Below are 70,575 nucleotides of genomic sequence, written 5' to 3' on the forward strand. Positions count from 1 at the left end.
CCTACTCTCATGCGAAGTGATTACAAGGCAGCCCTTTCCACTTGCCTAAAAACAGACTGTGAATACCGTCCCCACAGAGATCAGCATAAAGTCCTCTCCAGGGGAAACTGGCATCCCCACATTCTCAAGAGGAAGTCGCAATCATTGTGCACTAGGCGAATCAGCAACTTTGTTCGCTATGATTACCACAAGGATCATTACTCACACATGCTTTGAACATTGCTGCCATAGACTGAAAGCAACAAGTGATCGTGGGAATATCTGAGGCTTTGGCACAGTTAAAACTGATGTGCATGTGCCAACCTGTGTCAGCCTCTTGATGAAAACCCAAAGACAGTTTTATGAAAAAAGAAGACATAATAAATAATCATGCTACATGATCTTCCAGCTCAAACAGCCATACAAATGATATGGCAGAGCAAGAAATGCACAACAAATAATATTAAATCCTCTAGCAGCTCTGAATAGCTAGCTTCTCATGCTATAACAAAAAGGCAGACCATTCACCTAACAGGAGTGAGGAACGTGAGGCCCTCCAGATGCTTGGGACTGCAGTTCCCAGAAGGCCCAGCCAGCATTGCCAATGAATAAGGGATTATGGATACTGCAGTCTAAAACTCTCAGAAGATCAAAGGTTCCCTTACTCTGATCTAGAGAAGTGGTTCTCAACTACTGGCCCTTCAGATGTTTTGAACTTCAGCTCACAGAATCCTTGACCATTAGCCTTGTTGGCTGGTGCTTCTGAAAATTGAATAGATCTGGAGAGCCAAACGCTGGGAGCTACAGACCTACAAGATGGCTTAAAGATGAAGACTATGATAGCCTGAAGGCCCAGAGAGGCTGTTTTCTACTCAGTACAGGCTCCCAGTTACAAAGAGCCTTAGGTTTTGTAAATGTGCCTCTTCCACAGAAATTTCAATCTGCTTCAAGAGGCTTAGGCAACAAGTACCATCTACAGGCCACAGAACAGCACTGCCACTGTAGGTGACGTTCCTTCGACTCTACTTTCAGAACTTACAGCTTTGTTCTTCTGATGGAATTTTCATCTGCTTGGCTGTGAACCCTAATTCTTCTACGTCATCTGTACAGAAAGAGTCAGAAAAGTGTTGAAGACTCTAAAAATCTCCTCCACTGTTACTTCATATTAAGCTATGTTACAGCCCCTTCTACTGGCCATTTCCTTAAAAGGATGGGCTTATGCCAACATTTTATTTTGTGGGACTTATTGTATTCTATCCCCTCAAATTTAGGACAGATAGCTATTGGGGGTAATCATTTTCCTCTGGAGGTATCACTAACTTGTGCTTTGCTTCTCTCTTACCTGGACTGAAGCTGGTGGTTCCCATGGCTATTTCTTTTCAGACAGCTCTATGCAGGAAAGCCCGTAACCAACCAACACAGGAAACTGTTCACTAAAGACCTCTCTGCTCATATGAAGACTCCCACCTGGTTGTTCCTGTTCTCTGATTCTGACCAGCAGAGAGGAGAACAAACTTCAGGGTGCTCTGAAGAAATGACCTGATAGGGGATGAAACTTACCATGCACTCTGCAATATATACATTTTTGAGATTCTTTTCTCCTCTTGTAAAGGCTTGCAGCCTGGGGATTCCAGCCTGAGCAAATGCCAACATATATGGAGGACTTTGGATGCATAAGAAACAGAAAATGAACAAGACATGCACTGGTATTGCCAGTGTCACTGACGCAGAGAACACTTTTTCCTAAAATTTCCATTAGGATTTTTTAAAAAAATCTTTGGGTCATTCTGTGTCAAATCAACCAATGCATGGATTTGGTTCATTTTTGTTATATTTTTACATTACCATGAGATATTTTTTTAAAAAAAAAATCAGATTTTTTTGGTCCACCCGTTCCTGAGATATTGCATTTTCAAAATTGCAAATATATATATGCCATGATATACAATATGATGCAATTGTATGTTTTCAAAACATTTACACATTTTAAAAAAATTTAAAATCAGAGTTTTTGGGAAAACTGAATTTTTTAAGTTTTCAAAAAAATCAAACTTAAAGATACATGTCTTGTAGCCAGTCAATCCAATTTTCAGGCTGGTATCTGAATGGTATACAAAACTTAAATTTTCTTGTTGGCAGTGACAAGGATTTAGACCAAAAATAGACCAAAAGTTCTATACCTAATGATTAGGAACCTCTTTTTTCTTGGCTAGCATGTTGGATGCTTTTGTCATCTCCTGTGGAGTTAGCTGGTATGTTCTCCCTGTAACTGTAATTGTAAATCAAATAAAAGCCCTATTCATAAGCTTTAAAATGACACCTCCCTCTGGTGTGTAGCTATCATATGTATCTATTAAATGACATTTGAAGTTATGGTGGCTAGTGACTTTTGGATTTTTTTTTTCAATTCTGAAAAAGCAATATCTCAGTAATGGGTGGATCAAAAAATCTGAAAAAAAATATTTTTAAACATCTCATGGTAAGGTACAAAAGTATCAAAAATGAACCAAATCCATGACATCAAGTTCCAAAATTGATTTTTCATTGGTTTGACATGGAATGACCCCTTTGCCTTAAAAAGAAAGTTGAACCCAAACACCAGAAATTAAGTAAGCAGACAGTATTTCTAAGCAGAATCTTGACCATTCCACAGACAGGCAATAACCATCTACTTATTTGATCTAACTGGTAGAAGAAGCAGAATGAGGTATTTGAGTAGCAAAATGGCTAACCCAGAAAGATACGCAACATACCCTTCTGCAATTCAACAACATTTTTATCACCTTTTGCAGCATCTCTTGCTCAGTTATTCCCAAGGCAAAAACAGAGAAGCAGGGTTCTCCTTTCAAACGATCAAACCGGGTCACATTAACACCAGGTCATAAATGTTTTGGCTCCCAGTATAAACCAGAAACAGCTAGAATAGACAGTCAGGGAGTCAAGATGCTTCTTTCCCCCCTTTTATCAGGAAACAATCTGCCACACCCTATGTGGACTACTGTTTGACATCAGATGAACACATAGCTCTAGAAAGGGCTTGAGTTTCCCCCTGCCTCTGTGATACAGCGTATGTTGCTACATGCTCCAGCACGATTCTGCCCTACAAGCTAATAATGCACAGAGAAGCCATTGTTAAGAATCTGGCAAGCTGATTAAATTTCTGCATTGAAATAGGGGAGGCCAGCTAAGGGGGATAAGGCCAGCTAAAGGAATGGGGGAAAACGAACTCACCTGACCAGACACAGGCTCTTCTACAGCAATTGTATTTCAAACAATATGTTGGCCATAGAGATTGCTAGTTAGGCAGAAGCGTTTGAATTAAGACACAAGCTACTGACCTACCCATGAACATATCTGTAAGAGCACTAAGGCATCAGGACACCTCTCACCTTCCCATGCCAGTTTCTTTTTTAATAGACAGTTGACTTCTTTCCATAACTAGTTATTAAAAAGACCATTGAGATGGTCAAATTCAAAAAAAGAACCTACCTGCCTTAAAAATCAGCTGGTAAGGGCAATGGGAGGATGTTAGCAATCTGTTTCTAAACACATCCTGTGTGTTTTTATCCCCAAGGCTGTGACTTCATTTGTTAAAAAAAACCAAACCAAAAGTTTATGCTCAAACAGAAAAGCAGTAACGGACAGAGAAAAAAATCTAGTGAAAGTAAAGTGCTTTAAAAACAAAACCCAAACTTGGGTCAAAATATTTTACTAACTCAGCATAAAAATCAACGTTTGGAAAGGGGGCACCTGTGTTGGTGCTTTTGCCAAGCACAAGCTGCCACCCTAGGGAGAAAAAAAGACACATCAAGATTCCGCATTAAAAATGCTTTTGGCAAACATGCCTAGAACAGAGAAAAGCACTGGTTCCTGAGCAGAGGAGAGTAGAGATGGGCATGAACTGATAGTTCAGTGTTTCAGTGAAGTTCATTTCCTGGTTGAACAGCTGATTTGCCATTCCACGCCCTGCCTCCTCCAGCAAGCGCCCATTCAGTGGCAACACCCCACCTAGCCCCCTCCAGGTGCTGCCATCAAGTGGGCACCTGCTGGAGGGGGCAGGGTGCCGAATGGCAAATCAGCTGTTCAGCCAGGAAACAAACAGTGCCAAATTGCCAAACCAGCAGTTCATGCCCATCTCTAGTCAAAGGTTAATCTTGGCCAATCAGCAACCAACATTATATAGCAGGCTTCCATAACCTGGCTCCCCCCAGATGTGTTGCGCAATGACCATGAGTCATCAATCAGGACGATCGATATTAGAGTCTGCACATCTAAAAGGCACCAGGTTGCTGAAGGCTGTTTAGGAGGACACAAGAAGTTAAGTAGGGTAGTAGACAGATGGAAAAATGCATAGGAGAAGGGGGAAAGAGCTATTCCAAAGGGCAGAACCTGGTTGCTCCAGGAAAGATCTTCCCAGGAAGATCATTAGCACTTGGAAGGGTTGGAGGCACAGAAGACAGGTGGGGCATCTATGCCAGGGTATTTGCACAAAGAGATAAGTTAAAAACAGAGTACATTGGATGCAGAAGGTGTATTCATAGTGACCACTCAACTTAGCTACTCCAGATTGCCTTCCAGGAAGTCCTCTGAAAAGCTATCATCAAGTTGAAGTAAGTATTTTACCAGCTACCCTTCTATACTGATGTGTGCACCACAATGGCAGCAGGGAACCAGTCCCCATATATCATAAGGGAGGGTGTCATGATGTGGCAGGTGAGTCAGCAGCTGCCTCATCCCCCTCCTCAGAGTCCCAGACTTCAGACTGCAGGTAATTCGCAAAGAGGGCCTTGGCGCGGTGAAGGATCTTGTTCAAGTTGTGCCGGCGGACCAGGCGGTCAAAATGCATGGCCAGCTCATTGTAGTCCATATTGTTCTTGATGATATGGTCTCGGTGCTCCAGAAGGATGGCGAGGCACAGGAAGAGCACAAAAGGGTTGCCTTTACCAAACTCCTGGGGAGGTGGGAGGCTGACCGCTGTGGGAGGAGTAGGAGGAGCAGGAGGGCTGCAGGAGGAAGAAGATAATGTGTGGACCACCAAGTTCCCCTTCTCTTCCTCTGACTGGCTTTCCTCACTGCCATTGCTTGAGGAGGAGGCAGAGTCTCTCGAGGGTGGTGTCAATGCCCGGAGGGATGGTGCCGAGAAAGACTTGGCCACATTCATGGTCTGGATCAATGGGTCCTGTTCACCGCTGCACTCCACCTCCTCCTCCTGGTCCATTGAGTGTGAAGATTTGGGTGAAGGATTATCCTCCGAACTGTCCTCATCATGAGTGCTGTAATACTTGAACTCACCAAAGCTAGACTGTTTGATAAGTGTCTTCTCTTCAGAAACTGGCACTTGGCAGGGCTGATCCCCACCTGCCTCAAAACTGCAAGCTGGGCGTAACATGTGTCTCCTTCGGACCGGCTGGCTGCTGTCACCAGGCTTAGCCGGTGGGCCCACCAGCTCCACCTCCTTCTCAGGAGGATCGGGAGGGAAGGAGCTCCAGGTGACCTCCAACATGCGCAAGGCATCCTCAAAGGCAAACTCCCGTTTGAGTTCCAGCAACAACCACCGATAGCAGAAGAATAGGTCATCAGCACCACGAGAGAGGAGGTAGGAGTAGAACTCTGGGTCAGAGTGGCGGAGAAGAAGCTTGAGGTGGGAGAACTTCACAGACATGACTTCCCCATCTACCTGGAAGTTGCCCTCCAGGCGTTTCATGATACCACAAAAGCAGATGAAGGCATGAGCCTCATTGTCCATAACTGCCAGGATGGGGGAGGCAATGTCACTCATGCCCTGACAATAGGAGATCTGTGGGTGTGTCACGGCGTAGGTGGTCAGCAGGTCATGGAGGGCTGTCAGGTGTGGGTTATCATCCGAGCCAGCATAATAGGGATGTGTGCGATCTGTTCGTAAAACATCCTTCAACACGTTGCTGCGGATGAAATCCAAGTCTTCGGGGTTGGCTCGGGCTTCCCATTCCCCCTTCAGCTGCTCATACTCACGTGTCTTCTGCTTCATATAATCCATGCGCTCTTGACCTGTCAACCCATCAGGATAGACGTTGAGCAAGTATCTCCAAACCACCTGCAGGAGACAGGAAGGACTCAGCTCTGGAAATCTTTCTTTTTCCACCAACAGTGAGAAACTGAAGGAATAAACTATGCCCCTCAGATGGTGACATGTAGCCTATTTATTTGTTTGTTTTATATGCTGCCTTTCTCCCGATAAGGAGGCCCAAGGACTACCAGGAATGACTCTGCCAGTGACCTAAGAAGGCCAACAGGTTATAGCCTCAGAAAAGCAGGAGGGTGACAGGAGGCTAGTAAACCCAACACCCATCCCTCTAAGCAGAGTACTGATTTCCAGAATTCCTTCTCTCACCTTGCGCAGTGAGGGCTCAACGCCACCATGGAAGATACGAAGACGTAGTTCTGCAGGCCTTGTCAGTTGTCCTTCATGGTTTAGGAATGTGTGGAACTCTGAGTCACTCAGTGGGGGCTTGAAAGGTTTGACATCTTCCCCATAGGACCAGCTGAGAGCCTGTTGGACCTTTGATAGTGTCCTGCCCACCTGGCAAGATATAAAAGAGAAACAACCTGCACTCTGTGTCTTATGGAAAGAAGGCACAAGACCAGGCATTCCAGCTGTTCAATGTTTTATCCTTGTTGTTCCATCATGGCTTTGGAATCGATGCTGCAGTAAATTATGAGTAATAACAGCATAGGAAGAGGTCCACAGGGTCAAAATTCAATGCCTTTAAATAAAGACTTAAAATGATTTAAAGTCATTTTTAAAATTTAAATTGTCGGAAAAAAACTGATTTTTAAAAAATTTAAATCGTGATTCAAAACCACTCTGGAAGGAGAACAACTATTCTGACTCCAGACAGATCAATTGATGAAGAATCTGCAACATTTCATGGTTCATGGACCACATTAACCTGGAAAATAATGGTACTCTGACAATCTGATTCCTTTCCTCTGCCACTTTGTATCTAAGAAACTAAGTTTTTACTGCAAGTTTGTTTATGGAATACCACATCAGGAGCATTTAAATTATCAGAATGAATTCATCCCCTTGAAACCTACCTGTGAAATGATGGACTGGGTGAAGGGCAGGGCTGCTGCTGCCAGAGATCGCCTCTCCACCAGCAGCAGGTCAGTACTGATGACATCCTTGGGGCTGATGATGTCCCAGTCTTCTAGCAGGGGGCCTAGGAGAAGATGGCAAGGTGAGCCAGTTTCTCACACCCAGCATCAAACACTCCCTCAATCTCACATCCCCCTGAGGATCTCACAGGGTCAATGGCACTGCATATTAAAAAGTGCTGCAGAAAGGGCGAAAGGAAGAGAAGCAAGTCTACATACTGTATATCCCATTTTAAAAAAAGAATCAAATAAACAAATGAAAAGTGAGTTCTACGACCTGTGTAAGCCATGCAAATTATACATTCTCATGTTTTCTTGTTCTAAATAATTCTGCTACTGCTACCCAACATAAATATGTTTCGAAGATAACATTTATAGCTTAAATGAAAAAGGCAGCAAAGTAATGAAATAACAGTTAAGTTACAGGGGGCTGAATTCCACTCTCTGTACAAAAACTGTGCACTCTGGGCGCAAGTTACAGACGTCCTCAGAAGTTTTGGCTTTTGCATCTTGCAAGCAGGAAGGAGCAATGACCACACTGCACTCTACAAAAAATATTAGTAACATACAGCTCTAAAGTGAAGCAAGTAATACACAATCACACAAAAAAAGGAGAGATGGACTGGAAGACACACTCAATTTCTGGTCTTCATTCCTACAACTCTCTTTCCTTAGTATGACTGCTTTTCACACTACGTATACCTAAGATATTATTCATTGACTTGTACATTCCTGCTTTGACACCAATGAACGTATGATGTCTCTAAAGGAAAAGAAATATTGGTGGAAAAGGCAGGGGAACTGAACTCCTTAGCAATGTCCACTGCGAGAGGAACCAGGAGGGGATTTCTTAGCTGTGTAGGATGCAAAGCAGATGGGCAAAGGCTGAAACTCCTGGCTCTCACAGTCGAAATAGAGGAGGACCAATTACTCACTATCTTCTGAAGGCTTGATGTCAATCTTGAGCTGCAAGTAAGGCTTGGAAGCTGCAGCAAAGGCCATGCCCAGATCCCAGTCGGACATCAATGGCACATATGTTTCTTGGCTTTGCTTGTCTCGGCCCAGGTAGCTGATGACAAAATTCTTCTTCCTAAGGTGGGTAGAAAAAAAGGATTTACATTACAGGCAAGGTCCCATGGAGTAAATGCCCTGGATGATATGGTTTTCGACATTGAAATCTGGATGATGGAAATTAGGTATAGTCTTTTTGTGTTTTAATGAAATAAAAACAACATGAAAGTGAAAAACAACATGTTTTGTGAGCCAGCTACAGTCGGCTGGTGGGAAGGAGCTAAGTGCCAGGGTGGGCAGGCCCCCTCAGCAATGGCAGAAGAGTTGTTGGCTTTGGAGGAAACACCTGAGGCAGACAAGGGTGGAGGCCCTAAACCCACCCCCAGAGAAACAGCTGTAGCTGAGGTAGATATAGAGGCGAATGAGCAAGGAGAGGAGGAACTGGACATTTGGGAGGATGCCTGGGAGTTTTTGTCACCTTCGGAGAAAAGAGAAAACAGTCTGCCAGGGGAGATGCTGAAAGGAGCTTCTAAGAGGCCTGCATCTCCGGAGGACGACTGGCTTATCTGAAGGCAAGTTGAAAGCTGAAAGATAGAAGCTCCCAGGGTCAGCCAGTGCTGCACAGTCTCTTCTGCTTGCTGGACGCTGTGCTGGGAGGCTCGGCTGGCAAAGACTATTTAACAGCCGGGACCTTTCAACCAAGATGAGCTGCCATGGGAGTGAAGTAACTTCCTCTGGGCTGGGACAGAATATTCTCTCAGCTCTAGAAGGCCTGGAAGGATAGGAAGCTACCCATTCCATCCCTGCCACTTGGGGCTAGAGGCCCCATCCTGCAAAGGACTACAGAGACACTGATTTTCTTTTCTTTGTAGGCTGAGTCCAATAAAGCTTAACTGATCACCAGTACCTGCTGCCTCATCATGGATACAGCGGCTGGGGCCACTCACAGGGTTCCTGAGCTAATTCCCAAAAACAGCCTCTAAAACAAGACTGGTTTGTATTAATGAAAGGTGAGTGCATGAACATTGCACATTCTTTTGTGTTTCCCTCTTTTATTTAACACTTTTCTCATATTCTTGGGATTTTTTTTAGCCAATAGTGTCACAAGGTTTGCTGGTAGCAGCCATTCTGAATTTCTGGGAGGGGGAACAGATGGCATTTTGAAAGAGTAAAAGGAGCTGGATTGGTAGAAACCCTGTGAGGAGTTGCTCTTTCTTTACTTCAGTCATTTCTTGTGGATGTGCAAGCTCCAAGGATGGGACTTCCTTATCTTTTGGACTACAAGCACCAAGAAGTCTGGTGAAATTGCTCTGGCCAGAATCTTGAGGGACTTTAGTTTTAAAAGAAGAGCACCCTCTCAGCTGCTTCAGATAACTTACAGATGCTGAATAAATGAGAAAAGATCAGAAAAGATCACTCCATTGGTGGCTTGCAAGGCTGTATGCTGATGGAGACGTTGCTGGGAAGGGCTAAGTTCTGTAGGTGCTACAAAGCATTAGGGGTACCATAGTTCCCTAAGAGGCACCTTGTATGGAGAATTATGGTAGAAAGACTACAATATCCCTAATGCTTTGCAATGCCCATAGAGCTTAGCCCCACTCAGCCGCTCCCTCCATCGTCATACGGCTTCACACCTCAGCAATGATTTTTTCTCCTTTATTCAGCCTGACTCCAATAAAACTAGTGGTCATCTACTAGAGCTGCTGGATTTAGGCCCCCCTTTCTCTCTCCAAGTGAAAGGAAACAGTCCTAAACCCAATGTGGTCCAAGTGGCCACCCACTACCATGATGGGGCTTTCTCCCTCTCCTATTCTGCTGCACAGAACTTACTCAAGCCCAGTTCTGGGACACAGAGCTCCATCTGTGCAGCAACACATATCAATGCAAGTTCTTTTCATAATACAGTGGTGCCTCGCTAGATGATTACCTTGCAAAACAGTTAATTCGCAAGATGGGTTTTTTTTGGGGGGGGGGACCATTTTTTCACAAGACGACAATTTTGACAGCTGAGTCCGCGCTTTGCAAAACGTTTTTTTTTTTTTTAAGGACAGTTTTTCCAAGATAGCGATTTTGACAGCTGGGTCCGTGCTTCACAAAACGGTTTCTCTATGGGCGATTTTCGCAAGACGACGATTTTTCCCCCATTGGAATGCATTAAATGGTTTTCAATGCATTCCAATGGGGAACCACATTTTGCAAGACAATGTTTTCACAAGACAGCGATTTTCGTGGAACGAATTAACATCGTCTTGAGAGGCACCACTGTATGTGAAAAGGGAATTCCTATGTTAAGTATGCATGGTGGGAGATACATATGTGCCTGTGTTCAGGCAATATTCATACTGTTCCCTACACCAAAGCCAGATCTGTTATTTCTGAAACAGTTTTGCTTCCATTAAACAGAAAAGAATAAAAGTAACCCGAAGTCAAGCCAATCGAGCCTTCGAGAATACATCAAGCCTATCTGTTTCCATCCCCCTCTCCATGAATCTGCTCCCTGGGACTCACCCATTGAGGTCAAAGGCCCTGATAAGGATGTGCTGCAACACGTCCAGTGAGGTGATCTGTGGATCCACAGCAAAAGTACGGAACTCAGGCTGAAGGAAGCCTTCACATTTCTGCAAAGAGTACACAGGGTAAAGCAGGGCCAGAAAACCAAAGCAGACAGTCTTCATAATCTACAGATACCAGAACATATGTTCTTGGAGAAAACACTCATACAGTTCTGGTACAAAACTTGCACTTTCAGTCTCCTTTATAATAAGTAGAAGGCTGCAGGTGGATCTCAAACCACCACCCCCCACCCCTAAACCAACCACCACAGCAACAGATATGTTTATACTGTGACACTGAGGGATACCAAGTGATTGGCAATCTTTTTCTAACAAGTTTGGGAAGGATGTTTTAATCCCTACCACCACCACCCCAAGCTGAAATCTGAAACCTATCACCCTGGAGCTGATTCTGCAGTCCTGTTTTGGAACTTGTTTTAAACAACACATTACAACCTGTGCACATGGTCATGGATTTTAGGACTTTTATGTTTCTTCTGCACCAGTTCTATAATGCCCAGCTTCATAAAGACTCCTGTGGATTCATAAGCCAGCTTCCCTTCATGAACTGCTGTAGTCTAATAAAGGTATCACCCACTCTTGCCTTCTGCTATCTAGGAATCATTCTGCCCACAGCACAAATAGTGCTTTAAAGCGGGGATGGAGAACATGTTCAGATACTGCTGGACTGATATGAATTTCTTTCTAAAGCATTGCAAGGATTACACATGCCTCATCCCTGATTTAAATACTATTTATATAGAAAAGATACATGCCGAATACTTTGCAGACCAGATGATAAACTATAAGATGTAACATTTTTCTTTATGTAGCTAAAAATTTAAATGAAATATCCTAACATATGCTATGATAAAGGGAATCATTAATAATTCTCTAGTTTCTACATACTAGGACACCAATGAGATATTACTATAAATAAAATACTGTAATGATGTTATATCAGCTTACGATGCTGCTGTCACAAACACACATTTTGAAGAAGAGGGATAGCTATTTGTATGTACATATGAAGCAAGCTGCACTGACTCTGCAGTCTAGGTTCTTAACCTTTGTTACTCAGATGTTTTTGAACTGCAACTCCCAGAAACCCCAGCCAGCACAGCTGGTGGTGAAGGCTTCTGGGAGTTGCAGTCCAAAACTCCTGAGTAACCCAAGGTTAAGAACCAGTAGTCTAGACCACTGGATCCCAACCTTGAGTCCCCAGATAGCATTGGACTACAACTCCCCAAAACACTGGTCAGCACTGCTGGGGGCAGAGATGGCGAACCTATGGCATGTGTGCCACAGCTGGCATGCGGAGTCCTTTCTGCCAGCCATAAGTCACCAGATCGCTACTCCCCCCTCCCACAGCCAAACCTGAGAAGGCGGCTGCAACCGTGGTGCTGGTGCCCGGACAGGCAGTTGGTCAAGATCTGGAGCGGCTGGTGCTCGTGGTGGATCTGGAGTGGGGTCTCAAGGCACCTTCGTGTCTGGGATTCCCCTTTTGTCGCTACTTCCGGTTCTGCCACCGCTGCGGCCCACCGCCCCCTGTTTTGCTTTTTTCTTCCACTTTGGGCACGCAAGCCCAAAAAGGTTCACCACCACTGGCTAGGGGTAAAGGCTTCTGATAGTCCAAAAACATCTGGCAACACAAGGTTGGGAACTACTGGTGTAGACTGGCCAAGAGGTAACCAAACTCCCTACGTTTCCTGTAACGACAGATGGTGGGGTGGCACAAGCCTTGTGAAATTGTCTCTGTTACTGTCTCTTCACATGTAACCCTTCAAGACGGGAGGGAATAAAAATGGCATTTGGCATGTTTTGTGTTCCAGGGTGGATAAAAATCAGTATTTTTTTCAAAAACCAAACATACCCTGTTGTGTTGACATAAACAAGACCACCACAATCTGCAGATCTTATTGCGCTCTATAATCTGACTGACATTATTACATTCCTAGCCACATTAGAGACACTCACATGAACTGGAACAGTGATTTCCAACTCACGGTCAGGAACACTACTATGCATATTATGTATCCTAGCAAATCTAATTATAATTCAATGGATATACTTTCAAGTAAATAAGGAGCTGATGATTAAAGTTCTAAGTATCTTTTTTTTTAAAGAAAGAAGCCCCACTGAACTCAGAAGAACTTAATCTCAAGCATTTTAAATCAAACTGTCCAAGCAATACTTTTGACCAGTATTAGACCGAATATTGCGTATGTTCCCAGTAGAAAAATGTGGAGAGATATTTACTTGACATGTAAAATGCAGATATGTTTACTGTCTGTAAGAGCAACAGAGGTATAAAGATTGGTAAGAGAGGCAAGTATGCCTTAACTGTGGAAAGAAGATAGGAATCAAGATTCTGATACAGCTTCAATATATGACTGTAGCTGAACTATCCCAGTATACTTAAATAGTCCCTGCCCTCTGGGGAGCAGGCCGAGAAGTCCCATTTTCACTGAAGTCTCCACAGCTGGCAATAAGCTCCTTATTACAAAGGGTGGAAAGCAAGCCAAGCAGCTCCCATTCCTTAATGTAGAAAAAAGAAAAACAATTCAGAACAATTGGCCCATCATAAGGTGTCTTTCATGCAGCTAAAGCTGATCTCCTCCTTGGAAGAGACATGCTTTCAGTCACATACTTCCTGAAACAAAGGCAATTTGATCAGCCCAAGCTTAGGGACTGATCATTGTGGGACTGAAACACTGCTCTTGTCTGCCATCCTATTTGTAACATCCTCAATTGCCAATGGTTTGGCAAAGCACCCAGTTCATCTATAAACTGTTGACATACAGTATGGTCACTGAAAGAGATTATATGTTTATTTGTCTGACACTGACAACTATCTATGGCCAAGTTTTCTATAGTAAAATGACAATTTGGACCATGGCAACATGGATAAAGCTTAGAATTGTTCTTAAGTACCAAAGATGACACCTACAGAACAAAGAAATGGGAATGGGCACTCAAAATAAGACTCCTGCTCACAGGCAAAAATGACATTGAAAATTCATGTTGCTGGTGAAGTAATCAAATTAGCCTGGCAGCTACAGAAACCAGTATTAGCATCTGAAAAGCACCTCAACAATTTTAAGTTACATTTGCATGATCACTGAAGATGAATTGGAGCAATCAACATAGTCAACAAGCGTAAATATTACTTCAAATTAGGAAGTCACATTTCACGTTTCTACTCAATGCTCTAGGCAAGTTAATACCTCTGTGCACATCTCAGTTTCTTATTCATGACTAATAATACCAGTAACCTGTTTTATTTATTAGTATCCACTTTGCTGAGCTATCGTAATGCTTTAAACTTATGACAATGAGTGGTAAGCTAGATTTTAAATCAGTAATGAAGCTTCTTGGAATGTCCAAACCATGGCTGTAATCAGCTAATAAAGAGGAGAAATGATAATTTGAACTGTGCTTGCAAATTACCTTTATTACAAACACCATTTGACACAATCGTTTGACTAAGCACAGTTTTATCTATTGCTGTGCATCTGGTTGATTCCAGCAGATGTGAATGAAATTAGTTATGAACTTAATAAAACAAATCCTAAAAAACAGAAGCAGTCAAGAAGGCATCACTCACTGCTGAAATGGCAGAAGAAATTGGAACCTGGGTGTATGGACAATGTTCTAACCATGACATTATAATGGTGGTCTTGGAAGGTTATTTTGAAATGAAAGAACTAAAAATACACATGACCACCGAAGACAAATCACGGCAAACTACCGTGTACACTGAATTTTGTTTTACACAAACTGTTAAGGGATGAACAACCTTAATTCTTAATTCATCCCATTTCTTTATTTTCATGTCTGCAGAATTGCCATCTGAGCAAATCAGTACATGTCAACACACAATCCATTTTACCAGAAGATGAATTCACACAACTATTTTATTAAAAGTCATTCATTCATTCATTCATTCATTCATTCATTCATTCATTCATTCTATTTGTATATTTCCTGTTTTAGTGCAAAGTACTACTCTGGGCAGCTGACAATAATATATTAAGCTCAATACATCTTCCCCATCAAATCCCAAACAAATCCAATATAATAAAACATCCCATAACAGACATACTGATGGACTGCCAGTAACATGCTCATAGTAACTGAGGGAGGAGAATCTCTCTCAAGCTTACACTTACTGAGTAAGTGTTAAAAAGAGTAGTAGCATTCCGACCATAACATGATTCAAAATTCACGTTTCTGGATAAATTTAAACCCCCACGTACCTGCACAAATATCACAAATAATATCATGATTGAGTTGATGGCTACAATAAATATGTTGTATATACAACCAGTAACACATCTTACTGGGGAGAAGAGGCTACACCAACTGGTCTATCACTTCTTTCTACTGATTCTGCCGCAGGGAAAGGTCTCCACCCACTTCTTTACCCAAACTTCACCCAAATAGGCTCATCCACTTGGCTCACCCGCCTTCATTCAGTACCGCCACCACCTCTTAAGTTTTGTAAACAGGACGCTACTGGACTTGTTCTGGCGACGGTGCCTCGGATTTCGCCTGCTGTGATAGCGCCTAGCATTTAAGGGCAAGAGCATCATTCGACAAACGGGACCGGCGAATACAACCGAAGGCATCAGGGGACCCCCCCCTCCTAGCCTCTCCCAGGTCCCCGTGACATCACCGTTCCGCTTCCACCACCCTGCGTGGATCCAACCCCTGTCCCCCTCTGAAGGGAAACCAGGCACCGGGACCTCGGATCGCGTCCCGCCCCGGGCCCCCCCACCTTCGGCCCCTTCGGCCCCTCACTCTCACCTTGACCCGCACCCGAACCACTTCGTGTTCCTCTTCCTCCGGCGCTCCGCTTCCAGGGCCAGCCCCACCTGGAGCCGCGGCCGGGGCCCCTCCCGGGGATGCCATCCCGACTCCCCGCCACCTTTCCTCTGGGGGGGGGAGGAGGCGCCTCACGCCAAGGCCGTTACAGGCCCCGCCCCTCCCCACGTCACCCGCCCCTTCAATTCACCGGCGCTCGCGCCTGCGAGGGAGGGAACAGAAGTGGGGGAAAGGGGGGGCTGCTTCCGTCACGTGACTCCTCCTCCACGACTTCCGCCTTCTTCGCTCAGCCGCCTCCGGCATGACGTCATCGCGGTAGGTCTGAAACTGCTATTTAAATCAGCGGAAATGGAGGGCGCGGGAAGGACGGCCGGAGCGATGACGAAAGAGCCCACAGGTCACAAAAGGGTTTTAAAACAGCAACGGCCGGCTTAAGCGGAAGCGCAGTGCTTTCTGGGATCGACAGTCCTGCCCGAGTTACAGACATACTCGTCCTATGATTGGTCCGAAACAAAAGCATCCGGCGGAAGTGTGTCTGTCACACGGGAACTCTAATCCGAGGGGTTTCCCCCCTTATTTTGTTTTTGTCTTTCTTCTCTGGAAAGTGAACCTCTTGATCCTAACAGTAGGAGGGAAAATATGTTTAAGTGACGTCACACTGGCACGTTTTGCGAAGGCATGTTTGGAGTAGCGGACTTTTACGTTTGTGACGTCAGGCGTCCGTGAGGCAAAAAAATTTGCTCAGGATGACAATCCGAGACATTATGGCGCTGCGTCCGTCTCCCCCACCAGGCTTGCAGCCTCTGAGACTGGGAGGTGACTGCTTTCAGGAGCTCGGGATTGAGAGGGTGTGGATCTGCCTCAGATCCGAAGCCCTTTGTGAATAGGACGCAAAGTAGACGTCAATAAAAAGCATGCTGTTCCTCCAAAAAAGGAGTACAGTAAAAGATTTTCATGCATGAAGAAAGACTCCATTTTTGTGGATAACCAATGTGATGTAGTGCATATAGAGCAACAGATCAAAGCATTAGGAGATCTGGGTTTGAATTCCTGCTTGGCCATAGATACTCACTGGTGTCGGGGTAGAACTGATAAAACCACTGGATTATCTCACCTTGAAAACCTTATTATAGTCACACTTTTATGATACATGACACACAGCCACTTCCTGGGAAGAAAGTGAGAGTCAGATCCATGAAATAAAAAATGGATTCTCATGATTTCATACGATTTATAAGATTCTCCCCAAACCAATGTCAGATCAGAGATCCCATCTGTTCCCATGGCAAAACATGGATCTGATACATCGATACACATGGTTTCTTACATGGCATCTTCCCCAAACCACTGTTAAATCATATGAAGAACAAAATGGCTGGGAGACACTGAGCTGCAAAAGACTATGGCACCGGTAGTGTCTCTGCCAGTTACGCACTCTACGGGGTGCCTTTCAAACAACAACAACAATCAGTACCATAATTTCTGGCTTTCTTTTTCACAGGCAAAATGGAGATTACTAAGGAGTCCTGTGCCTACTTGGGGCTACCCTTGAAGAGAAACTGATTTTTAATGGATTCAGTATATAGCAGGTGGGCTGCCAGTTGGCCCATTTGACCTGGGTACTGAAATACCTGCAGTGCTTATCAATTGTTATTATAACATGTTATCAAGTTAATTGACTTACGGATTTCCTAGGTACAGACCGCAGAAGTGAATTATGATTCCCTTCTTTTGGAGGCAGTCGGGCTACACGGGCTAGCTGTCCTCCAGGAGGCACAGTCGGGTATCTAAATCTCCACCCCTGGCTCTGCAATCTGCTGCCCTGTTCACTGCCGGTTTTAACATTCAAACAACTAAATGGCTTGGAGTCTGGCTTTCTAAGGACTGTCTGCCTCATTATGAACCTGTCCAAATGTTAAGATCTTCACAAGAAGCCCTTTTGCGAAGGCCAAATGTTGCATAAGCTCACTTGATATGCGAGTGAGAAAGGGCTTTCTCCTGCATGGCTCTCAGACTCTTATTTCACTCCACTCAGAGATGTAAATACTTTCCACTCCGAGAATGGAGGGAAGAGATATTTTTGATATGGCTTAAAGTACTGTAATGATTTTAACATCTTGTAGTTTTATTGATTTTTAAAGTCTTGGCTGTTTCATTTGACTTTAATTATATATTTAAATGGCTGAAATCCTGTGGCTTAGTGTAAGAAAATTTGTAACTTTCCTAGATGGCAAATAGAGTCCTTGCCACAATTTTTGGAAGCATATGCACACTGGGTTGGTGCATGTACACTTACCCCTGACTTTTTAATTGCTGGCTAGGGACAGACTGAAAGTTACAAGCCTTCTTACATTAAAGAACAGGATTTCAGCCAACCTAGCGTGCTGTGCTTTGAGTTTCTCAAGCAGGATAGCTTGGTAAACTGGCCATAATGGTCTCTTCTATGGAAAATTCAGCATAATAAATTTCCTAATTCCACAGTGAATTGTGTTTATTATAGAATAACCAAAATAGAATAGCTGTAACATGAATCCTATTCAGCAGTGTTAATGGTCTATATAAAGCATTAGGGAATGGGATTAGAGGAAGTTTGTACCTATGGAGACGTAACTTTTTAAAGGCATCCTCAAATAGTACTGTCACTATTTCCTTGTTTGAAGATGCTTTTTTAAAAATGTCTGAAGGTTATGGGACAAAATTATGGTCCAACTTTGTTTGGATGGTAGGTTCTGTGCCTAAACCATCCCACTAAGTTGCTCCAAGGGTAACAAAGGCAGACACCATGACTTCTTTTATGCTCCTTAGGGTAAATTGAAGGGGGGGGGGAATCAACAAATAGCTACTTAGAATGAGGAAACAAACTCTGTCCTACAGATTTCTATATTGGCCACCCTTAGTCCAACCCACCACCCATTTCCTATATTAAATTATGTAAACCTATGTAATCTGAAACATTTATTATGGGTTTATTGATGAAATTAAATAATGAGGAAAGGGTATTTTATGTGCATATGAATTTAAACACCTAAAAATAAGTTTTTTGTCTGATATAGTTTATTTACAAATGTTATGTACAGCAGCTTTCTCAGTGGCTGTTCAACAATAATGGAATTATCCAGTATATAAGACATCAGAAGTATAGCTGAGCATCAGACAACCTAATGGCATGTGAATTTAAATACTGGAACACAAGCCTAGCTATATTTTTAAAAGGAATGCCTTCCCTAATCCTTAAGGAAATTTCAGTGGAAACACTAATTCTGTAGAATTTTGAGTACAGTATTTCCACTGAACATATAGGACCAGAAATAAAAGAATTTTAAAAGTTAAAGAAATTAAAAAACACACACGAGACAAAAACATTATAGAACCTTAAAGACTAGATACTGTATTTTAATGTGAGCTTTTGTGAATCAAGTCCAGTTCCTCAGACATCAGAATGAAACAGTATGACTGTCATATGTGTACATGGTCCCATGACCAGGTGAGAATACAGGTAATGTACAAAGTGACACTAGTTTATAAGTGAATGACTAGGACTATCAGGCTATGAGTAATTTTAATTATCAATCTACAAGGCAATAATAGCATAGCTGGCACAAGCGGCCAGCTGGGGAAATCAGTGCAGGATGCACCTTGTGGACTGATAATCAAAAGTATTCATAGCCTGAAGGTTTGTTTGTTTGATGTTTCCACAGATTAACATGGCTATTTCTCCAAAAACTTCTATGAAGCCGAAGTTATTCTTTGCCTTCTTGGCTGTTTTTCTTCATGATATGTAATACACACCAAAGTTTCAACAGATATATAAGAAGCAGAGTGTAATTTATTTTAAAAAAACACAGCTCAATTTACAGAGTCAGGAGCACATGGAAGAGATTCAAGTAATTTGTTTGAAAATATTTAAAACCAAGTGGTGCTACCATTGGTAAGAACACTTCTCTTATGGATAAGAGGCACAATCCAGTTTATTTTCTTCGTTTTGGGGGGCTGCAGGTCCAGCTGATGTTTAAGCATCCCAAAAGAGGTTGGGGAGGAAACAGTTGTGTAAAGTATGAGAAAGAAGTCCATAAAAACATAATGAGGCCAAAACATTTCTGTGTTATTAATGTCTACATCACTATTATCCACCCTCCACCAACAGGGCCATGGGAATGGAAGCCAGCCATTCAGATTTGCTTTGTCTTTTTTCTGATTCATCTCAGCTCATTTCTGTTGAGAAGCATCTCCTCTGCTGTGGTATCAGACCGGGTAGGAGACAAGTGGGGCACTGTTCCACCTAAGGCGATGCCTATGTCAGCCCACTCCTGCTTGCCTCATTAGAGGTGGAAAGGCAAGGATTTGCTGCTGCTCTTCTGTTGAACTCCCAGACTCATGTGAGAGAGAGAGAGAGAGAGAAGGAAAAGCAGCAGCAGGTAAAAGCAAGCCATCATCATCTCTTCCTACCACTAGCTGCTATGCCTTCTGCCCCATTGTCCACAGTAAGGAGCCACCTCTGTCAGTAACTGACCATTGCTTGGAGTAAAAGAAAAGCTGTAATGTAAACAGTTGATAGGAGCAATGCATAAAGAGAATTACATTGGTGATCATCATCTAGCTTTATCCCATTAATCTAAGAGAAAGACAGAAGGTCCCATGGGGAACCTCCATTCTTTTGTTGTTGTTTAGTCAAGTTGTGTCCAACTCTTCATGACCCCATGGACCAGAGCACGCCAGGCCCTCCTGTCTTCCACTGCCTCCCAGAGTTGGGTCAAACTCATGTTGGTCGCTTCAATGACACTGTCCAACCATCTTGTCCTCTGATGTCCTCGTCTCCTCTTGCTTTAACACTTTCCCAACATCATGGACTTTCCCATACTACAACACAGCTAAGAGAGAGGTATGCTCTGAATGCCAGACAGATCCTTCCCTCTTCTAACTGAAAATCAGAGCCCTAGGTTCAGAAAAGATACAGAACTCCATATGTGATCTCCTTAGCATTGCCCTTCTTCATCCAGGATTACATCTGTGAAGGCTTCCTATCACATGTGGATCAAAGGACCTACTCCCAATAAAGTTTGGATAGGACTGCAACATCCATTTAGATCAGGGTCTGCATCTATAGTGCTCCATACGTTGTTGGACAGCAATTCCCATTTTCCCTGGAGAAGGGGGAGCTGCTATATACAGTCCAACAACATCTGGAAGTTCACAGTCACCCATCGTTTCACTAGAATGATGAGCTCTTAAGTGAGCAATGCAAAACAGCTGCCACAGATTATGCCATTTCCCTGCTGTTTTTTTTCCATTCAAAGCTAGACAAGGGAGGGAATTTTTGAGAGCACCTGCAGGAGCGGGGGGAGCCAAGAGAAGGCACTAGCAAACCTATCCCCTGTGGGGCGCTTAGGAAAGATCTGCCTATGCCATGCCCCTGCATCGATTGTTAGCGCTTCTTCAGCTTGGTGGTATCCACAATCCTTTGGCAGGTGCTTAAATGTTTCCAGGCATCCAAGATAAGGACTGATGGAATAATGATCCACAGGAAATTCATGAAGACAAAATAAAACCAGAAGTAGACCGGGTGCCACATCTCGCTATGACTGAAACCATCACGGTATTCAGTGTAGAAATAAAGAACATCTCCATACAGCTGGCCTGCAGTTAAGGTAACAGAGAGAAGACTTAGGGTTAAAGGGAGGAATGTACCAAGACAACTTTGGAAAGAGTCATAGGCTTTAAGTCAAAACGGACTTGGCAGCAGAGAATTGTTATTATTTGTAGACTGTACCCCACTTCTCAGATCCCATGAAACATATACCAAACAAAATATGTTTGGTATAATATGTCACAATATTCTTATTTTTGCTGCAAGATATACCCTTGGACATTTCTGCAATCCAGTATAAGCATTGGTAGGGGAACAGGGAATATGGCTTTTCCGAAATCCTGTTTTGAAAGATGTGTGTGAACTCAACAACTGTCCCTACAACACACAATATATACCCCCTTTCCTCCACCAAACTGTACCACAAGCAAGACAATTAATTTACATACAAAATTATTTTTTGGTATATTTTAAATATATTAAAATGCATATTTTAAAATGCATTGCACTTTTATGATTATTTTGATACTTTAGTTATGCAGATAATTATGTCTTCTAATGTTTGATTGTTGTCTTTTTATATTGGAAATCACCCGGAACGGCCTTTGGCCAGATGGGCAGTATAAAAATGTAATAAATAAAAATAATACATGCAAGGAAAAAAAAAGTCAGAACACAGAAGTCACCAGGTCAGCTAGCTGAGGAACGTTTGGGCTTGTAGTCCAAAAAAGTAACTTTTCCAAGCTAAGAAAAAGGATGCATGAATGTCTAGGACAGAAGTGGCAACCCTTATTCCAGTTAAGGATCACACCCCTTCACATGTAATCTGCTGGAGGGCCACTGGTAATAATAGGTGGGGCTAAAGGTTTTTCTTTCTTTCTTTCTAGGAAGCCCTGCTCCATCTCTCCCTTCTTCCTCCTTGCTGTGCAAGCTGCCAGGGACGGGACAGGTCACTCTCGCTGAGGCCTTGAACTGAAAACTTACACAGCAACCCATGGAGTCTTAGAACCACAGGCTGGCCACCTCTGGTCCAGGAGATGTTGTGCAGTCTTTGGTTCAAGATGGCATTAATATGTACATCTAATAGGTTAAGGGGGCAGTGCAAGGGGAAGGGAAATCACTGGCGGGAGAGGAGAATGAAGGGGCGTGAGACCCTCGCCTCCCTGAAATTTGACCACCTCTTAAGCTCCCCCGCTCATACCACCCTGAACACACCCAATCCTGTTTGATTTCAGGAAGCAAGCAGGGTCAAGCCTGGTTAGAACGTGGAGGAGAGACCAGCAGGGCATACCCTTCATGTGCAGGCAGGGCTAGGACAGGTCAGGTCCTGCACAAAACTCTTGGGAGCCAAGTTCACAATCCTGAGCCAGATGGACTAAGGGTCCATCTCAAGATAAGGCACCTTCCCCTGATCCAAAGTTCTCAAGCAGTTATTGTAGCTTCTCAATTGTATCTGAAGGGGGGCTTTCAGGAAAATCTATTGCGTGATCATTCCATTGTGGTCGCTTTTTTAACTCCAGCTCCAGGCATTACTAGCTTCCATTTGTAACACAACCACCCACCCACCTCCTCACCACCACTTGTCTCTTCTTTCCCATCTTTCCCATGCCAAAATCTGTTAAGCAAGGGGAAAAGGGGAAATAGCATCACAGTTGATTTTTGACCCATATTTATTTATTCGATTTTTACCCCGCCCATCGACAACGTGGGGGAGGGAGAAACACCCCACTGGAAAATACCCCAAACAAACAGCACAGGAAATAGATGAGGTTTCCCTTGGAGGCCAATAGCAGAGAAAGGCATGAAAGATCAAATGGGAACATCCATATTAAAAATGGATGGGATTTAAGCAAGTGCTGCAGAGGGGTGGAAGTGAGGGTGGCCATGGGAACCTGCCTTCAGATAACTTCTGTAGTAGGCTGTCGGGATGAGTGCCACCCAGGCTGTTTGGTTCACTGCGGGAATGGGCTGGTTCCCTCCTAAAGCCAACAATCCAACAGCATCTTTGCTGGAGTGAACCACCCACTCCCAGAGCATTCCTGTCTGCACCTTTCTGGCCCCTGTCATGGGCTTTTACTTCCCCATAAACTGACAGGTTCACCACATAATGGTGTGACATAACTGGGAAATTAAAAACTTCCCCTCTCTGCTTGTGGGGAAAGCAAGATTTTCAGCACAAATTAGGGCAGTGCTGATGCACTGTACCTTTTAGAGAATTTTCTTTCTCAATGGAAGGCTTACTCCTGGATGCAGGAGGGAGACAGGAGAGGGATTTTTTTCCTTTTCTTTTCAGCTTTCCTGTCCCAGGCCAAACCAAGTTGCCAGTGAAAAGGGAGGGGGGACACTGAACATCCGGCTTCCTCCTGCTTCTAGAAGGAAGTCTTCATTTTTATTTTTTTTTAATTTTCTCTGAACAGCACGGTGGACTAAATAGGGTTGCTATGCTATCCTTCCAGCACTTCTCTCTGGGAAGGGACCTGGAGGCACTATTTTACAGTGGCTCAGCTCCTTCCTGGAGGAGAGAACTCAGAAGGTGGTGTTGCAACCCTCACAGGTGCATTAAGTGGGGACATGATAGAGCAGTGGCCCCCAAACCTTTTCCAGACCACAGACCAGTTGGGGGGGGGGGCAGAGCACCTCTGTCCTCGTGGGTTGGCGTGGCTTGCTCACGCGCATGAGCAGCAGCGTGCTCACGGATGGGCAGGACACAGTCGCACATATACGCAGATCGGCAGGGCGCATTCATGAGTGGGCAGGGCCCCTATGCATGTGGGTGGGCCATGTGTGTGGGAATTGCATGCAGGGGTTGGGAGATCTGTCTCTGTGGCCGGGTCCTACCATTGCCATGGACAAGCACCAGGCCACAGACCTGGGGTTGGGGACCCCTGTGATAAGAGGACTTTTCAGCTGTTGTTTCTAGATTCTGGAACTTCCTCCTACAGGAGACTAGACTGATCTTCACCTTCCACAAGCAGGCAAGCTTTCCCTGAGTGAATGGCTGTCAAGGGGGATTTTTAAAATGGACTGAAGTACCTTACTACATTGAATGTGTTTTGATGCTGCTTCGTTTTTTTGATATTGTATTCATTGCTCCTTGTAATATTGTACACTCACTGTTATTATACAGTACTCTCTTTTAATTATTGTAAGCTGCCTTTGACCCTTTTTTAAGGAGCAAGGCGGGTTAAAAAGTTTAAATAATTAAGTGTGGATGCAAAGATTGCATCACATGGCATACCCAACCTTAAGTGGCCCTGTTTAGCCTGCACGAGCCATACTATGTAGCCAATCCCTATGTTAATAAATAAAATAGTGTAATCATACACATTTTACTTCTAAGTCCTACTGAATATAACCAACTCTGTTAGCAACTATGTTCTCTATAGGATGGAAACCCAGAAAAGTGTTCGAATAATCACCTCCCCTGATTTCTCCTGCCCCACAGCAGGCAAGCTCTTGCTCTGCTATCCATGTGTATGAACACCAACAAGAATAATTTTGGATGTTATGGAACAGAAGAGGTTAACACAAACAGCACAATCTGTCATTCATACTTGTCTGTAACATCCCAGGTACAGTCTGGACATTATAAATACAAATAAATAATAGGAATCACAAGTGATTCATCCTTCCTACCCCTTGTATGCAAAAATTCCAGAAGATATTGGCTGAAATCTAGTTATAAGCTGTAACTAGAGTAGGCAAATTGAATCAGTAACTACCATATGTAAATGCTACTGATTCAATAGGCTTACCCAGCTGTTACTTACTACCAGATTTCAATACTAGCAAATAAAGAGGAGAGCAAGAAACAAGAAATATGAGGAAGAACAGCAGTTTTTAAAAATCAACTCAGCTGATATTTGGCAAAGAGGAAGAAAGGAAACAGTGGCTCCTGATATGGGACAGAACCGGGAAATCAAAGTACATAGAGTTTGACTACCAGAAATAAATATGGCTACCTGCAGTGTCTTAAAGTATTCTGCTACAGCAGACCCCATCCACTGGGAAGTCATTGACAGTGGTGCCTCGCTAGACGATGATAATCCGTTCCACTGAAATCGCTGTTTAGCGAAATCTTTGTCTAGCGAAAAGCATTTTCCCCATTGGAATGCATTGAAACCTGTTTAATGTGTTCCAATGGGGAAGAATCATCATTGTCTAGCAAAGATCGGCCATAGGAAAGCCACTTTGAAAACCGTCGATCAGCTGTTTAAATCACTGTCTTGTGAAGCTTAGGTCCCGAAAACACCTGTTTTGCGAGCACGGAGGGAGCTGTCAAAATCGTTGTCTAACAAAAATCGGTTTGAAAAGCAGGGACCAAACATTGTCCAGCACAAATTCCCCATAGGAACCACTGTTTTGCGAATCGCTATAGCAATCGCAGAAAGTCAATGTCTAGCAAAAAAACTGTCATGCAGGGTAACTGTCTAGCGAGATACCACTGTATATGTTAAAAAATCCAGAAGTCAGAATATTGAAGGATTTGTTCTCATCTTTGTCTTGGGTACATACCTAGCGATACCACCAGCTGCAAGACAAAGCGGTGGGGTTGGCCTGAAAGAAATGCCAGAACAGTCCAAAGACTGAGGGGTCCCCAGGCGAAGGCTGTGATTGTCTCCATGCAGATTGTGAAATTGTCCCCTCTGGGGAGAGAAAAATCATGAAATGGAAATCACTTCAGGCCCAGAAACAAATCCCAAATGTCTTTCACTGCCCGCCAGACATGGTGTTTACACAATTTGCCAAAACCTCGGAAAATTTATTTTTGGACTACAACTTCCAGTAACCCCTGCCAGGACAACCCATCATGCTCAGAGGGTCCTGAGCTTTGTGTTCCAAAAAATTACTTTTCCGTGCTCTGTTTTTGCTCCATCAAGAGCCAAGGGCACATATGCACCCCCAACAACTCAAGACAACAGTTCGCTATTCTTGATGAAGCCATACATTTTGCTTTCATTATATTCAATAGTATTTGCTAGATTTTAAGTGTCAAAAGACTCTGGTTTTTTTTTTTTTGTTTTGTTTTGTTTTGGCACCAGAACACACACAGCTACCACCCTGGAAGCTAGTAATGTAGTTGCTAAGCAACAGTGCCTTTCATCCTCTAGGCAGTTAATGTCAGTAAAATAATAATCAAACTACCGTATTTTTCGCTCCATAAGACGCACCTTTCCATAAGACGCACCGATTTTTTAGGAGAAGAAAACAGGAAAATATAATCTGTTTTCTTCGCTCCATAAGATGCACAGACTTTCCACCCCCGTTTTGTGGGAAAAAAGTGAGTCTTATGGTGCAAAAAATACAGTAACTGTGAATGATCAAGGTGGCTCCAGGCAAACCCCTCCAAACTATTTATAATGAACACTATTTATTATCAGCAACATGCCCAATTTCCTGACAAGTAGGAGACAATGATATATTTAAGGCCTTTCCATTCATAACTCAGCCTGTCTCTTTGCTGCCCCAAGCTAAAATCCCTCTTTGTCTGTTTGCACTGTCCCTGCAACTGCCAGTTGTATATGTTTTAATTCCCATGTTAAATTGCTTTGTGTTAATGTGATACACCCAGCCCAATCTGTATGAAGAACTACTCTTCCCATGGTTCAAAGATCCCTTGTGGGTATACCTTAGAACATGTGTCGGATTATACATGTGCTCTGAGAGCTTGTCAGGTAATAGAGTGACCTGAGGCCAGTCACACTCTCAGCCTGACCTGCCTCACAGGGTTGGTTTCAGGATAAAATGAGAAAATAGTATCATGTACACTGTCTATAGCTCAATTTTAAAGAGGGTAGGGTGGAACTGTAGTAAACAAACATGTCACAAGCAGAGCCGCAGGCTGCACTGTTATAAAATGACATAACAGAAACTTCAAAAGCATTAGCAAATATATTGGACACACTGAAAGTGGTTCTGAAATATAAAACTAATTATTACCTACATACATTGTTAAGGTCTTAAAGTCCTTGTGCAAGCTTTATGATTCTGTTGAAGAAAGTAATCCTCACAGTGAATTCACGGAGTCTGCATTTTATTAAGCCCTACTGAGAATTGCTTTAGGAGTTCAGTAACTTACAGATCCTACAAAAGTATCAGCTACATTTACTGTATGTTCTAATGTTTCTTTTTAGACCTTTCTGACTGAACACAAATTAGTTTTTGATTTTTGCAACACTAAATCTTTTCCTATTGGTAATGACACTGCTGAAACCCAAGTCACTAGCCTTACCCAATACTTACATGATATATCTGCTATCTCCTTTGGCATACTCCTTCCCTATAATATTAAAAAACCCAGAGAAAAAAGGTGAAACATTGGATATTAATAAGCAAAGTGATACAAACATCTACATGAACTGTGCATTCCTCAATATGTGTTCCCCACATAATTGCAACAAAAAGTAAATTATCTGTTGGTAAAGCCATTAATAGTGCTGTCATGCTCATACTAAAAAAAATTCCTAGTTCTGCACCAAAGAAAGAGTTTGAACATATATCTCTCCAGAAGTTATCATACTGCATTTTGTTCAATGTATTCTTATACAGCTAGAGGCATGGTGACCAGAGGACAGTATAGATGAGTGGGTAACTCAGGTGTTCTTTGACTGCAATTCCCAGAAGCCTCCACCACCAGCTGTGCTGGCCGTGGTTTCTGGGAGTTGCAGTTCAAGAACATCTGGGTTACCCATGGCTGGGAACCACTGGTACGGATAAAGTGAGCAGAAGTACAGTAGTGCCTCGCTTAACAGGTGCCCCGTTTAACGACGAAATCGCACACCAACAAACTTTTTGCGATTGCACTGCAATGTTTCAAATGGGGAAAAATCGCTTTGCGATTATCAGTACCCTGTTTCGCTTACCGATTATCGCAAAGAGATGATTTTCTAACAGCTGATCGACGGTTCCAAAATGGCCGCCGGGTAAAAAAAATGGCTGCCCACTGTGTTTTCGCGCGGATTCCTTGCTTACCGGGCAGCGAAAATGGCCGCCGTATGGAGGATTTTCACTTTAAGGTGAGTTTTAAGCCCACAGGAACACATTTAATGCATTCCTATGGGCTTTTTAAAATCACATAGCGATGAAATCGCTTTGCAGCGATTTTTGCTGCACTGATTAACGTCGCTATGCGAGGCACCACTGTATATGCATTGTAGGAGAAAGGGCCATAAGGCATGCAGAAGGAGCCAGGAAAGGCTTAGAAGCTTCTATCTCTACCACTTCACCCCTCTTCAAACATTGTTTACATATTTTCACAAATAACTCCACAACTATAAAGGTTAGAATCTTGTTTCAGTTAAGAATAAAACCTTATGATTTTTCAGGACATTCAGTACATGACAACTGACTTGGGCAAAATGTCACCTGTGTGGGTTTGCTGATGTCAAAACAATATAGTAAATAAGTCAAGAACACAAAACAGACCCTCTGTACCATAGCAACATCTAATCATCAATCTTCTAATATTATTATTTTATAAATCTCTTCACAATTTTACAGAGCAGTGGTTCCCAACCTTGGGTCTCCAGGTGTTCTTGGACTAAAACTCCCCAAAGCCTTCGCCGCCTGCTGTGCTGGCTAAGGATTCTGGGAGCTGCAGTCCAAGAACATCTGGGTGACCCAAGGCTGGGAACCACTGCTCTACAGGCTTTATAAAAGCGTAAGAACAGACCATGCCCACATATATGCAATCTGACAAGCACAATTTAAAAAGGAAAAGGGAATGCAGATGGTGGAGGAAAACAAACACAGGGACCAATTTGTCATCAGATTTTATAAACATATGTGTGCAACAGCCACCATTATAGGAATGAAGAAGCCAACATAGCAGATTCTCCTGGCTTAGGGAGTGGGCTACTCTGTCTCAGCTCCCCAGCTGCAGCATCCAGCTGAAAATGACTAAGAGGATTCAAGGTTAACTGTGCCAAACTATGGTTATCTACACACAAGTAAGTCCCACTGAGGCCCATGAGCCCTACTTGCCAAGAATGAGCACAGGATTGTAGCCAAAGTCAATTTAAGACTGCATGGACACATTTCAATCCCACAAAACATAGCAAGCTATTTATCAGCAAGCTGTTTCAGGTGTACATCTATAAAGATTTCAAACCCATGAGCCTCAAAGATAGTGGAACTCAACTTCAGTGTAAATATGTGTAAGACTGTATTGTTCTGAGTCCCCTAATTTCAGGCAGTATACCTCTCTCACTATACAACTGAATATTTATGATAGAGATGGGATCCCTCTATTTACTGCAGCTCTTCATCTACCTTCAGCCATTCAAGTCTTTTCCTCTCAGCATGCCTGCATTGTGCAAAATGTTCAGAGCCAAGACAAGCAGCTGCACTAGCACACCATGGAATTCAGAGCAGGGGATCTTCCAGACCTACAGATGTCCTTCAACTGTATGTCCCGTCGGTATAGCTAAAAGGAAGGAATTCTGGCAGCTGGAAGAGCAAAACTTCCCAATGCTCAAGGCAAACACTGCAGAGCTGTACAAATAAGCTTTCCTCCCTCCCCATCAAACAGGCAATAGCAAGGGTGGGGAACATGTGACCTTCTAGAGGCTGGCAGCTTTGCACATCCTCGACTCCTATGTTTAAAAAAGGCTAGAGTACAGAGACGGTGAGTGGGACTCTCTTCTACTCATAAAGAGTCAGTACCTCTTTAAGGGAAGACAGGAGAATGAGAGAGCCTCACATGCACTCATCCTAATGCAGGTTTATGAAAACAATGGACAGTCTATAGCGGTTGTGCACATACACCTGCCCCAGCATTGCCAAGGATTATTCTGGAAGCCAAATAATAGTGAGTTCATAACATCTTATGGAAAAGTAATATATTGCAACAGAAAATTTTTGTGTCATCTTCTCTCCTTTTCTACCTCCTCTTGCACAACGATGCGGACTTCGTCCCAAAAGACACACCCAATGAACTGCCCCTATCAGAAAACAGCACTCTCTTTCTCAATCTTCCTTAGATAACCAGTAGCATCATCCATACTCAAGACTGGAGATGGAACTCAACTGTTCTGCATTCATTCATTCACACACACACTCCTATAGTTCCAGCAATATCTTACAGAGTTGGGAGAGAAAGGATTGGTCCCCTGGGATTTCCGTGTGGTAGAGGCTAAACCAGCCTTCGATGACACCATGAATGAAGCCACAGATAGCAAACCAGCTGACAGCCAAGGAGCGCCACGTTCCCAGAGGAGCCATTGTCCTGGTCCGCCATCCTGCTGCTAGCCACGTCAGTATCAAAAGGACCCCTGACACAGAAAAGAGAAAAGCCAAGATCTGCCACATGGGGCGGTCATTTGGGATGTAGTGTGGGATCTCCAAATCTCGAGGCCAATAGGGGTGGGGAACCATAAGTGGCTTTGTTTCTAATCCCATGGTGGCCGAGAAAGAGGAGACCGTGTTCCAGAGCCTAGAGTGTGCTGTCACTCCTGCAAGGAAAACAGAAACCAAGTCACGTGGGCATTGTAATGACAACAGGTTTAATTCCCCCCAAAAAGGCACAAGCGTAAGCAGCGCAGGTTCTTTGCTAAACAGGGACAGTTGTCAAATAGGAAATGCTCAAACTGTTACATGGCGAAGTAATTGGTGAGCACATGAGAGTAATTAAGAAATCCAGAAATACAACCTCCATCAAAAGATAAAGCAGAAGAAGCCTAAAAAGCTTTTTTACATCAAAAATTATTCCTTCCAGTGACCCTGAGTCACTTGAGCTCACATGGCTGTTCTCTTCCCCACTTCATCCTCAAAAACAGCTCTGACCAAGTAGGTCAGGTGAAGACAAAATGAATGATTCAAAGTCAAGGCTTTTCCACAGGACTGTTCTCCAGTGAGGACTCCATCTCTTCCAACAACTATCAATTTGGCTGCAATTGACTTTTTAATCCATTGCAATACCTAAATTCTTTCTCCTGTTTTGCTGATTTGAAGACTAACACCAGTTGCATGTTTTTCTGCTCCAATTTCACTATGGAAGTCTATGGCCTCCACCAAGACAACTGACAAGTCTGTGGAGGGGCCAAGCCAGGCTTTTGTTCTCAGTGAGATGAAGAGATTGCAAACGGATGCTTTAGCCACCTTTGCCTCATCAAGAATCTAAAACTTCATTTTACTTTCCAGGCAATCCAACAGCATAAACCAAGGACATAACATCTGGCTTAATGTTTGGACTTTAAGTCTAGACCTCAAGTTTTACATTATCTTTCCCTGATAAAGGGTTCTGGAAAACATGAAAGCTCACCTTGCTTGTGACATTGTAGTGTATCACACCACACAGTGGTGGTGATTATTATTAATGTTATTATTATTTTTTTTACACACCTAGATTATCCTATGAGCTCCAAGGATCACCAAGATCAAAACCTGGATCTATCCCGCATCATCTGAATAACTGCAGGACACTGGCCTTTAAATCTTATGGGGGGAAACCCTCCACAATCTGTGAATAACCCACTACTCAAAAGGAGGACCTTTTTTGATCATAATATAACTTCCTTTAAAACCTACTGCAAAAGCCCGTGTTTCTTACCCACCATCTATTGAGGAATCTAAGTTCGCAATTTCTTTAGATAAACCCCCACTCATGGATACCATTTAAGAGCAAGAATACTATATTTTTCAAGCCTGGAAATATTCTTCCACGTCACCTCAGATCCTATCTTTTGTGCTTTTCAGCATTTTAGGTGGTTCATCTGACCCCTTGGATGTTTTGGGAGCAAACAACTGGTCTCCAGGCCCACAGAGCTTGCCCACTCATGTTCAGAGCCTAAAAACAAGGAAGCAAACACCCAGTGAAGGTTTCTCCTCACTATCATCATGACATATACCATGGGATATATATTCATAACAGGGATGGCCCCGGACTACGGATCACATTAACTGCCATTCTTTGCACATTCTCCCACTATATAATATCAAGACCATAAATTCCAAACACATGCAAACAGGATAAGTAGTGGACTTTGAACACCACTAACAGAGAGGACTTGGTTTTACCCCTTCTGTCATTAGGACAGGCAGGCAGCCTGTGAAGATAAGAAAGAACTCCTCTAAGTGGGTGCAGAGTACATTTTCCATCACCGTAATCAGACATCAGGGAAGGGTGTCAGAGCCCCAAGCATCTTTCCCACTTTAGCCCAATAATCCCAGATGTTCTTGGACTACAACTCCCAGAAATCCTGGCCAGTACAGTTAGCGGCGAAGCCTTCTGGGAATTTTAGGCTAAGAATATCTGGGGACCCAAAGTGGGGAACCACAGCTTTAATCTTTCCCAAGCCCACCGTGAGGACTTACCTGACAACCGCGCGCTCCGAAGCTCCAACACCCGCTTCTCTCCCGGACAAACCCGCCCATCGCTTAAATCCCAAGACCACAGCCAATAGCGCGCACGGGTGATCGGGGCATTCGACCAATCAGCCTAGGCCAGGGAATGGGAGGGGGGGAAAATACCTATTCAAACTACTGTATTACTTGAGCCGTCCTCCAACCCGAACGCCGACTGACGTCACGAAAATCCTGTCGGAACGATTGGTCGAGGACTGGCTGAGGCAATGTGGGTTCATATCCTACGTGTTCGCTGCCGTGTGCGGAGGGCAGGGGTTGCGCGCTGCCTCGTTGTTGTTCTTGAGGGAAACCTGTATTTTGAGATGCTGGTGGTGGGAAGCGGGCATGTCCGTTGCATTTGGGATAGGAGAGGGTGGTTGATTTACTTAGGAAGACTGAAAAGTGCTGTTATTTCTACAGGCTAGAAACGTTCTTGTTTATGAACTGGGCGCTCCAGAGTCTGTTTGGAGGATCCTGGGATTTGTAGTCTGAAAAGAAAGTGTATAGAGAGGCTGTCGTGTTTTTACATCTGTTTTGTGTGGGAATGGAACTGCAACCACCTAATAACAGAAAGTGATAAGATCAAAGGAAGAAGAGAATTTTTTCATGGCATAAAATGCGAGTGGAAATGTGTGGTGTGCTGTTAAGTTGCCTTGATTTATGGTGATTGTATGATCGGGGGTCCTCCAAAATGATATATTTAGCAGGCAGGTCTGATCAGCTTTTGCAAACCCCAGGTCATAGCTTCTTTTATTAAATCAATCCATCTCATACTTGATTTTCCTCTTTTCCTGCTGCCTTTAACACTTCCTTGCCTTATTTATTGCTTTTTCCAGAGAGTCTTAGTTTCTCCTGAATCTCAGCCCAAATTAGCAGCCAAAGAATTTCCTTTTCAGGCAGGCCTTTAAACAAGTGGGAGTCTCAGGAATGAATTTATTTATTGAATTAATTTATATCCCGCCCATTTAGACTGAAGTCTGGGTGGCTAACAATATTAAAATAAAATGAAACAACAATATTAATGCTATAATGATTAAATTTAGAGATTTTTTTAATGTTTTAAAATGGTTTTTAATCTTGGGTTTAATATCAGCAAACATTTAATTGTTTTATAATATGCTTTTTACTGTATGGTGTTTTATTTAAAAGTGTTGATTATATTGTTTTAATTGTTGTGAGCCACCTTGGATGCCATATGGAGAAAAAGGGAGCATATGTACACACAAATAAAATTTGTGTAGCCTATTTGTTTCTTGGTTGCCATTGGGCGTGCTTACTGTGGGCATTCTTGCAGCTGTAGTCCAAAAGAGGTTTTCTACTTCTTTTGAGGAGAGATGGAACTGATTTACCTCTTCTTATAGGTCCTGTGCAGGACTTCTCCCCCTTCCCCCATTCCATACCTGGGCAAAAAGACCAGTTAAGTGAATTGATTTTCCTCCCACCCCAAAAAGGAGGGAGCATAGAAGGCCCTTCCCCTAGCATTGCTGCACGGAACAGCTTTGTATCACCTTTCAGAGGGGCTGTCTCACAGGAGTACAGTATTGCAACAGACACAGTCTCAGCGACTCAGTGGGTACTTCAGTGCTCAACTGCACTGTGGGCCTGCTGCAGATGAACAGTGGGGAACTGTTAGACTATAGTTCCTATAATTCCTTAGCCTTGGATATGGTGGTTAAATCTTCTGGGACCTTTAGTCCAAAATAATTTGGAAAGTCAAAGGTTTGCTGTAGTCTTTCAATCTTTTAGATCACTAATCTTTTAGATTAACCATGTACTACATTGGAAGATGCTTGTAAACTAGTCTTTCTGAGTTAGCACACCAAGGAAACAGGCTATTTATTACACTAGTCTAATATTTCAGACTTAGGGACGTGGTGGCGCTGCGGGCTAAGCCGCAGAAGCCTGTGCTGCAGGGTCAGAAGACCAAGCAGTCGTAAGATTGAATCCACGCGACGGAGTGAGCTCCCATCGCTTGTCCCAGCTCCCGCCAACCTAGCGGTTCAAAAGCATGCAAATGCAAGTAGATAAATAGGGACCACCTCGGTGGGAAGGTAACAGCATTCCGTGTCTAAGTCGCACTGGTCATGTGACCACGGAAGATTGTCTTCGGAAAAACGCTGGCTCTGTGGCTTGGAAACGGGGATGAGCACCGCCCCCTAGAGTCGGACACGACTGGACAAAAATTGTCAAGGGGAACCTTTACCTTTACCTTTACCTAATATTTCAGAAGAGAGATAATTTTGGAAAGCAACAGCAGCAGTGATGGGAAGAATCTTCATTGAGTTCTGCAGGTAATTTTCAATGACTTCCTCATATTTGGTGCACTCAAGCTGAAAGTGTCTTTCTTTTGTCCTCACAGTAAGTCTTTCACCTCTCTGATTTAACTGGCTGTTCCTTAATGGTTTAATCCCCAACTCATTGTTGTACATATATGGTATTTTTTTAGAAACAGGCAGGAAAAAGAGAAGGAAATAAAACAAGTTGTACCCCCAATAACTCAGGTTGTTTTAATGTTCCAGTTCTGATATAATGCATGGTGAGGTATGAGTGAAATGTATATGATCCATGCACTGGATCTATAATTTTCACATTAGAGTCAATCAACAAGAGGGAGAGAAGAGAAACTGGTTTTTCATGTGTTCTGCAGATAAAATGGTGCACTTTCAGAGGATCCATGTAGATTGCGTTAAGCCCTAGAGCTTTTCACATTATGTGGCAGTTACTTTTGTATCAGATATGTTAGTGTTAATCCAATAAATGTGAAGTACAAAGGACAGATGCTTGTATTTCAACATTTAGGGACATGCAACAGGTAATGCTGATTGGCCAGTGGGTATTTGTTTGCCATGAGATGGTTTAGACCATTTATTCTCAACCTTCTTTGGGCCACACCCATAAAAACAATATGGAAGAAATATGGACCAAATCAGAATTGTATAAGTCACATAACAAACCTTATAAGGTGCTGTATGAAGAACACCTCTATTCAAATGTGCCAGGGGCCCCCAGAGGGCCAAATGGCCCCATTGCAAATGGCTGGTTTAGATGTAATCCCAAACTGATTTGTGAGAAGCTACCAAATTTGCACAAGAATGAATAGTTTGAAGGTGGTTTTCAAATTCTGTTTTGGGATAACTGGTTTCATATAACATCTGAATCAAATGGCATGATTTGGGGCATTGTTTCATCTGGGTGTCTGTGAATTTCGTTGTATGTGTATATACTTACAATGACAATAAATTATTATTATTATTGTTTCATCTTTGAAGCACATTGTTTGGGATAGCTTTTAGGGTGTCTTGGAGAAGGGTGGAGAAGAGAAAGGAACTTGCATCATTGTTTATCTGCATCTGAAATACAGATCATGGGTCAGAATCTAAACCCATGCAAACTGTGATCTTGATCTTATATTTCAACCAACAGATATTAAAGGAACATTTTGTGCAAAGATGGACATGATCAAGAACAAAAATGGTAGGGACCTAACAAGCAGAAGACATCAAGAAGACGTGGCAAGAATACACAGAGGAATTATACCAGAAAGATCTGGATGTCCCAGACAACCCAGATAGTGTGGTTGTTGACCTTCAGCCAGACATCCTGGAAAATTAAGTCAAGTGGACCTTAGAAAGGATGGCTAACAACAAGTCCAGTGGAAGTGATGGCATTCCAGTTGAACTATTTAAAATCTTAAAAGATTACGCTGTTGAGGTGCTACACTCAATATGCCAGCAAGTTTGGAAAACTCAGCAGTGGCCAGAGGATTAGAAAAGATCAGTCTACATCCCAATCCCAAAGAAAGGCAGGACCAAAGAATGCTCAAACTACCTGTACCATATAGTTGTACTCATTTCACACACTATCAAGGTTGTGCTCAAAATCCTACAAGGTAGGCTTCAGCAGTATGTGGCCCGAGAACTCCCAGAAGTACAAGCTGGATTTCGAAGGGGCAGAGGAACTAGAGACCAGATTGATAACATGCACTGGATTATGGAGAAAGCCAGAGAGTTCCAGAAAAACATCTACTTCTGCTTCATTGACTACGCAAAAGCCTTTGACTGTGTGGACCACAGCAAAGTATGGCAAGTTCTTAAAGAAATGGGAGTGCCTGACCACCTTATCTATCTCCTGAGAAATCTATATGTGGGACAGGAAGCAACAGTTAGAACTGGATCTGGAACAACTGATTGATTCAACATTGGGAAAGGAGCACGACGAGGCTGTATATTGTCTCCCTACTTATTTAACTTATATGCAAAATACATCATGCAAAAGGCTGGACTGGATGAATCCCAAACCAGAATTAAGATTGCCAGAAGAAATATCAACAACCTCCGATATGCAGATGATACCACTCTGCTGGCAGAAAGTGAGGAGGAATTAAAGAACCTCTTAATGAGGGTGAAAGAGGAGAGCACAAAAAATGGTCTGAAGCTCAACATTAAAAAAAAACTAAGATCATGACCACTGGTCTCATCACCTCCTAGCAAATAGAAGGGGAAGATATGGAGGCAGTGACAGATTTTACTTTCTTGGGCTCCATGATCACTGCAGATGGTGCTCTGGTCCAAGGGGTCATGAAGAGTGGGACTTAATGACTAAACAACAGCAACAACAATTAGCCTGTTGTCCTTTACACTGGCTTGCCTGTAGGGACTTAGTTGCTGCTTAATTTGATGTGAATGCTGTCAGGAATATGTCTCCTTAGAGAAGTCATTCCACTAGGGGAAGAAGCCAAACTAGTTCCCAACATCCGCCTTCCTGTTTCAGACTGGGTGATCTAGAAGGTGCGTGAGCGGGCAACTATGGGCAAGTTTCTGTCTCTAGATTCCCACTTACTCAGTTAAGTCTTAAAACTCTTTAGCTGTGTACTTTGAACCTTGCACACAAGCCTGACCAAGTAGGAACCCAAAGAACCAATCTCCTTTTCTATAATCTAGTCTCTGCTCCATCATGATATCCAATCAGCATACAGTCCTTTGTCCGCAACTCCACGCCCAACTTTTAACTTTCCACAGCTCCCATCTTTCGTTCCCAGGTTGGTACACTGGTACACCATTAACAAGGACTGTTACGGTTATCACTCCTGAAAAATGGCCTTGACTCTTCTTCACAGGAACAGTTAGATCTGTGGTTGAGACGAAAGACCTGCAAGGCTTGGGAAACAAACACTACAAAACCCATATCCTCACAAATGCATGTAAGTGATCTGTCTGAAAGAGATGCAGACTAACATGGCTGTGTGTGTGTTTAGTCGTTTAGTCGTGTCCGACTCTTCGTGACCCCATGGACCAGAGCACGCCAGGCCCTCCTGTCTTCTACTGCCTCCCGGAGTTGTGTCAGGTTCATGTTGGTTGCTTCGCAGACACTGTCCAGCCATCTCATCCTCGGTCGTCCCCTTCTCCTCTTGCCATCACACCTTCCTAACATCAAGGTTTTTTCCAAGGACTCTTTTCTTCTCATGAGATGGCCAAAGTACTGGAGCCTCAGCTTCAGGATCTGTCCTTCAAGTGAGCATTCAGGGTTGATTTCCTTTAGAACTGATAGGTTTGTTCTCCTTGCAGTCCAGGGGATTCTCAAGAGCCTCCTCCAGCACCACAATTCAAAGGCATCAATTCTTCGGCGGTCTGCTTTCTTTATGGTCCAGCTCTCACTTCCATACATCACGACAGGAAAAACCATAGCTTTGACTATTCGGACTTTTGTTGGCAAGGTGATGTCTCTGCTTTTCAAGATGCTGTCAAGATTTGTCATCGCTTTCCTCCCAAGAAGAAGGCGCCTTTTAATTTCAGGGCTGCTGTCTCCATCTGAAGTAATCATGGAGCCCAGGAAGATAAAATTTGACACTGCCTCCATATCTTCCCCTTCTATTTCCCAGGAGGTGATGGGACCAGTGGCCATGATCTTAGTTTTTTTGATGTTGAGTTTCAGACCGTTTTTTGCACTCTCCTCTTTCACTCTCATTACAAGGTTCTTTAATTCCTCCTCACTTTCTGCCATCAGAGTGGTATCATCTGCATATCGGAGGTTGTTGATATTTCTTCCGGCAATCTTAATTCCGGCTTGGGTTTCTTCCAGTCCAGCCTTCCGCATGATGTATTCTGCATATAAGTTAAATAAGCTGGGGGACAATATACAGCCTTGCCGTACTCCTTTCCCAATTTTGAACCACTCAGTTGTTCCATGACCAGTTCTAACTGTTGCTTCCTGTCCCACATATAGGTTTCTCAGGAGACAGATAAAGTGGTCAGGCACTCCCATTTCTTTAAGAACTTTCCATAGTTTGCTGTGGTCCACACAGTCAAAGGCTTTCGCATAGTCAATGAAGCAGAAGTAGATATTTTTCTGGAACTCTCTGGCTTTCTCCATAATCCAGCGCAAGTTAGCAATTTGGTCTCGAGTTCCTCTGCCTCTTCGGAATCCAGCTTGTACTTCTGGGAGTTCTCGGTCCACATACTGCTGAAGCCTACCTTGGAGGATTTTGAGCATAACCTTGCTAGCGTGCGAAATGAGTGCAATTGTACGGTAGTTGGAGCATTCTTTGGCACTGCCTTTCTTTGGGATTGGGATGTAGACTGATCTTTTCCAATCCTCTGGCCACTGTTGAGTTTTCCAAACTTGCTGGCATATTGGATGTAGCACCTTAACAGCATCATCTTTCAAGATTTTAAATAGTTCAACTGGAATGCCATCACCTCCACTGGCCTTGTTGTTAGCCAGGCTTTCTAAGGCCCACTTGACTTCGCTCTCCAGGATGTCTGGCTAACATGGCTACAACTCTGAAAACATTGAGAAAGGTGACATTGCAACTGTGCCTTGAATATTTTAGCTTCAGGAAGCTTGGTCTGTGGTGGGAATGTGCAAAAGCATCATAACATCATTTTTGTATGGCTAAGTTAAAGGATGTTCAGACTCACAGATGAGTAATATTTAAGAATGATGCAAAGAAAAGCAAGCAGCACTATTGCAAACACCCCACTTCTCTTAGCACTCAAAGTTTCTAGGGGTGCTTACCCAGGCTTAATCTGCTTTGGAAGAAAAGACAACAGGAAGCTTACGGACATGGCTGCAATGTTTGAATGAAATTGGAAATACTGTATAGCGGTTGAGCACTGGTAACAGGCATATTGCATAGTCTTTGTGTTTCTAGATATATTGGCATATTACTCCCATGAACCATGGCTAGTATCACCAATGGTAATGGATTGTAGAAATTTTAGTCCTGGAAGCACCTGGAAAGTCAAATGTTCTCCAGACGTGGGTTTAAATGCTCCAATAGCAAATGCACTGCATTGCATCTGATCTGCAGAGAGAACCATCTCCCCCAAAAGATACATTTCAAAGATCACAGCCAGCCTCTCTGTCTTTCCAGTTTTCACCCCATGACTCAAAACTGCAGTTTCTACTCTTTCTTTGTAGGGTGGGAGCTATGACTGATATCCTTTTTTAAAATTCACATTATCAAAGTGGCCAAGTTTGTACAACACCCTTGCAGAGTCTAATTTTTGGCAAGACTCGTTGTGACGTGTGCCATGACGTCACCTGCCTGTCTTGGCTAAGGCTGGAGTTTCCTGGCCTATGGCAGGGCAGGAGGTGGGTCTTAAAGGGGTGGAGTTTTTGTTGGGGAATTGATTAGAGAGTGGGAGAGTGAGAGAGGGCTTTAAAGAAGATCTGTATACAGGGTTAGATATAGGTTAGGTAATTGAGTAATTGAGTGTTAAGTAACAAAGAACTGTGCAGGGTTAAGGTCTGAAAAATATAGTGTGACAAGTGATTCTTTTACTCAGTGATTTCCTTTTTACTTTTGTATTCAATAAATAATCATTTTTATTTTGAAATCCATACTAAGTCTGAAGTGTCAGGTTTATGTGTGGTTGGTGGCAGCGAAGTAGTGTGTGTGTGTGTGTGTAGGATCGTGACCTGTCATCTCCTGTGGTGACGTAGGAGGAGGTGGCAGTCGCGACACTCGTGAATGCCACGGACTGTTTTAAATGGAAGATCTGTGAAGTCAAGGATGAGTATAGGTTAAACACAGTGGCAGAGAAGAAATAGCCTCTGATTTCAAGTGAGCCAAGCCTCCAGGAAGAAATGACAGGATTGCTACACAGAAGATAAAAAATACCTCAGCCAAAGAGTAATCTCATAGGATAGCCCTCCTGTTAGTTGCAGGTTGGAATTAACCTACAGCGACCTTAATAGGGCTTTCAAGGTAAGTGAGAAATTTAAGGAGTGGTTTTACCAGTTCCATTCCCCCAGGGATCTCCCATGGCTGAAGTGGGGATTTGAGTCCTGGTCTCTAGAGTCTCATTTTGTCACTTTCCTTGTATAAATTCATACATGTGCCCTGGGAACAATTCTTTCACCCACTGAGTTAAATCTCAAGCTATTAAAATTCCTTCATCAAGTCAATTAATCTGACCAGGGATTGTTTTAAGACAAACTGACAGTACTAGGCTATCAAAGGCACTGATTTCAAAGCCTATAATACAGTATCAATATAAACATCTAATGCAGAAATGTATGTAAACTCTCTAGAGGCAAGTGGTAATTTGCAATGATTCATGTTCCTATGTTAAATGCATATGAAGAGTTTTTAAATGTTCGTGTTAGTTTGTTCACCCACTTTAAAAATAAGCTACATTTCTGTTTCTGAAAGGCTTCGTCCTGTGGTTTGGTCCTGAAATTTCTCACCTTTAATTTAAAATAAGTCTGGTTCCACATTCATCTCTTACCAACACACTAACTATATTTGAACAGCAAGGCTACTGTCGATTTATTACCAATGTAGCCATCGTGGTTGCTCTGAAAGATGTATGGGAACCTTAAAAATAAAACAAAAAAGAGTTGGATAATACATTTCTTAATAACAGTTGATCGTGGAGTCAATTCTGACTCATGGACACTCTTTTCAGGGGTTTCTCAGGAGAGAGTATTCAGAAGTGATTTACTGTCCCCTTCTGGGGGTATCCTGGGACATTGCAGGTTGCCTGAGGCCACACAGGCTGGCTCTATTCAAAGGAGGCACAGAGGGGAATCAAACTCCCAACCTCTGAACCTCTGGCTCCACAACCAGACGCCCAACTCACTGAGCCATCCAGACAGGTGGAGTACCTTTCTTAGGATCAATCAGAATGCCACAAAAGTACTCAAGTTTTTATGCGCTCCAAAAGAGGGAACAAACAAAAAGTCACCAGATGTTGTGTTGACAGAAGGGCTAAAATAACGTTCCAGAGTTTGATCCATTTTGCTTAGTCTTCTTAAAAACATTGACTAACTCTGATTTTTTTTGTTTCGAGTTTATCAGGATTACTTCCGTTTTATTAAAACCCTTATTTTGGATCATGTGCTACACGGGAGAAAAGGTTTGTGTTTTAACTCCTGCTTTGATGGCCATAATGAGCTTGACTGGACAAACGGGCTCCGTTTCCATTGTTTGTCAGGCTTCTTATTAACGATATTTGCAATCAAATAGGGAGGAGGCGCGGTAAAAGAACAGTGCCTTGAGGGGATTAGAACTAGAGGACACAGGGATTGGAATCTCGCTCGCTCGGAGCCTCACTCATTGGCTGCCCTCTTGCACCCGCCCCATCTCTTCCGTCTAATTGGTCGATCCGCCCCTGCTACTGGTACTTTCCGGCATTCCCATTGGTCTTCCGTATCGTCCCGCCTCCAATTTTTAAAAGGGATTTTCGCACCCCTTTCCCACCTCCTCCTTCCCTTTGTAGTTTTCCAGCTTTTTTTTTAAAGGGGGGGGGAGGAGGTTGGTTGGGGAGAAGAACGGACTCGCAGCCCCGGAAAGCTGGAACACCAGGTTGGTGGTGGTGGTGGATCAAGGCACACAGGTGAGTTAGCCGTAACCCGATGCCTGTCGCTTTAAGAAAAACATCTGGAAGGAACCCGAGGGAACAGCTGGCCTGGGAAAAGGGGGGGGGAAGCGCGTGCTCGCGGCGATAAGAGTCACTTAGGCAAGGTCCGGGGTGCGTGCCCTCCGTTTTCTCGCATCTCCCGCAATGCAGTGGGGGTTACAGAGGGTCCTGGATTTGCAAGGGAATTTTTGAAATGTAATTAATTGCTTGGGCATCCTTTGGTGATGGTGGAGATTCCTCCTGCCTTCTCTTGCATCGGGGTGCCAGGATCAGCGCCCTGTCCGTGGGGGCGGGGGGAGGGAAGGGAGAGAACTCCCACCAGTACACCCCATTCTCTCTTAAGAATCGGTGCTCATTCGCTACACGGGGCTAATGAGGAACAGAAAAGGGCTTTCTGAAGGAAAAAAAGGACGAAGGAGCAGGATCGTCGTAATCCGATTTTATTTCAAATCCCGATGGCGAGTTTTCCTTTGTCTCAAACCCTCAGGTCTCTTTTTACTCCTCCCCATTCTCTCCAGCATTTCCTTCCTGTCCTTGCATGTGCCCATCGCCTCGCCCACCGGCAGATCTGGTTGCTCCATCATCCAGCTGGCCTCCGGTTGGAATACCCCGTGGATCCCCTTCATATAACCCTCCAACCGTTATTGCCAGATCTGCAACTTTTCATTCACGCAGCAGCCCTCACATATTTTCCGCCAGCGGTTCCTCTTCCATTGCATATACTGTAACCCTGCATCTTTCTATTTTGGCCCCTTTTTTTTTTGCTCTCCTTTCCACGCATCCGGCTTGAGCCATTATCCATGATTGCTTGTTTTGATATTTATAGGAAAGACAGATCTGGATTTATTTTGCTAGAAGGGAGCTGGTGTTAGTAGGCTTCTCAGAGTTAAAAAACAACAACTAAGAAGCTGTTGCACTGTGGAATTATAGATTATATATAGATGATTATATTCTTATTCCACAGCCAGGCCTGTAAACTAGTTCCCTGTGGCAAATTAAAAACTGCCTTCTGGTGACCAGAAGCTTTAGGCCAGCAGAATTCTGGGACATATAGCCCTCCAGATATTTCTGGAGTGCCGTCCCGATCATCCCTGACTATTGGCTGTACTGAATAGGCCAGATGGGAATAAATAAATATCTGGTGCAGAAGTTACTCTCCCTTCCTTAAGGGTACCACAATTAATCACAGTAGGTTTTATTTTTCTATCCTTAGTACTGTATGTTCTGAAGAAGTAATAAGATTTTTGTAGACGGGAGTGGAACTTTTTTCTGTGTAATTATGCTTCTTATTATATTTATTGCAACTATATAACCTCCTTTTTACAATCATGGAACAAAAGGGGACATGGATCGAGTCCCACAGGTAGTCTTCCATTGAGATACTGGCTGCATTGAGGCCCAGAATTCAGTAACTGATGGCACTATGTGGCCTTAGACCAGTGGTTCCCAACCTTGGGTCCCCAGATGTTCTTGGACTAAAACTCCCGGAAACCTTCACCACTAGCTGTGCTGGCCAGGATTTCTGGGAGTTGTAGTCCAAGAACACCCAGGTTACCCAAGGCTGGGAATCACGGTGACTTAGACCAAGAGAATGCCAAGTGAGAAATGCCCGGGCTACTGGTTCAGTTTTTTAATGTTAACCTAGAAGAGATGAAACTAGTGCCTGCAAATATCTGTGCAGTGTTCCTAGATAACTATGGCTCCATGACTGCTAGTTTGTTATTTGGATTATTGCGAGTCAATGTAAACACTGGCCTCAGACTGCAGGCCTTGGAGGTACCATGCTATAAGTCACAATATTAATGCACTGCCGGGCGGTGGGAGTAATAAGGGCATAAACTATTTTTGCAAAGCCATGACTGGTGACATAGTTACTTTACTATAGTATAACAAATCATTGATCTGGATTTCCGGCCGTTGGCACAATTTTTAAGTGTGTTTTTGTAAAAAAAATAAAAAAATAAAAACACAGAAAATGGTATGTTAGCAATGAATGTTACTCATGAAATTAGAACAGTTATAATTATAATTACAAATTATAACATCACAAGTGGCAAGTTATTTTGTCACACACAGACTAATGCTAATACTGTATGTAAATTAAAAGAAAAAAATTCTAAGCCTTATGAAATTGTGGAGCTAATCACATTCAGATTATGTTCAACTGGAATATATGGGATTTAAGCACAACACTTTGTGGGTTCCCTGATTTTGTAATTGTCTTCAACAGTGGTTCCCAGGGTAACCCAGGTATTCTTGGACTGCAGTTCCCAGAAGCCTTCACCACTAGCTGGGTTGGCCTGGATTTCTGGGGGCTGCAGTCCAAGGACACCTGGGTTACAAAATTAGAATTCTGGTCTACAAAATTAGAACAGAATTCTGTATGTGATGTGAAATTCTGTATTATGATCATCTCCACTTGCCTCATGTAGGGACCTAGCCTTGTGTGCTGAAGACATGTCCACATAAATATGGGGTGGGAGCCCTCGGGCTCCTCTTTTGACATCCTTTCGTCTCCCTCTGCCTCCAGGTGGTGGCCATGGTCACATACACACGGGAGGAGTTCTATCAGCAGCTGCTGAGTGGCTGCGTGCTGCCAACCACTCAGCAAGGATTTGAGCAGGTGTGGATTCTTCTACTGTTGTGCTTCGTGTGCCGTCTGCTTTGGAGACTGAGTAAGTGTAGCCCATGACACATGACCACGGTGTTGGACTGCAATTCCTTGTCAGTTTCCACAAAGGAATATCTGGACGTCCCTGATTTACAGGCTCCTTATGAGAGACTTGCAGATTTGTGTTCTTCACATATCTGTCAAGGAATTTATTTATGGTCACAGAACATATTGTACCTTGTAATATTTAATTTAAGCCTTCATTCCTGGATACCATTTATTATTTTGTCTTTAAAGTTCAAGAATGAATCCTTCTTTTCATTTAAAAGGTTTATTTAGCAAGCAAGCAGTTGAGTCACTAAAAGCCAAAAATATAAAATACACTTGGAGTATATATAAAAGTTACATGAGTATATATTAAAAAAAAAAAATCACAGCCTTCTATTACAAATTTCTCTAGTTCATATATGTAAGCAATACTTTCTCTGTATTAGAAGAAAGAGTGGTTCTAATAAAATAAGAGCTTCTGTTTAAATGTCATAGAAGTAAAGCTCCATGAATACTAAGAAAACAATTTCACTATAGTAAACATTTATTCTGTAACTGAGTAACTCAGTAATTGAGTAACTCAGAGAAACTATGGGCTATGCCGTGCAGGGACACCCAAGACGGACAGGACATAGTGGAGAGTTCCGACTAAACGCAATCCACCTGGAGTAGGAAATGGCAAGCCACTCCAGTATCTTTGCCAAGAACGCCCCATGATCAGAAACAAAAGGCTAAAAGATATGACGCTGGAAGATGGGCCCCTCAGGTCGGAAGGCGTCCAACATGCTACTGAGGAAGAGCGGAGGACAAGTACAAGTAGATCCAGAGCTAATGAAGTGGTTGGGCCAAAGCCGAAAGGACGCTCAGCTGTGGACATGCCTGGAAGTGAAAGGAAAATCCAATGCTGCAAAGAAAAATACTGCATAGGAACCTGGAATGTAAGATCTATGAACACTGGGAAGCTGGAGGTGGTCAAACAGGAGATGGCAAGAATAAACATCGACATCCTGGGCATCAGTGAACTAAAATGGACAGGAATGGGCGAATTCAGCTCAGATGATTATCATATCTACTATTGTGGACAAGAATCCCGTAGAAGGAATGGAGTAGCCGTCATAGTCAACAAAAGAGTGGGAAAAGCTGTAATGGGATACAATCTCAAAAATGATAGAATGATGTCAATACGAATCCAAGGCAGACCATTCAACATCACAATAATCCAAGTTTATGCACCAACCAGCATTGCTGAGGAGACTGAAATTGAACAATTCTATGAAGACTTACAACACCTTCTAGAACTGACACCAAAGAAAGATGTTCTTCTCATTCTAGGGGACTGGAATGCTAAAGTAGGGAGCCAAGAGATAAAAGGAACAACAGGGAAGTTTGGCCTTGGAGTTCAGAACGAAGCAGGACAAAGGCTAATAGAGTTTTGTCAAGAGAATAAGCTGGTCATCACAAACACTCTTTTCCAACAACACAAGAGGCGACTCTATACATGGAAATCACCAGATGGGCAATATCGAAATCAGATTGATTATATTCTCTGCAGCCAAAGATGGAGAAGCTCTATACAGTCAGCAAAAACAAGACCTGGAGCTGACTGCGGTTCTGATCATCAGCTTCTCATAGCAAAATTCAAGCTTAGACTGAAGAGATTAGGAAAAACCACTGGGCCACTCAGGTATAATCTAAACCAAATCCCTTATGAATACACAGTGGAAGTAAAGAACAGATTTAAGGAACTAGATTTGGTGGACAGAGTGCCTGAAGAACTTTGGATAGAGGCTCGTAACATTGTCCAGGAGGCAGCAACGAAAACCATCCCAAAGAAAAGGAAATGCAAGAAAGCAAAGTGGCTGTCCAACGAGGCCTTAGAAATAGCAGAGAGGAGAAGGGAAGCAAAATGCAAGGGAGATAGGGAAAGTTACAGAAACTTGAATGCAGACTTCCAAAGAATAGCAAGGAGAGACAAGAGGGCCTTCTTAAATGAACAATGCAAAGAAATAGAGGAAGATAACAGAAAAGGAAAGACCAGAGATCTGTTCAGGAAAATTGGACATATTAGAGGAACATTTTGCGCAAAGATGAACATGATAAAAGACAAAAATGGGAGGGACCTAACAGAAGCAGAAGACGTCAAGAAGAGGTGGCAAGAATACACGGAGGAATTATATCAGAAAGATGTGGATATCCCGGACAACCCAGACAATGTAGTTGCTGACCTTGAGCCAGACATCCTGGAGAGCGAAGTCAAGTGGGCCTTAGAAAGCCTGGCTAACAACAAGGCCAGTGGAGGTGATGGCATTCCAGTTGAACTATTTAAAATCTTGAAAGATGATGCTGTTAAGGTGCTACATTCAATATGCCAGCAAGTTTGGAAAACTCAACAGTGGCCAGAGGATTGGAAAAGATCAGTCTACATCCCAATCCCAAAGAAAGGCAGTGCCAAAGAATGCTCCAACTACCGTACAATTGCACTCATTTCACACGCTAGCAAGGTTATGCTCAAAATCCTCCAAGGTAGGCTTCAGCAGTATGTGGACCGAGAACTCCCAGAAGTACAAGCTGGATTCCGAAGAGGCAGAGGAACTCGAGACCAAATTGCTAACTTGCGCTGGATTATGGAGAAAGCCAGAGAGTTCCAGAAAAATATCTACTTCTGCTTCATTGACTATGCGAAAGCCTTTGACTGTGTGGACCACAGCAAACTATGGCAAGTACTTAAAGAAATGGGAGTCCCTTCCCACTTTATCTGTCTCCTGAGAAACCTATATGTGGGACAGGAAGCAACAGTTAGAACTGGTCATGGAACAACTGAGTGGTTCAAAATTGGGAAAGGAGTACGGCAAGGCTGTATATTGTCCCCCAGCTTATTTAACTTATATGCAGAATACATCATGCGGAAGGCTGGACTGGAAGAAACCCAAGCCGGAATTAAGGTTGCCGGAAGAAATATCAACAACCTCCGATATGCAGATGATACCACTCTGATGGCAGAAAGTGAGGAGGAATTAAAGAACCTTGTAATGAGAGTGAAAGAGGAGAGTGCAAAAAACGGTCTGAAACTCAACATCAAAAAAACTAAGATCATGGCCACTGGTCCCATCACCTCCTGGGAAATAGAAGGGGAAGATATGGAGGCAGTGTCAAATTTTATCTTCCTGGGCTCCATGATCACTGCAGATGGAGACAGCAGCCCTGAAATTAAAAGGCGCCTTCTTCTTGGGAGGAAAGCGATGACAAATCTGGACAGCATCTTGAAAAGCAGAGACATCACCTTGCCAACAAAAGTCCGAATAGTCAAAGCTATGGTTTTTCCTGTCGTGATGTATGGAAGTGAGAGCTGGACCATAAAGAAAGCAGACCGCCGAAGAATTGATGCCTTTGAATTGTGGTGCTGGAGGAGGCTCTTGAGAATCCCCTGGACTGCAAGGAGAACAAACCTATCAGTTCTAAAGGAAATCAACCCTGAGTGCTCACTGGAAGGACAGATCCTGAAGCTGAGGCTCCAGTACTTTGGCCATCTAATGAGAAGAAAAGACTCCCTGGAAAAGACCCTGATGTTGGGAAAGTGTGACGGCAAGAGGAGAAGGGGACGACCGAGGATGAGATGGCTGGACAGTGTCTGCGAAGCAACCAACATGAACCTGACACAACTCCGGGAGGCAGTAGAAGACAGGAGGGCCTGGCGTGCTCTGGTCCATGGGGTCACGAAGAGTCGGACACGACTAAACGACTAAACACACACACAAACATTTATTGTTTTCTTAGCTAAATCTTCCATCACTTAAAAACAAACTATTGCAATCCAAATTATTATTAAAATGATTCTATCAAAGCATACACAAAAGCACAATAATTAGATTACATTGCCTTAAATATTTCTCACCCAATATTTTCCCAGCAGAGATTTCTCCCTTATACAAAAATCACGTGGCTGTGTGTCTTGGGAGATATTCTTGTAAACATGATAGAAATCTCTGTTTTTATATTTTGAGATTTTCAGTTAGGCAAAACATCATGACGCAGAACTTTAGCTTTCCTGGGGACCTGGATTTTCTAGGGGCCAAGAGAGCTACCTGTTGAGCAATGGCCCCCACTTGGAGTTACTTCCTGAACATCGTATTTGGGCAGTACAATACTTTTTTGAATCTCAAGTTTCCTTCTTTTTACATTTTCTATATTTCCCATTCAAACTCCATATCATGTTTTCTTGTCATATAACTTTCCAAAAACCTAAAATTGACATTCTTTCCAGCATAGTCACCAGTGAGGATGATGGCAATTGTAGTCCAACAAAGTGTGGTTGGCTACGCACTGCTCCCCATCTGGCCAAGGAGCCCAAGCATCAAGTTCTTGAGCGTCCCCACCCCACCCTTAGCCCATGAGCCATCCCAGGGAATGATGTGCATGCAGAGAGAGAGAGAGAGAGAAAGCTTGGGCAGGGTCACTGGATTATACTGGACTAACCTCTGTTAACCAGGTGTACTCCAGATGTATTAGACTACAGTTCCCACTGCCCAAGTCATGGCTGTGCTGAATGGGGGATTCTGGAGTCCCTACTTTGAAAAACCAACATGTCCAGGTCCCGGTTGCCTCCCATCTGACCTCTGTTTCTCCTCCCTTTTAGCTTTGCCATCCTATGCTAAGCACCTGAGCACAGTGGCGAGTGGCTTCTATGCCCTCTACCACTTCTTCCAGTTGCAGATGGTGTGGGTCGTCCTCCTCAGCCTCCTGTGCTACCTTGTGCTGTTCCTGTGCCGCCACTCCACCCAGCGTGGCGTCCTGCTCTCCATCACGATCCTAATCTATCTGCTCATGGGGTAAGGGCTCAGGAGTCGGTGGGAAGGAAACCGACACACCCGCAGAACAAAACTGGTTGGGCATGTTAAGCACTGAGTGGCAGTTTGGGGGGGGAAATGCTCCATTTATGAAACGGAGACATTTTGAATAGATACCTTGAATAGGTGTGTGTGTGTGTGTGAGATTAGAAGGGTTAGATCAATTATGTTGGCACCTGAGAAGAAAATCCTCACAAATAACTCTCACTTCCCAGAATGAGAAAATACAATTGCCATAGATTAATAGATCTGCTGCCTTTTTTGTGGCACCCCAAATCAGCTCCCAGAGGTGACTGCCTCATTGTGCCCAACAGTAAGTCAGCTCTCCAATTAACGTGACAGAAAGGTTGGCCCCTTATATAGACCATTGATATTGACCACTGGCAAGGAACACTTATGGCCAGGATAATGCTCTTCTTAGCTAAAGCAGCTGAGAGGTTGTTGAGGAGAAATGATAACTCAGTCCAAGAAACATTTTAAAACTACAGAGACAGACTGACCCAACAGGTAAGAGGACTCGTTAAAATGTTAGGTAACAGTGGACCAAAAAGCCAGAAATATGTCAATATTTGACATACTTGAAGTCTTCTTGCACATGGTCCAAACAAGTTGAGTTATAGTTGTAAACCTTCTCAACTATATGGCTGTTCATCCTGCATTGGTCCATACTGCTTAATAGCAAAGGATATCAGTAATCAACCAGTGCAATAATATTCGTTGACAGTGTGCCTTTTTAGGCAATTAAACACGTGTGCAATGGTTTCAGTTCATGAAAGTTGTTGAAAGGAGGGAGGGAGTTTAGGGAAGACAGAATCACAGAATCATGGAATTGGAAGGGGCTTATAAGGCCATTGAGTCCAACCCCCTGCTCAAGGAAGGAATCCAAATCAAAGGATATCTGCTAGAAAGTTGTCTACATTCCTCTTGAATGCCTCCAGCGTTGGAGCACACACCACCTTTCGAGGTAACATGCAGTCTCCTAGATCAGTGGTTCCCAACCTTGGGTAACCCGGATGTTCTTGGACTGCAGTCCCCAGAGGCCTTCACTGCCCGCTGTGCAGGCTGGGGTTTCTAGCCATTGCAATCCAAGAACATCTGAGTTCCCCAAGGCTTGGAACCACTGATCTAGATGCTGTTTGGTTTCACCTTCCATTGCTTCCTCACCATGAGCTGTGCTGATGAGGAGAGACGAGAGTTCCAGTCCAGCAACATAAATTAGAGAGCTGCAGGTTCCTCCCCCTTGATTATAGAGCCATGAGGATAGCGGGGGAACAATGGAAGGGAGCTTAACCAACAGGAAACTGGATTCACTGAGGGGGTTCATCCTCTGTCCACCTCACTGGGGAAAAAAATCATTCAGAACAAGAAGGGACCAACAGGGAACAGTTAGTTGGATAGTTTATGGTTGAGCATCTGGCCTTTGGGGTGTCTCCCCTTTCTTTGGAAATCCTTGTGGAATTGGCTGGTTGGAAAAGGGGGTGGGGGGAGGAAAGGACCCTGATAAGTTGCTACACAAAGATGTTGTCATTTCCTCCCCCTGACAGAGAGATGCATATGGTGGACACTGTGAGCTGGCATAAAATGAGAGGTGAGTGATTGACAGATGTTCTCTTCCCTACCCTGAACAAACTTTGGGGTACGCTAAGAACAGATGCTGAGATCTTGGATTTTTAGTTTCCCCCCTCCCTTAGATAATTTGTCATTAAGATTTATTTCATACATTACTATTCCAGGCCCATTTGATGTGGACATGAGAGAGGGCCCTTCTCTGTGGCAGCTCCCCGGTTGTAGAAAGCTTTCCCTCAGGAGATTAGGCTGGTCCCTTTCCTTTTATCCTTCCGCTGACAGCTTGAAGATCCGGCTCTTCAGGCAGGCTTCTAACAATCATAACTGAGTCCCCGAATGCCATTTTTTAGTTGAATTTTTAAAGTTTTAAATTGTTTTAATCATTTGACGTATTTTAATTGCTACTATAGTTTAATTGTTTTTAATTTATAATTTATTGTTTTCAAATCTTTTCCTTATTTTTAACACTGTGAGCTGCATGTAAGTGAGAAAGGCAACTTATAAGTGAAGCAAATAAATGCCAGTGACTGTCATCCCAGAAATTGGGGCAGTCCGTTTCAGAATTTGGGATTTACCTGCAAGACCATAAGCTCTGAACTTCTATCCAACTGCCGCAGGTGCCCAGATGATTGTGGCCATGAAGGCAGTGTCCTTGGGCTTCGATTTGGACCGGGGTGAGGTGCCAGCCATCCCATCCCCAGTCGAGTTCATGGGGTACATCTACTTCGTGGGAACAGTTATCTTTGGACCCTGGTTCCGTTTCCGCACCTACTTGCAAGCTGTGGAGAGCAGGAAGATGGTGAGCGCCCTCTGCTGTTCTTTCCTAGTAAAGCAGGGTGGGCCAAATCTTTGGGGCCAACTGAGCAAAAGTCAAACCACTAAAAATGGGGGGGGGGGGGGGAGAGCGACTTCTAAAACGACACCAGTATTGGGTTTAAATTAAAGCTGTACTTCATAATGAATTAGTAATGCTTCCTAGTATCTTTATAGTTATTGGCAAACCTTAGAAAATTTACTTTTCAGGACTACAATGTCTACAATCCAGCAGCTGCCATGACCAGGTTTGTAGAAAGATGTTGGGAGCTGTCACCTCAAAATTTAATTTTTGTGAGTTTTACTTGTTGGCCAGAATATTAAAGGTAGATGCATTTCTTGCTGAGTAAATGGTTAGAAAACAATGTGCATATATTGGCTTTGCTGTGTGCAGGAACATTTATGAGACAGACTTTAATTCTTTCGTCATAAATGACATCATAAATAGTTCCCATCAGCCTTATAGCCACTGGATAGGGGTTGCAGCCTAACAGCAGCCGGAGGGCCATACTTGTCTACTCAATCGTAAGGGAAAGCTGAACATTTAGGAATGGGGCCTAGAATATTTCAAGGGTTTAGGCAGGATATCTCTGGGCACACTCACCCCAGGTCTAGCTGCATAAGCCCTCTTTATTAAGGCTTGTGGCTGCCCTCTATATTCTTGTGGGGCCTCAGGTGTCCTCTGCCCCCGATCTCCTCAGGGTGTTTTGATCTCCCCTTCAGGGTTGCTGGTGCTGACTGGCTTCTCTGAGAGGCTTTCTCCTCCTTCTGAACTCAAGAGGTTCCTAAGTAGCAGGAGCAGTCGTGGATTGCCACGGAAGATTCATGAGAGGAATCCCACTTTGAAATGCTGAGAGGGCGTCCCCACCCCACCCTTAGCCCATGAGCCATCCCAGGGAATGATGTGCATGCAGAGAGAGAGAGAGAGAGAGAGAGAGAGAGAGAGAGAGAGAAAAGCTTTCATCCTCAAACTGCTGTATTAGACAGTGACCTATATTCATTGGGTGATACGGACAACATTTCAACCAGTTGATTAGTGAGCATATGTGAATAAATATGTTCCTATATGCCCACTAATCAACCAGTTGAAATGTCCACGTGTATGTATGTATGCATGTATATATGAATAAATATATACATACAGTGGTGCCTCGCACAACGAGTGCCTCACACAACGATGAATTCACACAACGATGCCTTTTTCTGTTAAATTTGCTGCCTCACACAGCGATGTTTCCTATGGGGGATTTTCACACAACGATCTCCATTTTCGCTCCGGTAAAAGTGTCTTACAATGTTTGGACGCTGTTTTAAATGATTGCAATGGTTAGTCCACCTCCTGAAACCTATGCAAACTGATTTTGGTGTTGTTCTGACACTTCGTTAATTTATGATGACTTTTTGTTTTTTCCATTGGAAACCATTAGACAGACCATCCAATGGTTTCCTATGGAGAAAAAACAAAAAATCATCATAAATTAACGAAGTGTCAGAACAACACCAAAATCAGTTTGCATAGGTTTCAGGAGGTGGACTAACCATTGCAATCATTTAAAACAGCGTCCAAACATTGTAAGACACTTTTACAGGAGCGAAAAAGGACTTCGCAAAGGCATTGAAATGTATTGAGTCGGCTTCAATACATTCCAATATAGGAAACATTGTTTCACTCAACGATGTTTCCTATGGGGATTTTCACTGAACGATGGCAATCCGTTCCAATTGGAACGGATTAACCGGTTTTCAATGCATTCCTATGTGAAATGGTGTTTCACAGAACAATGTTTCACACAACGTTGATTTTTTTGGAACCAATTAACATCGTTGTGTGAGGCACCACTGTATATGTATATAAACATATACAAATATAAAATAAATTCATATATTCACCCTGGATACCCTGTGAAGTGTAGTGGATAAAGGGATGGATTAGGAGTTAGGAGGCCTGGATTTGAATCGCTGCTCAGACATGGAAACTCTCTGGGCTATACAGTATGTGGGATTGGTAAAACCATTCCTTAAGTACCTCACGTACCTTGAAAGCCCTATAAGGTCACTCTATGTCAGTTCTGACTTGACAGCACATAACAGCAATGGCTTCCCAGCGTGATGGAGTAGACAGAGTGGTGGACTAGGACTTGGGAGACCAGGATTCAAATCCCCACTTGGCCATGGAAACCGACTGAGGGAACTGATAAAAGCACTCCTTAAATATCTCACTTACCTCGAAGGCCCTGTTAGGTTTACTATAATTCAGCTCTGACGTGATGGCACAGAACACACACATGAATGAAAAGCATCCCATCTGGTTTCATACTTCGATCATGATATAAAATGTGTAGTGCATACACCTAATGTGATGGTTTTTTGGTGTTTTTGTTTTTTTGTTTTGCCTTCCACACAGAGCTTTTCCTGGCTCAGAAAGGTCTGCCAGAGCTTCTTCCTCTGCCTCGTGTGCCTCATCATGTCCACTTGTGTGGCCCCCTATCTCTTCTCTTACTTCATACCCCTCTACAGCTACAAGCTACTCAGAAAGTAAGTGGGTTGCTCTGGCCTTAGGTTCAATCAGGAGAAGCTGGCTTCTGTGGCTAAAAGAGATTTCTGCATCCATGTTGTATCAATTCTGATGCAAAGGGTGCTGCAGAATAAGACTCCAGAAGAAGTAGAATTATAATTACAGTATTGAGGCCTAAATTCAGTTGCTAGAGAATCATTGACTTAGTTGCTAAACAACAAATCCTATTGATTCAGTGGGTTTGCGCTGGTGGAGGCTAGAAACCAGATTGAGGCCTGAAAATTTTTTTTAAAAAAAATACACTGTCTTTCCTTATCACAAAGGATTTTTTTTTTGAGCTATTTCCTTCAGTTGTGTTCCCGGCCATGCCTCTGAATGCTTTATTTTAATCTCTGTTTTAAAAGCTCCTCTCCATTCTCTACACCTGTAGAAAAGCCCCTTTGGTTTCACGTTAGCCCGTGAAGACTGAAAAGCAAATGGTAGAATTGGGTGTATAGTGTATGGCCTTGAGCTCACAAACATCAAGTCATTTGGTGCAGAACAATAACCCCCCGAAGTCCTGTTTGTCCAGCTATGCTGTGCAATGCTGATAGTCGTCAGCCGCAGCCATTTTTTTGGAAAGAAGAACTTTCCAGCCTCGCTGACCAACAAAGTCCTTGAAGGTTCAGTGGAGCCTCTTTTGTTATGTAGGTGTGCAAACAGAACCTCAGCCATGTAAGAACTTGTTGTGATGGCAATCAGAGTGGTTACTAAGCACGTTTTTTTTTTTTTTTTTTTTAAAGGATGGTTTTCTTCCTTTCAAGGTGTCTTTCTGAGTAGAGTGGGTGTTCTCATCTTTCACACTGGAATGATGCTTCAGCTCTGAGTCAGCCCGTGATTTTGCTCTCTGAAGCAAAAGAGTTGGTTTAAAAATGCAAGATCAAATCCAGATTTTAATCCCACATTCAGCTGGTGGTTTCGGAAGCTCGCTGTTTAGTTTTAGTTTTTAATTAAATATTTAGAGGTGCCGCCCAAAATTAAGGGAAATCTGAGTTATTTTTAGTAGGATTCCCCAACCGTTTCTCAGGACCAATAAGAAAATTACAGGGCCGGCTCTACCACAGGATAGGATAAGGCAGCTGCCTCTCCCAACTGATTTGGGGCACCAGTGGTTAACTACTGGTGCAGGAGTATTTTGGCGGCCAGACAGGGACCAGCTCTTGTGAGATTTCTTCGTCAAGTGCTAAATATAACTTGACTGGCCTCGGGTATTAATTCAGCTTGATTTGAGCGAAGAGAGATGCTGTTCGTTGCTCCCTCCAAGTCTGGTCCTGCATATTTGTCTTAATTTAGTGCGATTTTCTAGTAAAGAGCTGTACTTTTGTCTCTCTCACTACTAGAAGCTTGAAGTGCACCAAGCAGTTCCTGCTATTAAAGCTGTGGTGCCTCCTTCATGTCATTTTTATTACAGGTGTTTAATCCTTTTAAACTCCTCTCTATCTTGGTTAACCATCAGGAATCCTTACTCAGGCTCTGAGGTGCCCTGTCTGCGCTTGTTAATGTCCTCCTGCTATATCCGCCTCTTGTTCCAGTGGTCTTCTCGATTGAACTCTTCTGTTTTATGGGAAGCCTGCAATTAAACAAGACAGGGATTTAAGGAATGCTAAACTGTTTATCACTTAAAACAGTCCTTGACTTGAGCAGCTAGGAAAAGTTCTGTAGCAATGCCAGTTTCCACTAGTATCTGAAGAAGGTGCACCTGTCAATTATCTCTGTTTTTTTGGACAACTAAAGCATAGGAAGTGTCTCAGTGTAGAGATATTTTCAATGACTGCTTACAATATCCTGTGACCTGATGAGTTTTCCACCCCTCCTGCATGCCTTAATTTTCTTCCACCCTTCTTCTTTCCCTTTGGGATTGTGTCGCTTGCAACAGGAAGCGCAGAAGCAGGTAACGACCTCGGCGGCGTTGCTCTCTAGCTGCTGTGGTCCACAGTGTCATTCACCATGTGGCTATGTTACGCTCCTGACCTCCCCATGGGTTTTATGTCACTTCCATTGTTTGTTAGGTCATTGAAGCTGGTGGCGCTGTGGTGCAACAGCTCAGTCCAAGCACCGTATTACCAACACAACTCATTTTTTCCCCTTCCGTGTAACTCAGCGCCTGGCATGGCCTGTGACCTGTTGGCACATTCCCATCATGGCTCACTCTGCTGCACAACACGCCTGCAGATGCCTTTTTTAACCTCGTCTTGCGGTCTGCAGCTGGTATGTCTGCTGGCCCCATGTGGTGAGCACCTCATGTGGCGCCTTGGGTCTCTCTTTGTTGACCAGCTTTGATTTGCCTCCTTTGCATCTGTGTCAGTCACTGGCTTTGCTGAAGAGGCGTGTCTTCCCTTTGTTCTGTGGCGTGGCTTACTCTGTGGCTCTGTCTGTTGCTCCATTGCTCTCCGTGTGGCTCTACCTCACAAGGCATGCTTCATGGCACTGTTCTGCATTGATGTCATAAACTTTCTCATAGTCCATGCAGTTGTGTATCTCACAGGAACTTTTTGTTACAGTGGGAGCGTACCTCTGAAAACAAATAACACAAAATGGCCAGCCATCATCTTTGTGCTCTTCTTTGTCTAGGACAGGGGAACGCAATCTCTATGTCCTTTTGCGTCTCCCCAACCCACTGATTTGGGTAGTGTGCCACTGTAATGCCTTAAAAACCATTTAATATTAAGTAATATGACACATCTAGAAAAGGCATGGCCCTCCAGATGTTTTGTGACCCCAGTGTCCACTATCCCAGCACAGCACAGGGAGCTGTCAGGGATTCTGGAGGATTATAGTCCAAGGATAGTGGGAGAGCCAACGGTTTCCCTTTGCTGCCAATCTTGTCTCTACCCCCTTCCCCCCCCCCCACAGACTCACAATAGAAACTGTACAAAGTAGGATAAATTTTAGCACTTCTGGGCATTCACAGAATAAGAGGAAAACCTAATTTTTCAGAATAAGAGGAAAACGTAGCCTTGGAGGACACAGACCTAATCAGAGAAATACTCAGAATAATTCAAACATCTGAAGAAAGTTAGTGAATAACTCAAACGTCTGAAGAAAGTTAGTGCTCTGACTGAGATAATTTTTTGTAACTCTAGAAATACAAACATCTTCTGGTTGTTGTGGGTTTTTTGGGCTCTTTGGCCGTGTTCTGAAGCTTGTTCTTCCCAATGTTTCACCAGTCTCTGTGGCCGGCATCTTCAGAGGACAGCACCAGCACAGCAAAAAAACCCACAACAACTATTAGATCCCGGCCATGAAAGCCTTCGCGAATATAACAAACATCTTCTTTTAAAAAAATCCTACACTTCTGCATTTCCACAAAATAGAAATACCCCTGTCTTTATTCACTGGAAACTAAAGTGGTCCCAGATACCAGAAACCCCTTTGTGGTCTTCTCTAGCTTTTCTCATAGTTTTCCTGCAGTTCTGTCGATAGAGAACAGCCCACTGCCCCACTCTCAATATCTACTGATTATTTCTTCTTTCTTTCCTGTTCCTCACTCCTGTGCTTTTCTTTCCCTGTTTCGGTGCCCCAGGAGCACAATGGTGAGGTGAGTCTTTGCAGGATTTCGGTTTCCTTGATGTAGACTGGCCAAAGGTGCCACCCGTTTCTAAAACAAGTTTTTTTGCTCTCACGAATGCAGGTGGCTCCGGGCTTACGAAAGCGCCAGCTCTTTCCACTTCAGCAACTATTTCGTGGGCTTCCTATCTGAAACTACAGCCACCCTGGCTGGGTCCGGCTTCACAGAGGAGAAGGACAATTTGAAATGGTGAGCAAGAGCTCTCCGTGGGTCTAGGAAGGGGGTGGTGGTTGTTATGGGAGGATAGGATTCCAGGCTAATTTAAGTAGGACTGTTGGCTCCTTAGAGCAGAAACCTATCTAGATATTAAGAGTGGGAAGAAAAGGCGACAGAAAGATGGAAGCGATCAGAGGAACAATGGATGAATGTAAGCAAAAGCAGCTATGCATGCTTAACGATGGCAATGGTAACATCATCATCAGCATGTGCTGTCACAGGTTGATGCTTGGAATCTTAGAACTGTAATGCTGGAGGGGACCCCATGGATCGTCAAGTCCAGTCGCTGTCATGGAGGCATAGTGGGGAATCGAACTCCCAGGTGCCTTAACTGCTGAGCTATCCAGCAGCTATCCCTGGGTGATGGTGACTCTCTCCAGGGTTTTCCAGATATAGAGTACTCAGAAGCAGTTTACTGTCCTAATTTTCTGAGGGTGCTCTGAGGTTATGTAGCTTGTCCAGGGCCAGACAAGCTGGCATTTCTCCTTGGAGGTACAGTGGGTATCAAACCCCCAGCCTCTGGCTCTGCAGCCAGATGCTCCAACTCACTTAGTTACCCAGCCATCTATGCACTCTTATCTGTAGTTTTTGGTTGGACATGCCTCCTCTTCTAGATCAAAGGGACCACGAAGCCAGAGAGTCCCCTCGTGTGTTCTCCGTCATGCCCGTGATTTATCCCCATCTTCTCCTTCTTCTAGGGATCTGACCGTTTCTCGCCCGTTGAATGTGGAGCTGCCACGTTCCATGGTGGAGGTGGTCACCAGCTGGAACCTGCCCATGTCCCGTTGGCTGAACTCCTGTAAGGAGGCTGGCTGCTCTGTATTGTCATTGCGTGGGGAAAGGGGTGGTTTAGAAAGAAGCTGAAACTGGTCCCCTGTTAGTCTTGGGCAATCAGTGGGCTTCTCAAGAAAGCAGGTCTGTGACTCCTTTGGAGTGGGAATAATCAACCCCTCACCAGTGTCACGAGGTATCTCTTCCACGCACCCTGTTTATCAGCTGAATGTTCCCCATAGACCGCAGCTCCCATCTGGCTGTTGTGGCTGGGATGACTGGGAGCTGAAATCCAAAACAGTCGAAGAGCCAGTTCAGTACCATGAGTTGGGATAGCCGATTGGATAGATGGCTTTGAAACAATGAGTGATAATTCGAACAGAGTAACAGAAGCTAAGTCTGTCAACAGTTGCTAGTCATGATGACTAAGTAGAACTTCCATGTTCTACTTCGTATGGATGTTCCACTTAGCCGTCAGGGCAGGAGCAAACAAGGGAAGGCTTGCTGCCATAATTCCCTGCATGCATGCTTCTCAAACGTCTCTAGATCGAGGCTGGGCAGCCCTACCACAGATTAAGGAATTACCACTCTCATCGCACCTCAGTACTGGCTAGGCTGGCTAGGACTGATGAGCACTGGACCTCCCTGACAGCTGGAGGGCTACAGGTTCCTGAGCCCTGCTTTAGGAAGCTGCTCTTGGTAACAGAATGTGGGACTAGATGTATAAGGAATAGGCAGCATGTGCCCCCCCCAGATGTTTTTGGGTTGTGTCTCCAAAGAGCCTGACCCAGCTCAGCGAGTGTAAAGGGAGGAGAGGCGATGTTCTTTAATCCAGCAACTGGCAAGAAGGGCTGTGTGGGGTAGACGTGGGTTACAAGGACCTCAAAAGGGAGGCTAGCTAGTTGGACAAGATGGAAGCATGGTAGGGGTAGTTGGTTGACATGGGCTGTTCGTATCCCTGGGGATATGAATCACAGCACCCCAGGTGCCACATGGAGGCCCATTCCCTTCCTCTAGAACTGACTGGTCCACTCTCCAATTGCCACGTGGCACTCGGGTCTTCGTCATCGCTGTCGGGCTAGTCAGGGAGGCAGCCCGGCCAGTGCCTCCCCATGTAGCCAACCACTCATCAGCTGAGCGTGGAGACTCCCTATCTAGAGTGGTCAGCTGAGCAGGGAGGCAGGAAGTGTCGGCCGGGCTCCTTCCCAGATGGGTGCGATGACAACGACAAAGGACCCAAGCCCCGCATGGCGACCAGTGAGTGGACGAGGTGGTTCTGAGTGGAGGGAATGGGCCTCCGCGGCACCTGAGGTGCCACAATTTGATATACAAACAGCCTATGTCTAGTAGTTGCTTGAAACGAACATTGTGTTTTGTATCTCAGTGGATTTCAGTAGAGAACCAGAGGAGTTGCTCAACTAACTAACTCAATCTGCTTCCAGATGTTTTTAAGAATTCCTTGAAACTGGGCACCTTCTCAGCCATCATTGTAACTTACGCAGCAAGTGCCCTCTTACATGTGAGTATCTTTCTCTTTCAGTTCTGGCTCAAAGCCGTGGCCGAATATTTACTGCTAAGTTTGTTCTAAAACATTTCTGTTCCACCTTACCATCCAGAGGCCTCTTCAAAGCAGGTCACAATAGATAATCTGACATGCCAGACATGGGAATGGGACTTGTATCCAGCTACAATTTATTAAGGTGATGGTGGGAATTAAGAGTTCAGATCTGAAGTTGTCGTTCTGGTGGGAGAATTACCTGTCTTGCTTTTCTGCCTAGGGGCTGAGTTTCCACCTGGCTGCTGTGCTGCTATCTCTGGGTTTCATCACTTACATTGAGCATGGTGAGCACTTCACATTTATTGAGCCATTGTGGCAGTTCATTATCCCCACCCAGCTTGACAGACATTATTGGAAACCACTGTGATTTATTATTACATTCACAGTCTGTGGCGACCTTCAGGTCTATCTCCCTGCTCCCTTCTTCTCCAGCACAGAAGGAAGAGCGTGAAACTAAACTGTTCCCTGAGGGTATCAATCAGAATATAGTAAATGGTGCTTGGTAAAAACTACAACTCCCAAAATCTCCTAGTGAGCATGACCAACGGCACCATGAGAGATACAATCCAGAAAAATAATTGTCAAAGAATCAGGGGACCCTGTGACACTGTGTCACATCCCCCCCCCCTCCCAATGAAGTCTCCTTTCTATAGTCACTCAGCCTTCTCCCTCCTGCTGGTTCTGAGATAAGAGGAGATCAGGGCGAGCAGACGTAAAGAGAAGCTGTGAATCTGAGAACATTTCACTCCTCAGCACGCCGTTCAGCCTACCACGCTGTGCACGCGCCAGGGGGTTTAATACACAAAACACGACAGGCTGCCACCACTCCCATAAAAATATTAAAACTCAGTAGCTTAGTCGAGGCTACTTTCCCTCTCATTCACCAACCGGAAAATTGCTTGCAAGGATTCTTGTATTTTATTACAGGAAGAAGAAATGGGAAAAGGGGGTGATTTAAAAGAATGCAAGCCTTACATGGTTAAAAGGAAAGGTTACTAAAAAATAGTTGTTGTGGGTTTTTCGGGCTTCGCAAAAAATCAGGAGCAATTTTGATTACAGGATTACAGCATTCAAGCAGGAACCTGACAGGCAGAAAATAATAACATCCAATCTACCCTTTATGACTCATACATACCTAAGCAGAGGAGATAGAGTAGTTCTGGGTTTCCCTTCATAAGGCAAAACCTGGCACATCTTCATGAGGATTGCAATGTCCTCCTCATGAGTCAGGCAGAATCTCTGAAGATGGAGAACTACTGCTTCCCTCATGGAATCAGTTCCCCCCTCCCCCAGGTTAAGACAAATCACCCTTTTCCCCATTCCTTTTATACACTTGAATGAGCTATTTGTGGCCTGCAGTCACTTAATAGCTCTTAATCCACTTGGATGATTCTGCAAAACAAAAGCATTTCACTGCTGTTCCCAGCTTCAGAATCTATTTACTCTCAAGGAAGGAAATAGAGTAATTCCGGTTTTCACGATAGAAACAATGGGTGACTGCTTTGAGACACAAAAGATAAAGTGAAATTCGAACTCCTATTTTGAAGTCCTCTTGATAAAAGATGAACAAAGCAGCACCCCTTCTTTCCTTGAAGTTGTCAGGAATACACCACAGGAGGTAAGGAGAAGGTGGGAATAGACTATTTCCACATGACCTTTTGTCCTCCAAGCTTATGTTCCATGCACTCGTGGGCACACAGAAAAGTCCAGAAACTGAATTTCATTTTTCATGTTTCCCCAAGTTCTTGCTTTCTTCCCAGTAATTTTTCCAACCTCTGAAAAAAAATGGTTGGGTAAACAACCCAGCAAGAACAGCAGACCAAGACTTAGGCCTCATCAGCAAAGAACTTGAACAAGTTGTTCTGGTGAGGTGCCCATATGCTTTGGTTTCTTCCTAGTCCTCCGGAAGAGGCTCTCCGTCATCTTTGATGCCTGCATACTCTCCAAGAGGTGCCAGCCGGGATGTTCGCATCGCAACAATAGGGTGAGATGAGCTTTATGTTCCCAGGGTCTGTGACCATCCTTGAAGCTATCAGTCCAACGGTCTGGCCTGACTGTGTTCTCCAAGCTCTCAGGAGGAGCTCCTTCCCAATTCAGCCTCCTTAAATCCTATTGATTGTAGATGCTGGGGGTAGGAGCCATTGAACCTGGGACCGGCACCATGCAAAGCATGCTTTTTACTCTGTTGGGATCCCTTCTTGGGTTGTGGGCACAGGGGAGAGTCCTGCTCATGTGCAGTTGAACTGAGCCTCCATGACTTCTTCTCCTGTTGCAGAATCTTTGGGTTTTCCTCCTCAACTTCATTTTTGGTGCTCTCGCGGTCTTCCACCTGTCCTACCTAGGCTCCTTATTTGACATGGACGCTGACGACGCTGTGGAAGAGCAGGTAAGGAATGGGAGATTGGGAAGGCTGTCGAAATACAGGTATAGGAAAGCCTTGTTTAATAAGGAGCACAGTTGAAGAAATATACAGTCCCTGTGGTGGCCCTCAGAAATCCTTACACAAGACCAAAGGATACAGGGTAACATGGGGCTATGCTTCTGAGCTCTCATGGTAGGGCCAATTCAGTTCTACAGAAGGCCAGATTCTGCAGCCACAATAAACTGGGCAAATAAACATGGTTGTTTGTTGCGCATAGTTCTGCTTCTACTACTAGCCCTCATGGAGAGGCACAGAAAATATAGCTGCCTGATCTCCTGAACTTTCAGGGCTTCCCCCTGTCCTCTTGGCTGTAAAATTGCACAAGGAATCCGCTAAGCTTATCTTCAGTATCATGAAGACTAGAAAACTGTATTTTTTTCAAAGACAGTGTCATCTTATAATGCCTACTCAGAAAGCTAGTCCCATAAATTTCCGTTGACATTACTCTCAGGTCAACGGATACAGGATGGCAGACACCGTCAAACTTTCTCACAACACTAATTTCAACACTTCTTACTTATATGGCATTATTTTAGAAACACAGAAGATAACAGGGAAAGGGGACCACCTCATACAATTGTTTTCATAAGCTTTCATGGCAGAGATTGGTACTACAGATACACATCCATCAGCAGAAAGGGTGCAGTGCTTTTAGAAGTTGCAAAGTAACCGGCCTCTTCCTGGTCTAAGAGGTAGTATAGCTCAATGGGTTGAAGCACCCACATGTTTTGAATCCCACTGTGCCTCCTGGGAGAGTGGCAGGCCGAAGTCACCCAGAGCATCATTTTGTAATGTGTTGCTGATGGGATTGTTTGTAGAAATGAGCACGCACTGTGATTCAGCCCAGTTTGGCCCAGCTCACCTGCACGGGTGTTCCACGGGCGCTGCACACTTCCCTTCTCCGCCTCCGGTTGGTCACCTGCTCACTGGCAGCAGCGGCTCCTCCACCTCTTCAGGCAGTTGCACACTCAGAAGCAGCCCCTTATGCTTCGCTCCTCCATCTCCTCTGGTGGCCACCCACTCATATGAGGAAGCAGGCAGGGAAGCCCAAGGCACTGCCTCTCAGTGGGTGATTGCCTGAGGAGGCTGAGAAGAGTAGCACACTGCTGAGTGAGTGATCGCCTGGAGGAGGTGAGGAGGGAAGTGCGTGGTGCCTGTGAAACATCTCTGTGGGTGCCACACCAAACTTTGGTTCATGCTCATCTCTAATTGTGCATCCTGCCAGCTGCACCCAGTCTCAGGACACCAGCAGCAGAGAAGGGACTCTAAGTGCTTTATATCCAGAAAAAAAAATCTGTGGCATATAATTATTATGGCTGGTCCCAATTAAGTTGTCTCCCACCCCCAATCTTTCTTCTTACTCATGTTAAGTTTTGACTACTTGACTGTGCTGTGCTCTCTCCTCTCCAGGGTTACGGCATGTCCTACACCATCCGGAAGTGGTCTGAACTGAGCTGGGCCAGCCATTGGGTGACTTTTGGATGCTGGGTCTTCTACCGACTCATCAGCTGAACCTCTTGCATGGGCTGGAGGGGGAGATGGAGCCAGGAGGACAGGAAGAGCGAGGCAGAGTGGAGAACCCTGTCTTCTTCAAGAACTTTTTGGTGCCAATCTGGACTTAAGTCTCTGGAACAACCAGCTGAGCCCATTTCCCTCTGGGACACTTTTGGAAGGAAGGGGCCTCTCTGCTTAGGGGGTGTGCTGCACACGACACCCTGGGCATACCCTGATCCACGGCCCCCAACGACAAAGCCTCTTGAGAAGGATAGCCTCAACAGTTCCCAAAACCACAACAATGGGAAATCAGTTCTTTCCCCATCCATTGACTCTTTGAGGGAACAACACTCCTTGCTATTGTAGAAATCCCTGGTTTATTCTGCTGTTCCCTCTAGTGACCCTCTGGGGAAACCATATCCGCTCTCTCTCCCTTCCCCCCAACTCCAACTGCGTTCTTGTATGGTTTCGTTTAATAATTTTTATTAGAAAAGTTGTCTGGCTAATTCTGTGCATGCTCTCCTTTCTGCTGTCTCATGCCTGATGATGGGAAATGGGCCCACCGCTCTCATGGCATCCTTAGTCATTGCTGGGATTGCTGCCCTTTTTCTTTTCTTTTCACAGTAAAGTCTGATGACTGGCCAGTCAGAAAGGTGATTTTTTTAAAAAAAAACGTGTGGTTCAAAATTGCCCCTCCTCCCTAACTTTGAAGATAAGGTTATTTTAATTTAGGATCAGCGAGTTTGAATAACTGAGGTTTTGTTTCCAAGATCTCCTCGTTTCAGAGGCTTGAGGATTCTTAATTCCAGCAGTGGCAGAAACAACGCAAGGATGTTTGGTGAGAGGAAGATGGGCAAAGCAAGAAGAACAGGCATATGTCGCTTTTGTACAGGTTTATTTCTCTCCAATGCGAGCAGCTGCAACGCCTGTCCTAAGGCTTACTTACTGCAATAAGAGCTTAAAGCTAAAATATGCTGGTACTTTTGCTCTACCTTCTTGCCTTCGCACCTACCCATGGAAAGAAGCTGTTGTGAAATTAAATCCAAACCTCTGGTTGAAAAGAGATCTCCCCCCCCCCCTTGCAAGGCACCTGCTGACACTCCCTGTTGCTGAGATACCTGGAATTCCTGCTTATCCATCTGCTCTTCCTCCACAACCATGTGAACCAGAAACGTACTCTGTTTTCTTTTTCTTTTTCCCCTTCTCGCAAAGAAAACTCAAAAACTCAGGAAATAAAATGCGGTCTCTGGTTATGCATAGCTAGTCAGAATACATTCATTGCTGGCATATTACTGATTTGCATTAATTATTCTGGAAGAATGTTTTCTCTCCTTCCAGGCAGATTAATGTGGGGTAGAACATAAGCTCTAAAGGGAAGAGGAGAGGAGGGATATAGTACTCGTCTTCTACCATGTTCTCTTCCCCTCATTATGGTGATTAAGCCAATATGGGCCGTATGAATATATTAAGAAATGCTGAATCTGTGTCAAATGGTTTCAAGTATGGCTCTCTCAAGTAGGGGGTGGGTGAAGCTTCCTAGATGTTTTGGACTATAACTCCCAGTATTCTTTATCACTGGTTTGGGGCTGCCAGTGGTTGTGGGAGCCCACCAACATCTGGAGGGCCACACTTTGCCTGCCCTTGCTTTATTGTATGACCCCCCACATAGCAGATCATAAGATCCCAACTTGAAAGGCCCAAGAATGCTATCATATGGACTCTATCCTTCTAGTCTCATTGTTGCCTAGGTCAGTGGTCCCCAACAGCGAACCATGGACTGGGTGGGGAGGTGGGGTCTGTGCGGGGGGCACCCACATGGCTGGGGGCACAGGGTCATGCTCACGCGCATGGGTGGGGGAGTGCGTGCAGGGGGGCAGTAGATCTGTCTCCGTGGCCACGGACTGGGAGTTGGGGACCCCTGGCCTAGGTGGTCTAGTTTTTAGTAGAATTATCCTCTTTCTCTGCAACAACATCTTCTGGGATATCCATTAGCCATTGCTTCTGTAGCAGCGAGGTAAACATGCAAGGGTAATGAGCACTGGCATAATTCTGCATTGTACAGCACATGGTGCCTGAAAGAGCAAGTTAGATGTGGATGTACCTGAGAGCTGTTATACAAGGTCCAGTCTGAAAAAGCAGCAGAAGGAGGCAGTCCTAAGCTTGGATAACAGAACAGGTGGTATCATTTTATCAAGTACAGTATCTCTTTCTAGGTGGGGATCCGAGTTCTCAGAAACCATCTAAGTTAACAGTATTTCTGTGTACAGAAGGCGGGGAATTCAGAGTTCAATCAAGATTGATTGTATACGTACTTCAATGATTAAAAAAATAAAAACCAGAATATGTGTGTGTTTTTTTGTAAATCTGCATGGAATGGCAAGAATGCTGTATAGGCAGATATTTTTATCACAAATATGAAGGTTTGTCTCTTTTGTCTCTGATGTTATTATCTGTGGAATCGGCCAGCATTTTGCCAGTAAAATGGGTACTGTTTGCAGCTAACAGCAAAAATATACTGGTACTTTAGCCCTGCTTTCTTGCCTTTGGCCCCACCTGCCGCTGGAAAGAAGTTATCTGGAGCTTGGAAATCTACTTTCTCAGACTAGGATTTTCAGAACCACATTGCTTGCATGGCTGATGGAACATTCGAAGAGCCACAGCCTTAAAAATGCAGTTTCCTACATCCAGCCTAAAACACAATTTGTTGCAAGCTGCAAACAGATGCTTTCTTTCCCGTGATAGGAAAAAAATGTATTTTCGCCCTAGAATTTTCTCTTCACCCTTTTTCTTGGTGGAGGTTAAAACCAGAGAAGGTAAGCAGAGCTTGAGGCTATATGTAATCAAACTCTGGTTTGTGATCATAGGAGCTGGGCCATTATCTCGCAGCCTAGATACAGGTAATGTCCCAGGACCAACAGCCCAGCAGGAGAAAAGAGGCCCAGACATACCACGTTCAGTGTAAGTGATGGGAGGCCGGAGATAGCAGCATAGCAGATACAGTAAATGGAAAACTGACAGAGGTGGATCTCCCATCAGAACCCATCCACCAAATTCTTAAGTCATTTAATATTTCAGGTTAATTTCTGGCCAAGGAGCAGAACTGCTATGAATAAGCAAAAAATATTTATTTGGTTCCTACAGCTCTGACACTTCCCTGAAGCCACAGAGAATATTTAAGATACTCGTAATGTTATCAGATTATTTCGCACAGTGCAGAAATTTGCTCCTGATTTCACATCTGGCATGAATTCAGAAGGAGATACCATGATACCACATTGCTATGCCTTTCTCTGCTTGCTACCTTATTTCTTTTTAAGTGCTGATTTTTAAAAAACCAAAAAACCCCTGTCTTTTGGCCTATAAGAGAACGCATTTTAGCTGCAGATGAAAGAGAGAACAGGCAGTTTGGATGCAGGAGGCCAGACTTCATGCATTCCTAGTTGAAAAAAAGGAATATGGCTTTGTAGAGAGAACTGCTAGCAAACAATATAGACTACAATGGTCTAAATGGACCCAATCCATTACTTCTTATATTTATATGCTACCAGTGTGTTGAGTGGACTTATACTTGTGGGAGAGGTTAAGTGTTGCTCTCTTCTTTGTGTATTACAGTGGGGTCTCTACTTAAGAACTTAATCCGTATTGGAAGGTGGTTCTCAAGTTGAAAAGTTCTTATGTTGAATCTGCATTTCCCATAGGAATGCATTGAAAACCATTTAATCCGTATCTGCTCTTTTCCGTCCATAGAAACTACAGTGGAACCTCTACTTAAGAACTTAATCCATTTTGGAATGGTGTTCTTAAGTTGAAACGTTCTTAAGTTGAAGCAAAATTTCCCATAGGAATGGACTGAAAACCAATTAATCCGTTCTGGCTGTTTTTTTGTTATGTAGAGGTGCGTTCGTACATTGAAGCATTAGTTCCCATAGGAACTAATGCAAAGCTGGTTAATACGTACTCTACCACTAGGGGGAGATTTTTTTTTTAACCTAAGATGACCTAAGGTTAAAAAAAGAGCAGGAAAGGTTTTTTTTTCCTGTTCTTATCTAGGATTTCTGTTCTCAAGTAGAAGCAAAATTTACCAAATGGAGCTGTTCTTAAGTTGGATTGTTCTTAAGTAGGGACGTTCTTAAGTAGAGACCCCACTGTAGTTTACTTCCTGAATGGAGATTTTTTTCAGTGGGGAAACTGAAAGAAAACTCACATCCACATGCAGCTCTTGTAAGCACAGGTTCTGCACAATGTGTGGAAGAGGTGTGGATGAGAACGAAAACTTAAATGATGGCCAAGAGTCAACTCCGCCCAAACATGACCATAGCAACAGAGCTGAGAAAACAGTTGGAGAGGTCTGAGACCTGTTATTCAAAAAATAGAACTTTTCCACACTGTATATCACTCTGATGGGCAGATGAGATTTAAAAAATCTAGCTGAACAAGGAATTTTAGCAGATGATGCTTGTCATACTTAGATCTGTGTCTATTAAAGACACAAAACCTAATTCCCTTTTAATCTTGTGTGGGTCTGATGATAACCCTTCTCTATTCTTGATTTTTCTGTGGACCCAACTGGTTCAATGTTAATCCTAAAACCTATTTCCTCCCTCCTGCACCAATAAGGGAGCAGAAGTGTAACGTACTGTAGCTTAGACCAGGGTAGATGTTGGGTTACTGTTTTAAATTGCATCTGACTTATTAAATATTAGGGTTAAAGACAGGGAATGTGGTTGTGCCTTGCTTGGATTTTCTCCTGAGTGATTTGTGATATTTAAAGCGAAAGGTGCTGGTCTGTGGGGAGGACTACTAACAGAGTGTGTGTTTGGAGAGCCATGAAAATGAACATCCAACATGAGTGATCAAGATCAATGGGAACAGGCCGGAACAAACTGAGTGAGCCAAATGAATTAGGTTTTTTTTAGGGGGGTGGTTAATGGGAGGATAACTCAGCTTAAATTTTATATAAAAGTAAATTATGAATTAACTGGTAGAAATAAATTGGAACTTAAATTGGTTCATGATTACACTGGAGGAGGACCTGAGAAGCTGGATTGAAGGCTGCAAATCTTCCCGGCTCTCCACCTCTCCTCACTCTGTAGTTTTGGAGGAGCTAGCCATGTTTGCCTCTGTGAGCATATCAGGCAAAATCCACAGAAACAAGATAAGACAAGAACATGTGGCACCTAAAAGAATAACTATTATATTTTAATGTGAGCTTTCGTGGACATGTCCACTTTGTCAGACATATAGAAACAGAATGAAACGTTAAATGAAATAGCAAGTTTCAGAACATTCTAAGTCTTCATTGGCTCTAGGGTACAGCTACATGCAGTAATTTATGGCCTATGTTGTTTTAGGGCACTGTTGTAAATTTTCCTCTAGCTAGGAGACAGAAAACAAACATCAGGCCTGAGAGAAGATGAGGGGAGAATAAAGTTTACAACAGTACCCTAAAACAACATACAGTGGTGCCTCGCTTGATGAGGATAATGTAGGTTATAAATTACTGCATGTAGATGTACCGTACATCCAAGAGCCAACAAAGACTTAGGATGTTCTACTTGTGAAACTGATATTTCATTCAACATTTATTCTGTTTCCATATGTCTGATGAAGTGGATGCATCCACAAAAGCTCACAATAAAATATGTCTTTAAGGTGCCACATGGTTTTGTCTTGTTTCTTTGGATTTTGTCTGATCTCCCCACTTTGTCTCTCTGCAAAAGGCGGCTGAGTGAGAGAAGCAAAGGTTGCCGGCAGACTCCTTCCTTTCTTCCTCCTGAGTAAATGCCTCTCAAAGAAGCTCCAACCCTCCTC

General features: G+C 43.7%; 4 protein-coding genes across 7 annotated transcripts in view; 2 read left to right on the top strand and 2 right to left on the bottom strand.

Moving 5' to 3' along the window:
• Positions 1–3,649: 3,649 nt before the first annotated feature.
• Positions 3,650–15,725, bottom strand: TBC1D25 (TBC1 domain family member 25). The gene is made up of 6 exons (XM_020797651.3): positions 15,489–15,725; positions 10,636–10,745; positions 8,052–8,206; positions 7,057–7,181; positions 6,350–6,538; positions 3,650–6,052 (listed from the first exon to the last, which is right to left on the bottom strand). Exons 1-6 carry the CDS (start codon positions 15,591–15,593, stop codon positions 4,679–4,681), a joined length of 2,058 nt encoding a protein of 685 aa, XP_020653310.2. The 5' UTR covers positions 15,594–15,725; the 3' UTR covers positions 3,650–4,678.
• Positions 15,726–19,312: 3,587 nt separating this feature from the next.
• On the bottom strand, positions 19,313–32,539 carry EBP (EBP cholestenol delta-isomerase). 2 transcript variants are annotated; one of them, XM_078386493.1, is made up of 5 exons: positions 32,404–32,539; positions 30,174–30,542; positions 27,334–27,370; positions 25,606–25,736; positions 19,313–21,140 (listed from the first exon to the last, which is right to left on the bottom strand). In XM_078386493.1, the coding sequence occupies exons 2-5, from the start codon at positions 30,487–30,489 to the stop codon at positions 20,929–20,931; spliced, it is 696 nt and encodes a 231-aa protein (XP_078242619.1). In that variant the 5' UTR covers positions 30,490–30,542; positions 32,404–32,539; the 3' UTR covers positions 19,313–20,928. The 2 variants fall into 2 exon arrangements, with proteins under 2 accessions (XP_078242619.1, XP_078242620.1); XM_078386494.1 differs by lacking the exon at positions 32,404–32,539 and adding an exon at positions 31,758–31,862.
• Positions 32,540–42,133: 9,594 nt separating this feature from the next.
• On the top strand, positions 42,134–67,105 carry PORCN (porcupine O-acyltransferase). 3 transcript variants are annotated; one of them, XM_078386491.1, is made up of 15 exons: positions 42,134–42,275; positions 44,830–44,974; positions 49,592–49,784; positions 51,347–51,390; positions 51,986–52,167; positions 54,586–54,716; positions 56,612–56,626; positions 58,259–58,273; positions 58,367–58,492; positions 59,218–59,318; positions 60,733–60,809; positions 61,069–61,132; positions 62,747–62,832; positions 63,124–63,234; positions 64,681–67,105. In XM_078386491.1, exons 2-15 carry the CDS (start codon positions 44,839–44,841, stop codon positions 64,780–64,782), a joined length of 1,383 nt encoding a protein of 460 aa, XP_078242617.1. In that variant the 5' UTR covers positions 42,134–42,275; positions 44,830–44,838; the 3' UTR covers positions 64,783–67,105. The 3 variants fall into 3 exon arrangements, with proteins under 3 accessions (XP_078242617.1, XP_072847435.2, XP_072847438.2); XM_072991334.2 differs by lacking the exon at positions 56,612–56,626; XM_072991337.2 differs by lacking the exons at positions 56,612–56,626; positions 58,259–58,273.
• A 2,597-nt stretch (positions 67,106–69,702) lies between these two features.
• Positions 69,703–70,575, top strand: part of LOC110081144 (organic solute transporter subunit alpha) — a 19,629-nt gene continuing 18,756 nt past the window's right edge. The window contains exon 1 of the mRNA XM_020797609.3: positions 69,703–70,575. This exon is cut by the window's right edge and continues 503 nt beyond it. The gene's annotated coding sequence lies outside the window, so the exon portion shown is untranslated.

Source organism: Pogona vitticeps, chromosome 2 (genome assembly GCF_051106095.1).
Source record: "Pogona vitticeps strain Pit_001003342236 chromosome 2, PviZW2.1, whole genome shotgun sequence".
In the NCBI taxonomy this organism is placed as follows: Eukaryota; Metazoa; Chordata; class Lepidosauria; order Squamata; family Agamidae; genus Pogona; species Pogona vitticeps.

Excerpts from the sequence above, each read along its gene's own strand:
- TBC1D25 (XM_020797651.3), bottom strand. The coding sequence starts at position 15,593 with ATGGCATCCCCGGGAGGGGCCCCGGCCGCGGCTCCAGGTGGGGCTGGC. Across the intron at positions 10,746-15,488 it reads TGGTTCGGGTGCGGGTCAAG|AAATGTGAAGGCTTCCTTCA; the intron begins GTGAGAGTGAGG and ends TACTCTTTGCAG. Across the intron at positions 8,207-10,635 it reads AGGGCCTTTGACCTCAATGG|GAAGAAGAATTTTGTCATCA; the intron begins GTGAGTCCCAGG and ends TACCCACCTTAG.
- EBP (XM_078386493.1), bottom strand. The coding sequence starts at position 30,489 with ATGGGATTAGAAACAAAGCCACTTATGGTTCCCCACCCCTATTGGCCT. Across the intron at positions 27,371-30,173 it reads ATCCTTTCTCTCCCAACTCT|GGAAGGAGTATGCCAAAGGA; the intron begins GTAAGATATTGC and ends TTAATATTATAG. Across the intron at positions 21,141-25,605 it reads GCAGCTGGTGGTATCGCTAG|GCCAGCTGTATGGAGATGTT; the intron begins GTATGTACCCAA and ends CCTTAACTGCAG.
- PORCN (XM_078386491.1), top strand. The coding sequence starts at position 44,839 with ATGGTCACATACACACGGGAGGAGTTCTATCAGCAGCTGCTGAGTGGC. Across the intron at positions 58,493-59,217 it reads GAGAAGGACAATTTGAAATG|GGATCTGACCGTTTCTCGCC; the intron begins GTGAGCAAGAGC and ends TCCTTCTTCTAG. Across the intron at positions 60,810-61,068 it reads CAGCAAGTGCCCTCTTACAT|GGGCTGAGTTTCCACCTGGC; the intron begins GTGAGTATCTTT and ends TTTTCTGCCTAG.